Here is a 72,089-nt window from a genome sequence, read left to right as displayed (position 1 = left end):
TTTGGGTTCTGTAAATGGTCAGGAGCATCTTGATGCTTCAAAGTGGATATTACTGCTTGATTTATTGAAGCAGCTTACATGCTACGACACAAACTGCCCTTCTTGAAATTGCACATTTTCACCATAATTTTCAAAATTTAGATATGCTCTTTCCTGTTTTGTCTCATAACTAAAAGTCTCATGGTCTCTTTTTTTGTTCCCAAGCGAAATGCTTTTCACAAGAATTTTTTGTTGCCTCAAGGTCTATAAAAGCTTAGTTGAATTCTTCAAGGAACCACCAAACAATATACAGTTGGAGGACTATGATCATCTGAATAGGCAATTTGAAGCTGTTAAAGCAAATAATGATATGCTACAGGCCCAAAACAAGAAACTCCATGAAGAGGTATGTTTCGAGGTTTTTGCATTAGATTAGTGTTGAACTCTTGAAATGGTTGTGGGGTTTCTCTTAGAATTGTACTTTTTCCATTGAAATGATGAGATTGAGATTGGATGATTTACTAGATCATGGATTTTAACTACAAAAGGATTTGTTTTTCTTATTTTCTAGTAATATTTTAAAATTTTCCTTTCTTTTTAGTGAATTATGTAAGTGTTATGGTTTCTAGCTCCTATATTGTCAAATTTTGTAGTGTCAAAACCTCTCTTAGAATCTGTGTCTTGTATAGCACTCCTACATAATGAAGACTGTGCATCACTCTAGAACAAAGATCATTACTTCACGAAATGCAAGTTTACATGGTTATGTTCAAGTACAATAACAAGTTCAAGATTCATAGATTAAGCTCCAAGTCAAGACCTCAAGCTCAAGACTAAAGAGGTTTCAAATTCAAGCTTATTATAGTTAAAAATTCAAGATTCAAATCGAAGCTTCAAAAGGTTTCAAGTTCAAGCTTCATCATATAATGATCACAAACTTCGTGAACTTGAAAAGATCAACTATCAACTGAAGATAAAGAAGACTCAATGTTCATTCATCAATAACAAGGTTTGGATGACCTTAGATTGACCTTAGGGTAGGTCATTTTCAATACATAATTCAATTGATTCATTTTATAAGTAAATGGTCTGTTTCTTGACTAGTCCTGGATTCTGTTCGACTAGTCCTAGCACTAGTTCAACCAGTCCAAGAAATTCCACGACCAGTCTTAAGTTTGTTGTAGATTTTCAGAATTTTTTGTTAAGCCACGACCAGTCCTGGAGACTGCTCGACCAGTCGTGTGAACAGTGCTCAACTCGTTCACGACCAGTCCTGCAGCTACGACTCAAAGTCCAGCAACTATTCAAGGTTCCACACGACCAGTCGTGGATAGGTCATGACCAGTCATAGAGGTCTCTTGACCGATCGTGAAGGGCTTAAGACCAGTCGTGGAATCGCTTTATCTGATCGCGCTCAAAATTTTAAAAATCAGTTGGTCTTACGACCAGTCATGGTGTCCTCAAGACCAGTCGTGAACATAATTTCTTCACCTATAAATAGACGACAAATTTCAGAGTTTTTCATTGAATTCAATCTAAATCAATACGTCACTCTAAGAGATAAGTTAGTCCTTATTTTAAGCTATATTATGCTCATTTAATATTCTCTTTTATTAGCTTTCTTTGTATTTGATTTTGAATTTCAGCATTCCAATCTTAATTGAACAAGGGATTGAAGTATTCTCATTTCTTGGAATCAAAATCAAATCAAGGTAGCCCAAGGTACTTAAAATATAAAATCAATTTAGAACCTAGAACCATTTTATAAGTGAGTTTGGACATTGAACTTTAACGTTGAACTTCTACTCCGACTTGGTTCTTTCGGGCTGTATCTAAAGGAGAATATCTAGGTATTTTATAGTTTTGTAATTTCCTTTATTTGGTTTCTTTGAGATTAAGCCAGAAAAATCTCTCAGTTTTGGTTATCTGAGGTGATTCAGAAAACTCGGAGTGTGGGGTTTTTTAATTTGTGTAAGCCCACTTGAAAGACACAATTGTTAGGGTTTTAAGTGATCCTGGAAAAACCTATTCTCATAGTGAACGCTGATATCCACTACGTAAGGATATCAGGAGTGGTGTAGCTGTGTGGCTATTGTTTAACAGTTGGTGTACACATAGGCGAACCACTATAATTCTTTGTGTTTTGTGGTTTCCTTTCTTTATTCTTTTTTGTTCAAGATTGTGGGATGTATTTGTGGATATGAATGTTGTAATCTTTACATTTCAGCATTGTGGGGAATGTTCACTCCCCGGCAACGGCGCCAAAAACTTGTTCACTCCCCAAGTATAGGGTTGTGATGTAGTAATAAACTCGGTGAGACCGAGGTCGAATCCCAAGGGACTGAAACCTGTACGTAATCTGAAAATAACTAGAACTAGAACTAGAACTAGAATAAAATAAAATCTAAATCAGGTGAATTTGAGGAATAATGATGAAATAGTAAACTAAAATATGTAGATTCAAAGGTAGGAAACTAGGGATTCAGAGAATCCACTTGTAGTAATCAGGGAGATCTACGGTCGATTCATGAACTCAACTGGACTTCGAGTCCCATCTTCATCCAGTTGGAAGATAGAGCCTGAAAATCAATTCTTAACTTTATTTAATCTAGTTTTCAAGAGATCAGACATGTGTAAATTAGAGTGGATTCCATCACAAAACCATGCCCATGAGACAAATCAAACAACAGAATTAAACCAATTCACAGCTAATCTGAGTGATGTATAAATGTCAGGAAGAGTTCCGTCATCCAACCATGTCCAAGGGGCAATGGTGAACAACAGGGTTTCCTAACTGCATAGTCACAATAAGGGAATGGACATACTCAAAGCCATCGCAAATATATTGTAATTTAAGTCACAGTAAATCATTAAAAACTGAAAGCATTCCATGAAATCAACTAGCATCAAAATTAGTTTAACATGAATCAAGCCATAGGAGTACTCCCATCACGCCACAAGCTTCACCTCTTAGCCCTAGCTAAGAGGTTTAGCCGACCATGATTAGGCTAAATCCAAAATAAATAAAAAGAAAAAGAAAAGAAAAAGAAAAAAAATAAATACTCTACTCTCTGTCTTCCTTGTGATGCACGTCTAATCGAGCGCCCGAGCGATCCCCCTTCCCATTGCTGATCTCTCTCTTTATAGCATGTATGGGATGGTGATTGCGTTAGTGGAAGGTGTCGGTTCACGCAGCAGGAGGCGGTGAAGAAAATCACGTTGTTGCTTTGTTTTTACGCAAGAAGTGCTTGCGTTCACCCGCATTTGGTGCGGATTGGCCAACCACTTTGGAGATCTAACTTCTTGGGTGTGGTTAGATTAGACCCTGCACAGGATTGGACGGTTTAGATCGTCTGTCCGATCACAGCTATGGATGTACAACGACCCAGATCGCCCGGGTCTCACGGACTCTGTCACTGCGTAACATATGCGGAAGGTTGATTTTTCATTAACTGTGGAGCCCAATTCATCCTTTTTTCGAGAAATCCACCCCGTCCACCAGATTCTTCTCGAAAAACCAGTTGAGAATGGTCCGTTTGGACTTGCATTCACGTGGCCCATGGGATATTTTACGCCACCGTCCAACCTGCGTTTAAACAGCCGAGAACCCATACTCGCTTCCTTTTAAAATTCTGTCACCTAGGTCTTGGTAAGACGGACCATGGGGATCTAATGGACGGTCCAGATCTTTCTTTTAAACCCTAGATGGACCCCACTGAGAGAGATCGGCGGACGCTGGTGCGTCCACTGTTGCTGGTGCGGAAAGAGTCGGACAAGCCGACTTTGAGTAGGAGTCCTGGTCTGGTGCGGCTCGCATGCGGACGTGTTGTGTACATGCACGTCGCACGTGGGGTCCACTATAATGCGTGTGATTGATCCACTCCGCTTATTCCTTCCCTCTTGCAGAATAAGTGGTTGAGACCAAACTTGAAGAATATCCAGATATCAAGTGGACCTGAAATTGGAGATTAATGGGTTGATCTGTCCATTAGGCCACTTATACAAGGAACTGAGGGTTGAAATTTGACGTGTACGGTTAATTTATGGTCCTCAGGCTATGTATGGAGTTTCGAGCTGAACGAATGGTGGAAACCCCGTGATCTTGCATTCTGGACGATTTTTGGGCCACTTAAGCTTCAGTTTCTCGATTTTCTCGGATCTTTGGTGTGTAATTTCGTCAATCCTGGTCCCCTGGAGTCCGTCCCTTGCCTTTAGTGTCATCAAAGCGTTAAATCCATGCTTTAAGCTCCCTTTTCAGTCCATGCTCGTAAATACACTCTGCATCATAAACATGATTAAAACAGGGCATTAAACAGTATCATGTTCATATATCCAAGCAATAAATGGGGTCTGATATGCAATATTTGACCCTCAACATGGGGAATGTTATAATAGCTTAGATTTCCTATCTTGTTATTTCCTTTTCATTCCTCTTCAGTTTGAGTTTTTGATTCACAAATCGTTCTAATAAGATTGTTATGCCATAAACACTTGGTTTTTATGGTGTAAGGTTATCCTTAGAACAACATTTGTATCAACCTCTCAATCCTAGAATTTTAAGGTTGTTGCTTCCTTTGATTATTTGCAATTCGTTTGGTTATCTTATTATTTAATTCTGCTGTTATTTTTAAATTTGGCATTGTCCTATTCACCCCCCCTCTAGGACATATAGCTCAGCCTTTTCAAATGGAATCAAAGCCTAATAGCTCATTTTTAATTATTCTATTTGGATTTATTTCTTAAGCTAATCGATCTGAGCTATTTAAGATGTCAAATTTTAATAGCCTTTTAGTCATTAGGCCTCCACCATTTGTTGGCTCTAATTATGCCTATTGGAAAGCCAGAATGAGGATTTTCTTAAAATCTATGGATGAGAGCGTGTGGCAAGCCACGGTGACTGAATGGACTCCTACCACTGAAGTAACTGGCATCGATGGATCTAAATCAATGAAAGTCACACCTTATTTTACTTGGATCACACTTTATAAAAGTGAGAGTAGTGCCAATGTAAAAGCACTAAATGCAATTACTTGCGCACTATCACCAGATGAATTCAAAAAAATTATATCCTGTGATACTACAAAGTAAACTTGGGATATTTTGAAAATGACACACGATGGAACAACAATCGTCAAGAAATCTAAAGTCCAAATCCTCACAACCAAATTTGAGGAAATACGTATAGAAGAAGGTGAAACATTCGTGGACTTTTATACTAGATTAAATGACATTATCAACTCTATGTGGGGTCTCAGTGATAAAATCCTAGAAAGTAAAGTCTGTGCAAAGATACTACGCTCACTACCTAAACGGTTCAATTCAAAGGTGACTGCGATCCAAGAACTTCGTGATACAGACAATATGAGGGTAGAAGAGTTAGTTGGTTCTTTACAAACTTATGAGTTAAATTTTAAAGATCCTAAAGGTAAATCCACTGCTCTTAAATCTTCTAAAGAAAATTGTAGTAATTCTGATTTAGAAAATTCTTAAGATGATATGGCCCTTTTAGCTAAAAAGTTTTACAGAATTTTTAAAAGTAAAAGGAGAGTTGATTTTCAAAAATCTAATGATAAGAAAAAATCTAAATCTAAAACTTGGAAATCTTTAAAAGAAAGTCAATGTTACAACTGCTATGAATATGGGTGTTTAGCGAACAAGTGTCCTAAAAAGGACAAACCTAAAAGGAAAGGTATGTTGGCTACTTGGGATGAATCTTCTGACACTGAAGCCTCTTCTGAATCAGAAGATTCTGAAACCAAGTCGGGCAATGAAGTTAAAGCCCTTATGACTCTAGCCAAGTTCACTTTTTCAGATCATGATAATTCAACTAGTGAAGAAAATCTGAATAATGATTATGAAAATGAATAAGATCCTAAGTTAAAGCCCTTATGACTCTGACACTGAAGTCTCTTCACTTTTGAGTTTGAAAGATACATAGAGGTATGCCCAAGGTGATCCTAAGTTAGAAAAACTTTTATCCGGTTCCCATAAATGTGGCGACCAATCCGGTTTGGGTTATGATAAAAATATTCCTCTCAAAAATAAGAATACTCCTCCTAAGTTTGTGAAAGGAGGGTCTTCAAACTCAAGAGGGAAAAGTTCAGATCAAAATTATCCTAAAAATGCTAAAACTTTTCAATCCTTAAAATCTAAAAGCAACCATATCAACCATAAAAATCAGAATCGTAATCCTTTAGCTAAGAAAATTGTTGATTTACTTAAGGAGCTCTTAAAATCTAACTCAATAGGTTGGTCTTATAACAATACAATCATAAGAAGACCAACTATACTCCTAAACCCAAAACAGTTATGCAATGGGTTCCTAAGGTTACTTGCTTAGTTGCCCACACGGCTTTCAAAGCTTCAAGCCAGTTAAAGTGGTACCTAGACAGTGGATGCTCCAGGCACATGACTGGTGAGAAAGGTTTGTTCACCACTCTTAAATATATGACTGATGGATCAGTCACATCTAGTGATGGTAGCAACTAAAGGATTATTGGCCAAGGTACGGTTCAACTTTCTAACCTCCCTTTATTTGAGAATGTTTTATATATAGAAGGTTTAAAACATAACTTATTAAGCATTTCTCAAATATGCCATAAAAACTACAATGTAAAATTTTCTAACCTAGGGTGTGAAATTTTAAATAAAAACGGTTTTATAATATTAATTGGTCGCAGAACCTCTGAAAGTTGCTATATTGTAAGTGACTCTAGCTCATCTAATTTACCGTGTTACATGGTCCATACCGATGAGACCGAATTATGGCATAAACGCTTTGGACATGTACACTACCGCAACTTATATAGATTGAGCAAAAGAGAGTTAATAAGAGGCTTATCCAAAATACAAAAATTAGATAAAGTATGTGGTGAATGCCAGATTGGCAAGCAAACTAGGAGCTCTCACAAAAAGTGGACTCCAATGCTACATTCAAACCACTCGAACTTCTCCACATGGATCTTATAGCACCAACCAGGACGGAGAGTCGAGGTAGCAAAAAATACATATTGTTAATCTTGAATGATTTTACCAGATTCACTTGGGTAGCCTTCTTAAGGGATAAATAAAAAACCCTTGATGAAGGAAAAAGGATTCTTAAACGGATCCAAACCGAAAAAGGTTTTCAAGTTAGTAAGATCCATAGTGATCATAGATCAAAATTTGAGAATAGCAGTTTTAAGAAATTCTGTTGCGATCAGGGAATATCACATGAATTCTCTGCGCCCAAAACACCATAACAAAATGGAATTGTTGAAAGAAAAAATAGAGTGCTTCAAGAAATGGCGAATGTAATGTTAAATAGTATGAAGCTCCCTAAAAATCTTTAGGCTGAAGCACTAAATACTGCCTGCTATATAATCAACCAGATTTATACAAGTATGTCAAACAATAAAATGACTTATGAAATGTGGTTTGATAAGAAGCCTACTGTCAAATACTTTCGAGTTTTTAGCAGCAAGTGCTATATTTTACGTGACTGTGAAAATCTGGGCAAGTTTAACACCAAAAGTGATGAAGAGATCTTTTTAGGATATGCTTTAAACAGTCAAGTGTATCGAGTACTGAATAATAGGACCGGTGTAATTTAAGAATCTATCAATGTGGTTATTGACGATCACTTGAATACACCTGTCTCAACTTTAGATAATGATGAAGTACTTCTAATTGATAAACCAGATTCTTCATCAAGCTAAAATAATTCTGAACTAAGGACTGTTAAAGGCCATCCAACTGATTAAATTCTTAGAAACCCTCTCACTGGTGTGCACACTCATAGACAACTTGAAGACATGTGTAATTACGTGTGCTTTACATCTCAGATAGAACCGGCTAACATAAAAGAAGCTCATACTGACGAAAACTAGATAGTTGAGATGCAAGAAGAGCTTAATCAATTTGTTAGAAATGATGTTTGGTACTTAGTTCCTAAACCTAAAGATAAACATACTATCGAAACTAAGTGGATTTTCAAAAATAAGTCTGATAAACTTGGTAATATAATTTGAAACAAGGCTAGACTGGTTGTATAAGGGTACACTCAAATTGAAGGCATTGATTATGATGAAACCTTTACCCCAGTAGCTCGTCTTGAATCAATCAGACTATTTATATCCATTGCTTGCTTTAAAAATTTTAAAATATATCAAATGGATGTAAAGCGTGCTTTTTTAAATGACAATTTGCATGAAGAAGTATATGTTGAACAACCAACGGGTTTTGAAGACCCTAAGAATGTTGATCATGTATACCACTTAAAAAAGGCTCTCTGTGGTTTAAAACAAGCTCCTAAGGCATGGTACGAAAAGTTGACTAAGTTTTGCTAAGTCAATTTTCTAATGGGAAGTGTTAATAAGACTCTATTTGTAAAGAAACATAATGATCACATTTTAATAGTGTAAATATATGTTGATGATATTATTTATGGATTTACCTGTGCTAACATGACTATTGAGTCTGCAGATTTGATGAAATCTAAGTTCGAAATGAGTATGGTTGGGGAATTGAATTATTTCCTAGGGTTGCAAGTTAATCAACAACCTGAGGGTTTCTTTATCTCCCAAACCAAATAAGTTCTGAACTTAGTTAAAAAGTTTGGATTTGAGAATGGTAAGAATTTTGATACTCCTATGAGTACGACCTTAAAACTCTCAAAGGACTCTACAGGTAAGAAAGTAGATCCTAAATTATATCGCAGTATGATTGGCAGTTTACTTTATTTAACTGCAAGTTAAATTGATATTTCATTAAGCGTAAGAATTTGCGCTAGATATCAATCTGACCCTAAAGAGTCACACTTAACTATTGTTAAGTAGATTATGTGATATTTTGCAAGTTTATCTAATTTGGGTCTTTGGTATCCACATGAAACTAGTGTTCATTAGCTAGGTACACTGATGTTGATTGGGCTGGTAATGTTGATGATAGGAAATCAACCAGTGGTGGTTGTTTCTATGTTGGGAATTGTTTAATTTCTTGGTAGAGTAAGAAACAAAGTTCCATATCACTTTCTATCGCTGAGGCTGAGTACATAGCAGCTGATAATGCATGCACTCAGCTTGTATGGATGAAAAGAATGTTAAGCGATTACGGAATTGCACAGGACTCTATGGTTTTATATTGTGATAATTCCAGTGCAATTAATATATCGAAGCATCTAGTCCAACATTCACGAACCAAGCACATTGACATTAAATATCATTACATTCATGAATTAGTAGAAGGAAAGACAATTTTTTTTGGAATGCATTCCGACCGAGACTCAACTTGCTGACATATTCACAAAATCACTCAAGAAAAGTAGGTTTTCTAAATTAAAATTTGATCTTGTTATGTGTAATTTGAATTGATTATTCATGCATTTTTGTATTATATTGTATACATTTATTATTTTAAATTGTTAGAATTTCAAATTTCAAGTAAAATGCATTTTTTTTTTGTGCACGACCAATCGAGTATATGCTCGACCAGTCGTGGCACGACCGGTCGAGCACGTACTCAACCAATCCTGGTATCGTGGGTTTGACGTTAATTTGGGAAAAAACCCTTTTCTTCCTCATTTGTGCTTCTTCTCCAACGAGTCTAACCCCAACCGGTTGTACCCACCTTCCTATATCTTCAAGGTTAGTGCGTTAATTCCATTTTTCTTGTAGATTCAAGTCCATATCACTTTATTTTCATACTTGATGTGATTCATTTCTTGTTTCCTTGAAGTTTTTGGGGTTTCTTCTCCAAAATCTAATTTTGAAGAAACCCACTCTTCATCTTTTATAACCTCTTGATTTCTGATATTCCTAGTTGCAAATGGATGCTAGAGGTAGAAAGAAACATACTCGTGGTCCTTCAACATCTAGATCGACACCAATAACAAGGCGCCACCTTCAGTCCCCCGAAGATGATCCTTCATATGTATGGGATTTAAGGTTGCGTAATGTTATTGTTGAGCAGCCTGCTCATGTTGAACATCTTGATCCTTTTGATCTCCTTCCTCTTCTTCAATCTGTAGGATGGTATAACATTCTACATTGAGGTGGGCTAGCACATCGGTCTATTGCGCAGGCTATGTTTGCATGTATTTCTAATTTTTCACCTGAAAATTTAATTTTTCTTATAGCAACTAGAGAAGGTCCATTTGAAGTTGACCAACATCTAATTTCTGGCCTAATAGACATACCTGTCAATGATGAAGGTATTCCAATTAGCACTCTAGTAGCTAAACCTTCTGAATCAGAAAAACATATGCTTACTAAAGAATTATGTAATATAGATGTGCAACGGAGGCAAAATGGGAATGCGCTCCCTTCAAAGTACTTATTACCTAGATACAGGGTCCTTCATAGGATATTTATTTCAAATTTTTATCCTCAGTCTGGTAATAAAACCGAACTCACCTTTTTCATGGTTCAGATTCTACATTCCATCATCTCTGGTACAAAAGTTTGTCTTTCTTCTTTAATCTGTCATTCTATCATACAATTCTGACTCAATCCTGGACACAGTGATATCCCATTTGCATATCTTATGACTGTGTTGGCCACTCATATGTTAGTGTCTATGTCTGTTAGAGAGGCACCCATACATCACCTCAGCTTTAACAACTCAAATATAAACAAGATGAATTTGAGGTTAGCCGATGGCCAGGTCAATGTGGGTGGTGGTGGAGCTGAAGTAGTAAATGAAGAAGAAGGCAATCTACCTCCTGATGATATTAACATGGATGATATCTTTAATGAGCTTTCATCAGATTCTGAGGCTGAACCTGATTATCAGCCTTCTAATTTTGCTGAGAGGTTGCATTCTCTTGAGGAACAGGTGGCTCAGATTCATGTAACCCAAGATTCTCAATTTGCTTATATGCGCAAATATATGAGGGCATTAACAAGGGTTTACACCAAATTGATCCATCTATTCCTGCTCCCTCTTCAGGATCTGATTAGTATTTTCTAAGTTTTGATTATAATAACTCTTATGATACTTTGCTTCCTTTCAGTTTGTTGGATTGATTTTGGTTGAACTTGGATGATGTTTGATGATACTTGAACTTTACTTATGAATTTTCATATCTTGCTCCTTTCTTCTTCTTTGCTCGTCTTATTCTTCTTTATTTATCTACATCTTATTTTTTTTGTTCTTCCTTTGTCATATTGTGACAAAACGGGGGAGAATTTTGAATTTTGACTTACTTTCATGTGGATTGTGGATGGAGGATAGGAGTAAGGGGGAGTAGTAGCATGATTCTTTATAACTGGTGCATGATTCTTTAACCAGGTTGACTGGTTTATATTGATAACTGGTGCATGATTCTTTGTGCAAGTAATGCTTATGTTTGTTTGGAGTGTGTTTTGTCACAAATTTAACAAAGGGGGAGATTGTAAGTGCTATGGTTTCTAGCTCCTATATTGTCAAATTTTATAGTGCCAAAACCTCGCTTAGAATCTGTGTCTTGTATAGCACTCCTAGATAATGAGGACGGTGCATCACTCTAGAACAAAGATCATTACTTCACGAAATGCAAGTTTACATAGTCATGTTTAAGTACAATAACAAGTTCAAGATTCATAGATCAAGCTCCAAGTCAAGACCTCAAGCTCAAGACTAAAAAGGTTTCAAATTCAAGCTTCTTAAAGCTACAAATTCATGATTCAAATTGAAGCTTTAAAAGGTTTCAAGTTCAAGCTTCATCATGTAATGATCACAAACTTCGTGAACTTCAAAAGATCGACTATCAACTAAAGATAGAGAAGACTTAATGTTCATTCATCACTAACAAGGTTTGGATGACCTTAGATTGACCTTAGGGTAGGTCATTTTGAATACATAATTCAATTGATTCATTTTATAAGTGAATGGTCTGTTTCTCAACTAATCCTAGACTCTGTTCGATTATTCCTATCCAAGAAATTCCATGACCAGTCTTAAGTTTGTTGCAGATTTTCAGAATTTTTTATTAAGCCACAATCCGTCCTAGAGACTGCTCGACCGGTCATGTGAACAGTGATTGACTTGTTCACGACTAGTCCTGTAGATACGACTCAAACTGAAGGAGAATATCCAGGTATTTTATAGCTTTATAGTTTTCTTTGTTTTGGTTTCTTTGAGTTTAAGCCAGAAAAATCTCTCAGTTTTGGTTATCTGAGGTGATCCAAAAAACTCAGAGTGTGGGGTTTTTTGAATTGTGTAAGCCCACTTGAAAGACACAATTGTGAGGGTTTTAGGTGAACCTGGAAAAACCTATTTTCATAGTGAACACTGATATCCACTGTGTAAGGATATTAGGAGTGGAGTGGCTGTGTAGTTGTTGTTTAACAGTTGGTGTACACACAGGCAAACCACTATAATTTTGTGTTTCGTGGTTTTGTGGTTTCCTTTCTTTATTCTTTTTGGTTCAAGATTGTGCGATGTATTTGTAGATGTGAATGTTGTAATCTTTACATTTCAACATTATGGGGAATGTTGTAATAGCTTAGATTTCCTTTCTTGCTATTTCCTTTTTATTCCCCTTCAGTTTGAGTTTTTGATACATAAATAGTTCTAGTAAGGTTGTTTTTCCATAAACCCTTGGTTTTTATGGTGTAAGGTTATCCTTAGAACAACATTTATATCAACCTCTCAATACTAGAATTTTGAGTTTGTTGCTTCCTTTGATTATTTGCAATTCTTTGGCTATCTTATTGTTTAATTCCGCTGTTTTTTTAAATTTGGCATTATCCTTTTCACTCCCCACCCCCCCCCCCCCCCCCTCTAAGACACATAGCTCGACCTTTTCAAATTGGTAGATGGCTCAGAAGAATATTGGATTCTTTTCTGTTGGGTTTTCTTTGTTTAATTTCAGTGATTATTTTTGAATAAATTAGGATTACTTGCTACTTGAATTAGATTTGTATTCATCTCTTTTATTTTTGAGACCTCTCATTCTGAAATATACTTCTATGCATCTTTGAAATCTGGAGGAGAATGAAGATTGGCATCATTGATCAATTTCATCCTCATGTGAATTATTTTTTGAATGATTATCAGGTGTAAGATTCAAAAAATAAAATAAAAATACAAACAAATATGACATTTTTTTAATTCGCAGATATTTTAGCGATAGACCAAATCCGTCGCTAATTTCTGAACAAGTTGACAATGGACGACGGATTTGAGTCCGTCTCTCACCTCATATTAGCGATGGACCTTATCCATTGCCAATATTTTTAATGACGAATAATTCGGGTGGTTTTTTTTTCGACTTTCAGCGATGGATTTTTTATTTTTTGCGACAGATTTTATCCGTTGGTAATCAGCGATGGACCTCATCTGTCGCAGATTAAACGACGGATTTTATCTGTCGGAAAAAAAAACGACCTAGTAAACAGTGACGGACGAAATTCGTCATTTATTTGGTTTTACGATAGATGTGGTCCGTCGCAAATCTGTGATTTGATGTAATGAAAAGGGACGGACATAGGCACAATCAACCTATAGTTGGTTCCTAAAGAACAACTAACTTGGCTCTCTTTTTGGTAAGCGAGTACATGTAGGTACCAGCTCCGCCTCCAAGTATAATTCCCAGTACATCCTACCAAAAAAGAAAAAGAAAAAAGAAATAGAGAAGCCATTCAATCACATGAACATATAATCAAGAAAGTAATAAAAAAAAATAGCTAATACTAGAGTCATAACCCAAGGCTATCAGACAATCACTACATCTTAAAAAAGTAAACAACAATGAAAGACTGACATCTACAATAACCTTAGATTGAATTTTACTCAAGATAACTATTAAACCATGAATAATCAATGTTTCATACATGGAAAAGAAGAACCCTATGCCCCAAGTACTCTTCAATAATATGAATTTTTATCCTTGGAATGTTTTAATCTTTCCCTAAGCCACAATATAATTTCTAGTTATCACAAGATAAAAATCCCATCCAAAAGAGAAAAAGAAGAAATAGATCACCAAGAAAAATATAAACAAGACAAAAAGAAATAAATGATATCAAAAACCTAAAGAATCAATTACATAAACTGTTAATGCAAAAATATGGACGTCCTCCTTAGACCACTTAAGACCTACAAGAAAAGACAAAGATGGAGACCTTGGCTGCAGCAAGGGACCCTCTGATACTAAAGTCAGACATGCAAGTTAGGTCCAGTAGAACGTAGGGTTTTTGGGAGAGATTTATGTGTCTACCTTTCACCATTGGAGATGCACTTATTTATAACTGAAAGGGGTGGTGGCGTAGATGGAAATCTCCCTTTTCAGTAGGTGCGTGTTGTAGAGGGAATTAGATTTCGAGCGTGTCGCGATTATCTTCCGAGATCTTCGGCTGAGATCTCGGGCAGATACGTGTTGCAATTATCTTCTAAGATCTTCGGCTGAGATCTCAGACGGATCTCTTCGATAATATTTGAGCAGTCAGAATCAAAGGAAACATGTAGTAGGAGGCCAAGGTCGAGCATTTGAGGTGGCATAGCTATCCCGAGTAGTTTACCGACCTAGATTCTCTAGTGAACTGAGGTCAAGTTTTCCTTTAACATTAAGTGGATCGCCGACCTACCGACTTGCCCTTAGACATCGCATCCGAGCATCGAGACCGAGCTCCCTTCCTTACTAGAATATAGGCGAAATCGGAGATGACCATCCTCTTCATCATATCGTATGGTGCAGCGCTTCCTTGAGTGTAGCAGTTCAGAGTCTTACTCTATACTAAGTCATACTTCAGGGGGTCTTACCAAGAGATGATCCAAGCAATAGCTCGGAAATGGATGGGACTGTGGAAAAGCTCGAGGAATAGGTGGGTTTCCCAGCAGTGGATTGTTATTTTCTAGCCGTCGAGGAGCTCCTTGGTCATGCTCGGCACTAACCGTCTACGTGACAAAGCACAGATGTCCAAGATGACCTATTCTCCTTGGTCAATCCATTTTTACCCATAATAGTAGGCCCCCAACTTCTGAACATGTAGAGCGGGTTCGAGAAGTAAGTTAGTTTGGTGTGGTTGGACTATCTTACGCGTGGGGTGTTGAGCCTGCTTATCATTAATGTGGAGCGAGGTAGTATGCGTGGGGATCGAGCGGATATGCAATCATGGTACAGCGTGTTTGAGGTAACATGCAACGCCAGGGCACCTGTTCAGCTCCCAACCTATGGGGCGTGGACGCATTGCGTCTCATGGGAAGTCGGATCGCTCATCAAGTGAGGTGGCTCCACATGGCCAAGCACAGGAGTCGAGGAGCTTTTTTGGCTGCCACATTAAATGAGAGCGGTCATTGTTGCGTGGTCGGGTTCCCTATAAAAGGGGGATGCCCTAGTGACGTGGAGGCATTTGTTTCCATTGCCTCTCTCTGCTTCTACTTTCCTCCAGTCTTGGCGATTTCTGGTAACTCAGAATCCTTTTCTTCCAGTGATCTCTGCGTCCTCTCCGGTCTTCTTCCTTCCTCCCTTCTCCTTTATTTCTTTAGTTGTTTCTATTTTTTGGCCAAATGCATGATCCGTCAAACATCTGGCGTGAGCCTGTGACATTCAAGGGTGATTTTGAGCCATAAGACTAGGACTGGCCAGAATGACTTTTATGCAATCCACCATCCCCAATCATGATGATGAGCGACAAGGAGATTGCGCTTATTTTGAGGGTGAGGGCTGCAGCTCAGTCCTCTGCCGAGTAGCCCATGGGAGTTGAGGCGGAGTCAGCTCCGACAAGGGAAGAGGCAACCCCATCTTCCGTATAGTTTGAGCAGGTCAGCCCAATTGGGTCGAATATGAGAGAATCTGACCTAGTGTAGATTAGGTCACAGTACCACATTCCGAGCTCAGTGGTGTTCCGGGCTCAGGGAGGGTGAAGTGGTGGTATATCTGGTTGCTCTACAATGTGGCCTAAGGCTCCCTCTCCACCGCATCATTAAGGAGATCGTCTAACATCTGAGGCTGGCCCCTAGCTAGATAATGTTAAACTCCTGGAAGGCTTTGGTTGGGGCTTTCATTATGTGGTTCCAACTCGGACAACCCGAGCTAACTGCGGAGGTACGTTGACAACCTCACCAATAATGCAACCATCCGATTGAAGTATTCCTTTTAAACTCTTGTGTGATGATAGTGACTATGCTATTGTGGCAGTTTTGGAGCAAAGGAAAGACAAAAGGCCCTACATAATTTACTATGCGAGTAGAACTCTAAATGGTGCCCAAGTTAACTATTGCACTATGAAAAAAAGAACTCCTTGTCATAGTCTTTGTACTGGACAAGTTTAGGTCTTAATGATTTGATTCAAAATTATAATTTTCATTGACCATGTGGCTGTCAAGTATCTTCTTTCTAAGAAAGATATGAAGCGCCGCTTGCTAAGATGGATCCTTATACTCCAATAATTTGATTTGGAGATTAGAGATATGAAATGAGTAAAGAACGTAGTGGCAGACTGCTTGTCTCACCTTGTGCTAACTGATTCCATGGAGATGACGCCTATCAAAGATACATTCCCTGATGAATAATTGTTCTTAGTCTCCCAATTACCTTGGTACACTGATATAGTCGATTATCTTGTGATAGGTAAAATTTCAATTCATTTTCTTCATAAAATAAGAGAGTTTTTCACCAAGGTACATAATATTTTCTGAGATGATCCATGCTTATTCAAATATTACCTAGACCAAATCATAAGGAGATGTATTCCTAACTATGAACAATCCAGTGTCATCTCCTTTTGTTATTCACATGCATGTGGTGCACACTTTTTGGTGAAGAAAACTAAAGATAAAATTCTATGGTATGGTTTCTATTGGCTAACCATGTTTAAGGACACCCATGAGTTTTATAAAGTGTGCAAGTGTTGTCAAAAGTTAAGAGGAATCTCATATAGAAATATGATGCCTTTAAACCTGATCTTAATCATTGAACTTTTTTTACTATGAGGCATTAATTTCATGGGATCATTTCTCTCATCTTTTGGATATCTTTACATCCTATTAGCCATTGACTATGTTTTAAAATGGGTGTAGTAAATTCCTTGTAGAACCAATCGTCATAAAATAGTTCTACAATTTCTGAAAGAAAATATTTTGTCAAGATTTAGAACTCCCCATGCCATCGTTATTGATGAAGGCTCTCACTTTAATAATAGACCACTTGAAAATTTGATGAAGAAATATCGAATAACCCATAAAGTGAGTAGTCTTTATTACCTAGAAATAAGTGGGCATGCTAAAATTTCAAACAAGAAAATTAAACACATCCTAGAAAAGACAGTAAATCTAGATTGTAAGAATTGGTCTATTCGACTGACTGATTTGTTGTGAGCTTACCGGACTGCAAAAGACCCCTATTGGAATGTCTCCATATATAATTGTCTATGTTAAAGCTTGCAATTTGACTAGGGAGCTGGAACATAAAGCATATTGGGCTATAAAGAAGTTCAATTTCAACATTGACAAAACTAGATCGCTGCGTAAACTTTTAGCTTGTTGAGTTGGAAGAGATCTGGAATGAAGCATAAGATAATTCAAGAATATACAAGGAAAGAATGACAGTGTTACATGATAAGAATAATTTCATAAAAATATTTTGAGCCATATAGAAAGTTATTTTGTACAAATCTCGACTCCATCTATTTCTAGGCAAATTAAGATCAAAATGTACAGGCCTTTTTATTGTAAAGAGTATTGTTTATCCACATGAGGCTGCTGAGATTGAAAATCCATTGAACGGTAATGTGTTTAAAGTTAATGGACAAAGATTGAAGTCATTTGTGGAAAAGTTTATTGAAAGTGCCCTGGTTTGTCAATTAGCGTGAGTGTTGAGTCAGCAAGTCAAGTGAGCCCCACAGGAAGATCATGCAAGCATTTGCCTCAACTGGATGTGTACTACGAACTCATTAAAGGTAAATTAAGCCTCACATCTCATGTCCCAAAAACACCCAAGTATATAAAAACCTTAAAATGAGTAGAACAACATAGGTGTTTGAGTATGAAAACTTATCTTACAAAACAGGAAAATGTCTAAGTTTTCAACCTTTCTCGATAAATCGATATCACATCAATGTGATCGAACACTTGTTATCGATGTCCTCGGAAAGTACTCGATGTCATCGAATTGAAGACATCTTATGTCCAGCAACCAACTTGATCTCGGACAACATTCTTGATGACTTGATGGACTCTTTGATATCATCAAAATTCAAATACCGATAACATCGAGACAACTCGATATAATCGAATTCTGGCTACTTTGTGTCCAACGTGCTGATAAGGAAAAACTCATATCTATCGATAACTCGAAGCGAGCCTCGATTCCATCCGAAATCAAATTCCAATGATATTGAGAGACCTCCAATGTTTTCAAATTTGAACAAACTAGTCCAGCGAGATTAATAGGAAAATCCTCTAGAAATGATCGAGGAATCGATGATGACTCGATATGATCATATTTTAAATATCGATGAAATCGATATATGTTCGATATCATCAAAATGGATCAAGGATTGTCTAGCTACCTCTTTTAAAAATTATGTGGAAATGATCGATGTATCGAACATATTGACGATGAAATCAAAATTCAAACTCCAATGACATCGACGCACGCTCGATGACATCGATCCTCTTGCAAAAAGTTTCAGGTATATACTTCAATGGAGTTTGTATCCTCGAACCTTGCTTCGGTAGCATCAAAAGTATACTTTCGATGATATCGAAGCAGGCCCAATGATATCGAACTCTGTCAAAATCTGACATCTTTATTACCATTGGAACTTTTTGTCTATTTAAGGAGAGTTGGTTCTTGGTTGCTGCATTGAGAAAAAGAGAGAGAGCTTTGAGAGAGTAACTACATATCATCTAACATAAGCCCTTTTTCTCATGGAAGTTCATTCCTCAATCCACCCTCTTCATTGACATTCAATAGAGTGAATTGGTGAATGAACTTCTGCATTCAAGGATCTTCCAGCTACCACCTTAATGGCAAATCATTGAGTTGTGATCCCTTGAATGACTAAGATCTTGGAATTACTGTCTCTTTAATGATTATCATTTAATAGAGTAATTACCAATATAATTGTCACGCCCCAGACTCGGTAACCGGACTCACAAGGAACCCGATGGCCGGTTCTGGCCGCAACAGCCTCCGTAGTACCCCATTCTCGGCTCCTGAGGTAGGTTCCGATCCTGGGAGCCTACAAGGAGGATTTTCATAACAATATAATCACTTCCAATGCGAGCATACCTAAGATCACAGCAAGTACATCTGAGAATAACAAAGGCACACATCACAAAATCCACTAAAAATTTAAACTTTTACAATCATCCAAAAGGTCCAAAAGGACATACATGAGAATAAAAGGAAAAGAGAGAGAAATCAGCAACACTGGAGTCCTCACGGCTCAACTCTACTCCACGCTCTGCTGCTACGGCGCCTACCTAGAGTCTCCTGCATGCATCAATCATGCATAAGCTTATAGAAGCTTATAGGGTGGTGTAAGTGTGTGACAATGGTGCACAGAAGAATAGTAAGAGGTATAAGGAGAGAAGCATGATCAATGAACATATCACTAGTCTTACCAAGGCTTACCATGAACGCGATGCAATAAGTAATGGGTGTCATACCAAGGCAATGTATGAAAGGGGGGCTTGTACAGCCAATGCTAATGCGATGTAAGTAATCTCAATGCTCATATCCAAACCATAAGTCAAGTACATGTTTAATCATAAGGAAATCATCGGGGTCCATTACACTGCTGAATGACTGCCGCTCTACAGACCCCGCACAGTCAAACGAGCGTAAGAGACCTCACTACCCGCCTGTGGACAATCAATCACCAACAAGGCCTGAAGGTAGCGGACCCATTTACGAGCTGGTCAGACTCAGCCTAGCAATGCCTCCTCACACCAGGCAGGTAAGGCCACACCCCTATCCAAGCAACTACACAACATTGGGAGTCGCGGTCTAATGGTATAAGGCCCTCGTGCGCTCATGTATTCCACCCGGTCACGGCGTTAGAGCAGATCCTTGGTACCATGGAAGTTTTAGGAATTTCACCCATGGCCATCCTATGCACCCGGTATGCTCAACTAATATTTTTAGTGTCCAGACATACGGCCATCGACGAATATTCCTGTGAAGGTAAGGCCCCGATGAAGTAAGGGCGGATATTCACAAGCTATGCAATGCCAGATGCATGAATCACACAATCACTCATGCATCAATTCCAAGCATCCATCTCTTGGGGAGATAGCAACATGTCCTACACAATGACACAACCATGGCCAATCATACCTCAACCAAGCATGCATATGACACGTATGGGAGTGGGCCATGAAGATGAATAGGGGTGCCAATCAGGTGAAGATGAACTCTCTACCTAACTATGAAGGGTCTATGTACTTAACCAATTCCTCATAAGGAATACAACCTCTAGTGGGGGCCCATACACCTGGGATAGCCCACGAGACTAAGGAGAACAATGATATGGCCTAAATAGATGAAACGGGCCTAGTAAGGGTCTATGGTGGACCTTTAACCACCCATAGAAGCCCGTGGGCCTACCTTAGGGCCACCAATGTGAACATCCAACCACAATTGGTCCCCAAGAGTTAGCCCATCTTTAATTGATCATGGATCAAGGCCCAAGGCCCATGCAACATCAGAAATAAGAAATGGGCAGCCATAATCATATCACAAATACTCATGTTGGGCTTCAGAAAGGTGGCCCAAGGCCTATCTCCAACATGGGTCGAAGGGAAACATACATAGCTCAACTCATAAGGGAAAGGTTAGGGCCCAACATAAAGGCCACTAATCCCATATATTGTGGTGGCCTAGTGGGCAGCCCATTTCTCAAACCACATGGGCAAATGTCATGCTCTTAGTCAAGTAAGTTGGGCCGACAACCCGACCCAAGTATTAAAGTTGATTTGGTGGGCAACCAAGGGCCCATCTACTTGTGTAATCCAGCCCACTAACCCAACACAATAGTATGGTAAAAATGGCCCAAGAGTTCAATGGGCTTATCTAGAAAGTTCTAGCCCAATTGGGCCTAAAGAGTTCAACAACCAGCTACATTCATGGACCCGATTAAATTCAACTGTGGTGGGCCTCAAAAGTGCATTTATCAAGCCCAACATTTAAGGAACCAAAGGTATAAATTATTCTCTCTAAGATCTTCACAATGTGGTGGGCCCCACTCCTCAAAATTTTAGCCCAAAGGCCAATCATACTTATAACAAGTTGCTGGATTTTTGTTTTAACCCAACAGGTTTATGGGCTAATTGGAGTCCAATAATTGTTTCATTTGATTAGGACATCAGCCCAAGTAGTCCAGCTATCAAGTTAGAGGGCCCCACCACATAGGGTTACATCATACTACAGAAGAGAGTAGGTGGGCCATACTGCCAGACCAAAGTCTGGTAGGTAGTCCACATGGGGCGTCCCATATGGGCCTGGGTATTTGGCCCAAACGGACCCAAATTTGCAGGCCGCACCACAGTCAGCTCGATTGTCCGTTGGGCCTAAAATTTTGTAGAGTAACACGTCTATAGGTGGGTCACATCCCCAAAAAATTTCAGAATTTGTGAACACTTAAAAATATTTTAATTTATTTAAATGAAACAGACTGTCCAGAAAATCGGACTGATTTGGACACCATATTGTAATGGGCCGGTCCAGTCACCACCATGGTATGTACAGGTGTCCATTGACCCCAAAATTTTGTAGGTGAGTCCTACCATGAGTGAACCACCTCTCTACAAAATTTTATGACTTTTGGATACTCATAAATATTTTAATTAAATTAGGAATTTCAATCTGTCCAGGAAGAGATGTTGCTATCCATGCATTGTTTACCCAATAAGGTGGGCCCAACCTTCATCCAAGAGGGGGAAAATGGAGGTTTAGTATTTTCTTCATAAAATAAAGTAAGGTGGGGTCCATAAAAATGGCCCATCCCTTAGAGAAACCAAGCTGAAGTGTATGTTTTCCCTCCATACACGTGGGCTGGACAGCCCAACAAAGTGGACCGCCCACTCATATGGGCCTCCTTTTTGGGTACCATTTCATGGGCCATCTAAGGTATGAACCATCACACCTCACGATGGGGTCCAAACCTTCTCATTACACCCTATAATTATAAAGAAAATAATGGCAATCATGATCTAAAAATCCATGCCAAAGATTGAACATGACAGTCCATGCAATAGTCCAGGTTTTTGGACATCAATACATGGCTGGACACATCAACCTATATCTCAATAATCTCAGCCATAAAAAGGGTGTGTGGCCTTCCTCAGTGGGCCCCACATAAGTCCAGATCACATACTAGGACTAGGACACTTGCATGCATTGATTAAGGTGTCCAATGATCATGGAGTTAGGTGGTAAGAGCATCCCACCTTGCTGGATTTTTATTTTTATTTATTTTGGGACATCCAAGGCCCACTATAAATGGGTCACACACACATTATCATCCATACATCAGAGAAAAGAGAAGAAAGAAAGAGAGTAATCCGGCCATGGGGGTAGGGCCCCGCCACTAGTGGGCCCTCCCAAGAGTAAATCATACCCTTACAACTACATTGATTGTACATGCAACATAAAATTACTACATGCATGATCTATAATTGCTATGGATGGTTGGGATGCCATCCCAACATGATCCTTAGGGTCTAGATGACCTTAAGATGGAGTGGATCATTAAATACATCATGATGGGGTCCATGGAGAATGGCCCCATCATAGATCATGTCATGCATGTAGGATGGGCCAAAGGGCCACATCCATGGGATCAAATGGGATCCCCACCATGGATTGGTGGGTCCCATATGATCCATCTAGAAAGAAAAATAAGATCAAAGGGTAGAAAAGAAGATCAGAAATTATAATCACCCACCTTAATGGATCCCACTCCAAAGTTACATTAATCTTCTCTTTATGCTCCAAGGGACATGTTTCAATGGGTGAGATTGATTATTGAAGGTTAGATGGGAGGGAATTTGAGGAAGAAGAGGGAAAATGGGGCTAGATTTTTTTCTAAGAGAGAAAGAAAGAGAGAAGAGAGTGGAGAGAAAATGAGAGGGAGAGTATGGAAATTGCTAGAAAAGAGAGAGAGGAAAAGTAATCATCACTCTCTCTCCTAGATAAGAGAAAAATCATCATAGCCTATGGTGATATAAACTATGTTGCTAGGCTAGAGTAGGGATGGGTAGTGTGTGGGTGGTGGTGGTGTAGGATTTGGGGGTTTAGGTAGTGTATGGGTAGTGTGTGTTGGAATTTGCACAAAAGAGGGTAGCCACCTTGAAAAATATACCCTCCACACTAGGTGGGCCACATGATCATGCTCAAAGGTTACAAATGAGATGCACATAACTTATGATCCACACATCAGATGGACACACAAGACACATCATTGGAACCGCGGCGACGATGCGGCCACAATGACATAGGTCTCAACTCGATCCGAGTCGGGTCTTCACGACTGGGCTCACGGATGACCGCAAACACTATCCAAGGGTTACGGGTGGCCGGGATTCGACCGGTAGGATCGCGGGATCAAGATGGACGGAATGCATACTCACACACACATATGCACTCCTGCGAACTCGGGTTGGGTCTCACAATAACCTTGACCCAACTCATTGTCATACATTGGAGCATCATTAGTGTTGCGGTTCAAGGGAGCTGAAGATTCTTCGTCATCAAAGGAGGAGATCTTCATCAATATACTTAATGGGGCTCATCTACTTATCTATAAGTCATTAAAGTCCAAAGACCCTGCTGATCGTTCCTTTGTGTAGGATTGGGTCACAGGTGATTCTCACCCCTTTCAAGTCCTCATAAGAGGCCTCCGATGGGAGAGTATATGTAGGTGTTGTGTGTTGACCCTTGCTCTTGTAGAGCATAAACATATGTCCTTAGTGTAGGTCCTTGGCCTATGTGGCCAAGAAGTTAAGTTTCGTGTGTGGATCCTTTGCTCTTGTGTAAAGCATAAAACTTAGGTGTTGTGTGTTGACCTTTGCTCTTGTGTAGGGCATAAACTCTGGGATCCTTGGCCTGTGTGGCCTAAAACCATTGGTTCCTTATGTGGATCCTTTGCTCGTGTGTAGAGTATAAAACCCGGGTGCTGTGTGTTGACCCTTGCTCCTGTGTGGGGCATAAAATTGTGTCTCATGGAGACATGCCTAGGTTCCTTGTGTAGGTCCTAGAGTCGACCTTGTGTAGGTTGTGAAGGTTAGAGGTAAACCTTATTCAAAACCTCCTTTAGTGAGATCCTGTACACTCAAGGGTTGAGTGCGTCTACCGGAAGTGGAGTAGGCAAGTAGCCGAACCACTATAAAAGACTATGTTTGGGAATGATATTTTCGCCTTACTATTTGTTTTTACTTTAAATGTTCTCATAAAGAATGCCTACATGATTATTTAGAAGTGATAAGAATCACATCCCACACACACACACAGTCGCATCATTTATTCATCATAGACTAAGATTGTATACTAGTTAAATATTGAATAGTCTTATGATTAAATCCTCTATTTGGCTTGGAAGCCATTAGAGTTAAATTGGGGTCATCTTGATAGTTGTTTGTTAAATCAGGATTCTGATAATGAGATTTTAAATCATCATAAAATTTTATAAAGTCCTATTCACTCCCCTATAGGACACTTTGACCTATTCCTACTTCTACTAAAGCGGTCATCACCACAATTTCAATTGGTATCAGAGAGGGTCTCTCTTAAGGGCTTCAAGGCCTAGAGAGTGATCTTGATTGAAGTTGGAATCATTGCTAATGGTGTGGGACTAGAGAAGCGAAAGGTCAGAACAATTGCCTAGTCACTACAAGAAAGAGGGTTTTTAGCGACGAAACTTTTAGCGATGAAATAAATTTTCGTCGCCAAAAGTCACTTTTAACGACGAAAACAATTTTCATCGCTAAAAGTTTACTTTTAACGACGACACTTTTAGTGATGAAAATTTTCGCAGCTATAAATTGTGATTGTCACTTTTAGCGACGAAAATTTTCGTTGCTAAAGGGTATAAACAATTTTTTCAAATTTTCGAATGGATTACTTTTAGCTACGAAAATTTTTGTAGCTAAAACCCCTGGATGAGACTTTTAGCGATGAATATTTTCGTCGCCAAGGGTAACAAACGAATTTTACAAGAATGCTTTTAGCTATGAAAAGTGTCGTAGCTAAAAATCAGGGATGATACTTTTGGCGACGAAAATTTTCGTCGCCAAAGACTGCATACAACATTTTCCTTTGCCGGTATGGATTACTTTTAGCTACGAACATTTTCGTAGCTAAAACTCCTGGATAAGACTTGTAGCAATGATTATTTTCGTCGCTAAAGGCTGCAAACTTATTTTCAAAAATTTGGAATGGATTACTTTTAGCTACGAACATTTTCGTAGCTAAAACTCCTGAATGAGACTTTTAGCGACGATTATTTTCGTCGCTAAAGGCTGCAAACTTCTTTTTCCAAAAGTTGGAATGGATTACTTTTAGCTACGAACATTTTCGTAGCTAAAAATCTTAGATCATACTTTTAGCGGCGAATATTTTCGTCGCTAATGGCTTTGGAAATCTAATGGACTACTTTTAGCTACGAAAATGTTCGTAGCTAAAAACCTGGATATGACTTATAGCGATGAAAATATGCGTCGCTAAAAACACTTTTACCTACGAAATATTTCGGAGGTAAAAGTCTCTTTTTTTTAAAAAAAATATTCCATCTCAAATTTCCTGAACCTGTTAGATTATAATTCATCATATTCTTCCTGATATACACCTGTTATATAAAATAGGTGTATATCAGAGATAAACTACATTCATTCAAACATAATCTGCATCCATATGTCTTCACATTCACATCCATCTAAACCCAAACTACGTAAATTCATCCAGAGATAAACTACATTCATTCAAACATAATCTGCATCCATCTAAACACAAACAATCTTATGGAAAAAAACAAATGAAAAGAGAAAACATATGACAGGTGATCCAGACAAATGAAAAGAGAGAACATATGAGAGGTGATCCAGACAAATGAAAAGAAAAACAACCTTCAACCTTAACCTAAACCTAAACTTATAACCTACATTTAGGTTTAGGTTTTAGGTTTAGGTTAAGGTTATAGGTTTAAGTTATAGGTTTAGGTTTAGGTTATAGGTTATAGGTTATAGGTTGTAGCTTTAGGAAATTGAGAAGAGGTTAAGGTTTAGGTTTAGGACGTCGGGTTGGGGTTCGGGATCGGGTTTAGGTTGGGTTTTCAAGTTTAGGTTTAGGTTTAGGTTAGGGAGCTGAGATTAGGATTAGGTGTAGGTTTACGTTTAGGGATTTGAAAATACATTTAGGTTTTAGGTTTTAGTTTATAGGTTTAGGTTATAGGATTAAGTTTAGGTTTTAGGTTTTAGGTTTAGGTTTAGGTTAAGGTTTAGGTTTTAGGTATAGGTTTAGGTTATAGGTTAACATTTAGGTTATAGGTTTTGGTTAAGGTTTATGTTTAGGTTTAGGTTATAGGTTATAGGTTATAGCTTTAGGGAATTGAGAATAGGTTAAGGTTTAGGTTTAAGAAATTAGGTTCGGGTTTAGGATCGGGTTTAGGTTTGGGTTTTCAAGTTTAGGTTTAGGTTTAGGTTAGGGAGTTGAGATTAGGATTAGGTGTAAGTTTAGGTTTAGGGATTTGAGAATACATTTATGTTTAATGTTTAGGTTTAAGTTTAGGTTATAGTTTTAGGTTTTGGTTTTAGGTTTAGGTTATGGGTTATAGGTTATGGGTTAAGGTTTAGGTTATAGGTTTTGTTTAGGTTAAGGTTATAGGTTTTGGTTTAGGTTTATTTTTAGGTTTTTGGTTTAAGTTAAGGTTATAGATTTAGGTTATAGGTTTTCGTTAGGTTTAGGTTATAGGTTATGGTTATAGGCTATAGCTTTAAGGAATTGAGAATAGGTTAGAGTTAAAGTTTAGAAAATCGGGTTCGGGCTAGGGATTGGGTTTAGGTTTGGGTTTTCAAGTTTAAGTGTAGGTTAAGTAGGTAAGATTAGGATTAGGTGTAGGTTTAGATTTAGGAATTTGAGAATACATTTAGGTTTCAGGTTATAAGTGTAGGTTATAGGTTTAGGTTTAAGTTAGGTTATAGGTTAAGTTTTAGGGAATTGAGAAAAGGTTAAGGTTTAGGTTTAGGAAATCGGGTTCAGGTTCGGGTTTAGGTTTGGGTTTTCAAGTTTATGTTTAGGCTAAGGAGTTGAGATTAGGATTAGGTGTAGGTTTAGGTTTAGGGATTTGAGATTACATTTAGGTTTTAGGTTTAGGTTTAGGTTAACCTTGTTTATTAGTTTATATGTTTAGTTTATAAGTTTAGGTTTAGGCGAACGTTAGGTTATAGGTTATAAGTTTAGGTTATAGGTTATAGGTTATAGGTTAAGGTTTAGGTTATAGGTTATAGGTTATAGCTTTAGGGAATTGAGAATAGGTTAAGGTTTAGGTTTAGGAAATCGGGTTCGGGTTCGGGTTCGGGATTGGGTTTAGGTTTGGGTTTTCAAGTTTAGGTTTAGGTTTATGTTAGGGAGTTGAGATTAGGATTAGGTGTAGGTTTAAGTTTAGGGATTTGAGAATACATTTAGGTTTTAGGTTTAGGTTTAGGTTAGGGAGTTGAGATTAGGATTAGGTGTAGGTTTAAGTTTAGGGATTTGAGAATACATTTAGGTCTTAGGTTTAGGGAATTGAGAATAGGTTAAGGTTTAGGGATTTAAGAATAGGTTTAGGTTATAGGTTTAGGTTTAGGTTATGGTTATATGTTAAGGTTAAGGTTATAGGTTTAGATTTAGGTGAAGTTTATAGGTTTGGGTTTAGGTTAGGTTATAGGTTTTTGATTAAGGGTTAGGTTATAGTTATAGGTTTTGGGATTTGAGAATAGGTTTAGGTTATATGTATAGGTTTAGGTTAGGTTATAGGTTATAGCTTTAGGGAATTGAGAATAGGTCAAGGTTTAGGTTTAGAAAATCGCGTTCGGGTTCGGGATCGGGTTTAGGTTTGGGTTTTCAAGTTTAGGTTTAGGTTTAGGCTAGGGAGTTGAGATTAGGATTAGGTGTAGGTTTAGGTTTAGGGATTTGAGAATACATTAAGGTTTAAGTTTAGGTTTAGGGATTTGAGAATAGGTTTAGGTTATAGGCTTAGGTTTAGGTTTAGGTTTAGGGATTTGAGAATAGGTTTATGTTATAAGTTTAGGTTTAGGTTATGCTAATATCTTAAGGTTAAGGTTATAGGTTTAGGTTTAGGTGAAGTTTATAGGTTTAGGTTTAGGTTAGGTTGTGGGATTTTGGTTAAGGTTTAGGTTATAGTTATAGGTTTTGGGATTTGAGAGTAGGTTTAAGTTATAAGTATAGGTTTAGGTTAGGTTATAGGTTATAGCTTTAGGGAATTGAGAATAGGTCAAGGTTTAGGTTTAGGAAATCGGGTTCGGGTTCGGGATCGGGTTTAGGTTTGGGTTTTCAAGTTTAGGTTTAGGTTTAGGCTAGGGAGTTGAGATTTGGATTAGGTGTAGGTTTAGGTTTAGGGATTTGAGAATACCTTAAGGTTTAGGTTTAGGTTTAGGGATTTGAGAATAGGTTTAGGTTATATGCTTAAGTTTAGGTTTAGGGATTTGAGAATCGGTTTAGGTTATAGGTTTAGGTTTAGGTTAAGGTAATATATTAAGGTTTAGGTTTTAGGTTTAGGTTTAGGTGAAGTTTATATGATTAGGTTAAGGTAAGGTTATAGGTTTTCGGTTAAGGTTTAGGTTATAGTTATAGGTTCTGGGATTTGAGAATAGGTTTATGTTTGGTTATAGGTTGTAGATTTAGGGAATTGAGATTAGGTCAAGGTTTAGGTTTAGCAAATCGGGTTCGGGTCCGGGAAAGGGTTTAGGTTTGGGTTTTCAAGTTTAAGTTTAGGTTTAGGATAGGGAGTTGAGATTAGGATTAGGTGTAGGTTTAGGTTTAAGTATTTGAGAATACATTAAGGTTTGGGTTTAGGTTTAGGGATTTGAGAATAGGTTTAGGTTATAGGTCTAGGTTTTGGTTTAGGGATTTAAGAATAGGTTTAGGTTATAGGTTTAGGTTTAGTTGAAGTTTATAGGTTTAGGTTAGGTTAGGTTATAGGTTTTTAGTTAAGGTTTAGGTTATAGTTATAGGTTTTGGGATTTGAGAATAGGTTTAGGTTATAAGTATAGGTTTAGGTTAGGTTATAGGTTATAGCTTTAGGGAATTGAGAATAGGTCAAGGATTAGGTTTAGGAAATCGGGTTCGGGTTCGGGATCGGGTTTAGGTTTGGATTTTCAAGTTTAGGTTTAGGTTTAGGCTAGGGAGTTGAGATTAGGATCAGGTGTAGGTTTAGGATTAGGGATTTGAGAATACGTTAAGGTTTAGGTTTATGTTTAGGGATTTGAGAATAGGTTTGGGTTATAGGTTTGGGTTTAGGTTTAGGGATTTGAGAATAGGTTTAGGTTATAGCTTTAGGTTTAGGTTAAGGTTATATGTTAAGTTTTAGGTTATAGGTTTAGGTTTAGGTGAGGTTTATAGGTTTAGGTTTAGGTTAGGTTATAAGTTTTTGGTTAAGGTTTAGGTTATAGTTATAGGTTTTGGGATTTGAGAATAGGTTTAGGTTAGGTTATAGGTTATAGCTTTAAGGAATTGAGAATAGGTCAAGGTTTAGGTTTAGGAAATCGGGTTCGGGTTCGGGATCGAGTTTAGGTTTGGGTTTTCAAGTTTAGGTTTAGGTTTAGGCTAGGGAGTTGAGATTAGGATTGGGTGTAGGTTTAGGTTAAGGGATTTGAGAATACATTACAGTTTTGGTTCATGTTTAGGGATTTGAGAATAGGTTTAGGTTATAGGCTTAGGCTTAGGTTTAGGGATTTGAGAATATGTTTAGGTTATAGGTTTTGGCTTAGGTTAAGGTTATATGTTAAGGTTAAGGTTATAGGTTTGGTTTTAGGTGAAGTTTATAGGTTTAGGTTTAGGTTAGGTTATAGGTTTTTGGTTATGGTTCAGGTTATAGTTATAGGTTTTGGGATTTGAGAATAGGTTTAGGTTATAAGTATAGGTTTAGGTTAGGTTATAGGTTATAGCTTTATGGAATTGAGAATAGGTCAAGGTTTAGGTTTAGGAAATCAGGTTCGGGTTCGAGATCGGGTTTATGTTTGCGTTTTCAAGTTTGAGTCTAGGTTTAGGATAGGGAATTGAGATTAGGATTAGGTGTAGGTTTAGGTTTAGGTATTTCAAAATACATTAAGGTTTAGGTTTCGGTTTTGGGATTTGAGAATAGGTTTAGGTTTTGGTTTAGGGATTTGAGAATAGGTTTAGGTTATAGGTTTAGGTTTAGGTTAAGCTTATAGGTTTAGGTTTAGGTGAAGTTTATAGGTTTAGGTTAGGTTAGGTTATAGGTTTTTGGTTAAGGTTTAGGTTATAGTTATAGGTTTTGGGATTTGAGAATAGGTTTAGTTTAGGTTATAGGTTATAGCTTTAGGGAATTGAGAATAGGTCAAGGTTTAGGTTTAGGAAATCGGGTTTGGGTTCGGGATCGGGTTTAGGTTAGGGTTTTCAAGTTTAGGTTTAGGTTTAGGCTAGGGAGTTGAGATTAGGATCAGGTGTAGGTTTAGGTTTAGGGATTTGAGAATACATTAAGGTTAAGGTTTAGGTTTAGCGATTTGAGAATAGGTTTAGGTTATAGGTTTAGGTTTAAGGTTAAGGTTATATATTAAGTTTTAGGTTATAGGTTTAGGTTTAGGTGAAGTTTATAGGTTTTGGTTTAGGTTAGGTTATAGGTTTTCGGTTAAGGTTTAGGTTATAGTTATAGGTTTTGGGATTTAAAAATAGGTTTAGGTTATCAGTATAGGTTTAGGTTAGGTTATAGGTTATAGCTTTAGGGAATTTAGAATAGGTCAAGGTTTAGGTTTAGGAAATCGGGTTCGGGTTCGGGATCGGGTTTAGTTTTGGGTTTTCAAGTTTAGGTTGAGGTTTAGGCTAGGGAGTTGAGATTAGGATTAGGTGTAGGTTTAGGTTTAGGGATTTGAGAATACATTACGGTTTAGGTTTAGGTTTAGGGATTTGGGAATAGGTTTAGGTTATAGGCTTAGGTTTAGGTTTAGGGATTTGAGAATAGGTTTAGGTTATAGGTTTTGGTTTAGGTTAAGGTTATATGTTAAGGTTAAGGTTATAGGTTTAGATTTTGGTGAAGTTTATATGTTTAGGTTTAGGTTAGGTTATAGGTTTTTGGTTAAGGTTTAGGTTATAGTTATATGTTTTGGGATTTGAGAATAGGTTTAGGTTATAAGTGTAGGTTTAGCTTAAGTTATAGGTTATAGCTTTAGGGAATTGAGAATAGGTCCAGATTTTGGTTTACGAATTCGGTTTCGGGTTTGGGATCGTGTTTATGTTTGGGTTTTCAAGTTTAAGTTTTGGTTTAGTCTAAGGAATTGAGATTAGGATTAGGTGTAGGTTTAGGTTTAGGTATTTGAGAATACATTAAGGTTTAGGTTTAGGTTTAGGGATTTGAGAATAGGTTTAGGCTATAGGTTAAGGTTTTGGTTTAGTGATTTGAGAATAGGTTTAGGTTATAGGTTTAGGTTTAGGTTAAGGTTATAGGTTTAGGTTAGGTTAGGTTATACGTTTTTGGTTAAGGTTTAGGTTATAGTTATATGTTTAGGGATTTGAGAATATGTTTAGGTTATAAGTATAGGTTATAGCTTTAGGGAATTGAGAATAGGTCAAGGGTTAGGTTTAGGAAATCAGGTTCGGGTTCGGGATCGGGTTTAGGTTTGGGTTTTCAAGTTTAGGTTTAGGTTTTGGCTAGGGAGTTGAGATTAGGATCAGGTGTAGGTTTAGGTTTAGGGATTTGAGAATACATTAAGGTTTAGGTTTATGTTTAGGGATTTGAAAATAGGTTTAGGTTATAGGTTGGGGTTTAGGTTTAGGGATTTGAGAATAGGTTTAGGTTATAGGTTTAGGTTTAGGTTAAGGTAATATGTTAAGTTTTAGGTTATAGGTTTAGGTTTAGGTGAAGTTTATAGGTTTTGGTTTAGGTTAGGTTGTTGGTTTTTGGTTAAGGTTTAGGTTATAGTTATAGGTTTTGGGATTTGAGAATAGGTTTAGGTTATAAGTATAGGTTTAGGTTAGGTTATAGGTTATAGCTTTAAAGAATTGAGAATAGGTCAAGGTTTAGGTTTAGGAAATCGGGTTCGGGTTCGGGATCGAGTTTAGGTTTGGGTTTTCAAGTTTAGGTTTAAGTTTAGGCTAGGGAGTTGAGATTAGGATTAGGTGTAGGTTTAGGTTAAGGGATTTGAGAATATATTACGGTTTAGGTTTATGTTTAGGGATTTGAAAATAGGTTTAGGTTATTGGCTTAGGTTTAGGTTTAGGGATTTGAGAATAGGTTTAGGTTATAGGTTTTGGTTTAGGCTAAGGTTATATGTTAAGGTTAAGGTTATAGGTTTAGATTTAGGTGAAGTTTATAGGTTTAGGTTTAGGTTAGGTTATAGGTTTTTGGTTAAGGTTTAGGTTATAGTTATAGGTTTTGATATTTGAGAATAGGTTTAGGTTATAAGTATAGGTTTAGGTTAGGTTATAGGTTATAGCTTTAGGGAATTGAGAATAGGTCAAGGTTTAGGTTTAGGAAATTAGGTTCAGGTTCGAGATTGGGTTTATGTTTGCATTTTCAAATTTAAGTCTAGGTTTAGGCTAGGGAATTGATATTAGGATTAGGTGTAGGTTTAGGTTTAGGTATTTCAGAATACATGAAGGTTTAGGTTTCAGTTTAGGGATTTGAGAATAGGTTTAGGTTTTGGTTTAGGGATTTGAGAATAGGTTTAGGTTATAGGTTTAGGTTTAGGTTAAGGTTATAGCTTTAGGTTTAGGTGAAGTTTATAGGTTTAGGTTAGGTTAGGTTATAGGTTTTTGGTTAAGGTTTAGGTTATAGTTATAGGTTTTGGGATTTGAGAATAGGTTTAGTTTAGGTTATAGGTTATAGCTTTAGGGAATTGAGAATAGGTCAAGGTTTAGGTTTAGGAAATCGGGTTTGGGTTCGGGATCGGGTTTAGGTTTGGTTTTTCAAGTTTAGGTTTAGGTTTAGGCTAGGGAGTTGAGATTAGGATCAGGTGTAGGTTTAGGTTTAGGGATTTGAGAATACATTAAGGTTTAGGTTTAGGTTTAGGGATTTGAGAATAGGTTTTGGTTATAGGTTTGGGTTTAAGTTTAGGGATTTGAGAATAGGTTTAGGTTATAGGTTTAGGTTTAAGGTTAAGGTTATATGTTAAGTTTTAGGTTATAGGTTTAGGTTTAGGTGAAGTTTATAGGTTTAGGTTTAGGGTAGGTTATAGGTTGTCGATTAAGGTTTAGGCTATAATTATAGGTTTTGGGATTTGAGAATAGGTTTAGGTTATAAGTATAGGTTTAGGTTAGGTTATAGGTTTTGGTTTAGGTGAAGTTTATAGGTTTAGGTTAGGTTAGGTTATAGGTTTTTGGTTAAGGTTTAGGTTATAGTTATAGGTTTTGGGATTTGAGAATAGGTTTAGTTTAGGTTATAGGTTATAGCTTTAGGGAATTGAGAATAGGTCAAGGTTTAGGTTTAGGAAATTAGGTTCAGGTTCGAGATTGGGTTTATGTTTGCATTTTCAAATTTAAGTCTAGGTTTAGGCTAGGGAATTGATATTAGGATTAGGTGTAGGTTTAGGTTTAGGTATTTCAGAATACATGAAGGTTTAGGTTTCAGTTTAGGGATTTGAGAATAGGTTTAGGTTTTGGTTTAGGGATTTGAGAATAGGTTTAGGTTATAGGTTTAGGTTTAGGTTAAGGTTATAGCTTTAGGTTTAGGTGAAGTTTATAGGTTTAGGTTAGGTTAGGTTATAGGTTTTTGGTTAAGGTTTAGGTTATAGTTATAGGTTTTGGGATTTGAGAATAGGTTTAGTTTAGGTTATAGGTTATAGCTTTAGGGAATTGAGAATAGGTCAAGGTTTAGGTTTAGGAAATCGGGTTTGGGTTCGGGATCGGGTTTAGGTTTGGTTTTTCAAGTTTAGGTTTAGGTTTAGGCTAGGGAGTTGAGATTAGGATCAGGTGTAGGTTTAGGTTTAGGGATTTGAGAATACATTAAGGTTTAGGTTTAGGTTTAGGGATTTGAGAATAGGTTTTGGTTATAGGTTTGGGTTTAAGTTTAGGGATTTGAGAATAGGTTTAGGTTATAGGTTTAGGTTTAAGGTTAAGGTTATATGTTAAGTTTTAGGTTATAGGTTTAGGTTTAGGTGAAGTTTATAGGTTTAGGTTTAGGGTAGGTTATAGGTTGTCGATTAAGGTTTAGGCTATAATTATAGGTTTTGGGATTTGAGAATAGGTTTAGGTTATAAGTATAGGTTTAGGTTAGGTTATAGGTTATAGCTTTAGGGAATTTTGAATAGGTCAAGGTTTAGGTTTAGGTTTAGGAAATCGGGTTCGGGTTCGAGATCGGGTTTAGGTTTGGGTTTTCAAGTTTAGATTGAGGTTTAGGCTAGGGAGTTGAGATTAGGATTAGGTGTTGGTTTAGGTTTAGGGATTTGAGAATACATTACGGTTTAGGTTTAGGTTTAGGGATTTGAGAATTGGTTTAGGTTATAGGCTTAGGCTTAGGTTTAGGGATTTGAGAATAGGTTTAGGTTATAGGTTTTGGTTTAGGTTAAGGTCATATGTTAAGGTTAAGGTTATAGGTTTAGGTTAGGTTATAGGTTTTTGGTTAAGGTTTAGGTTATAGTTGTAGGTTTTGGGATTTGAGAATAGGTTTAGGTTATAAGTGTAGGTTTAGGTTATGTTATAGGTTATAGCTTTAGGGAATTGAGAATAGGTTAAGGTTTAGGTTTAGGAATTCGGGTTCGGGTTTGGGATCGGGTTTATGTTTGGGTTTTCAAGTTTAAGTTTAGGTTTAGGCTAGGGAATTGAGATTAGGATTAGGTGTAGGTTTGGGTTTAGGTATTTAAGAATACATTAAGGTTTAGGTTTATGTTTAGGGAATTGAGAATAGGTTTTGGTTATAGGTTAAGGTTTTGGTTTAGGGATTTGAGTATAGGTTTAAGTTATTGGTTTAGGTTTAGGTTAAGGTTATAGGTTTAGGTTTAGGTGAAGTTTATAGGTTTAGGTTAGGCTAGGTTATAGGTTTTTGGTTAAGGTTTAGGTTATAGTTATAGGTTTAGGGATTTGAGAATAGGTTTAGGTTATAAGTATAAGTTTAGGTTAGGTTATAGGTTATAACTTTAAGGAACTGAGAATAGGTCAAGGTTTAGATTTAGGAAATCGGGTTCGGGTTCGGAATCGGGTTTAGGTTTGGGTTTTCAAGTTTAGGTTTAGGTTTAGGCTAGGGAGTTGAGATTAGGATCAGGTGTAGGTTTAGGTTTAGGGATTTGAGAATACATTAAGGTTTATGTTTAGGTTTAGGGATTTGAGAATATGTTTAGGTTATACGTTTGGGTTTAGGTTTAGAGACTTTAGAATAGGTTTAGGTTATAGGTTTAGGTGAAGTTTATAGGTTTAGGTTTAGGTTAGGTTATAAGTTTTTTGTTAAGGTTTAAGTTATAGTTATATGTTTTGGGATTTGAGAATAGGTTTAGGTTAGGTTATAGGTTATAGCTTTAGGGAATTGAGAATAGGTCAAGGTTTAGGTTTAGGAAATCGGGTTTATGTTTGGGTTTTCAAGTTTAAGTTTAGGTTTAGTCTAGGGAATTGAGATTAGGATTAGGTGTAGGTTTAGGTTTAGGTATTTGAGAATACATTAAGGTTTAGGTTTAGGTTTAGGGATTTGAGAATATGTTTAGGTTATAGGTTAAGGTTTTGGTTTAGGGATTTGAGAATAGGTTTAGGTTATAGGTTTAGGTTAAGGTTAAGGTTACACGTTTAAGTTATGTTAGGTTATATGTTTTTGGTTAAGGTTTAGGTTATAGTTACAGGTTTAGGGATTTGAGAATATGTTTAGGTTATGAGTATAGATTTGTCACGCCCCAGACTCGGTAACCGGATTCACAAGGAACCAGATGGCCGGTTCTGGCCGCAACAGCCTCCGTAGTACCCCATTCTCGGCTCCTGAAGCAGGTTCCGATCCTGGGATCCTACAAGGAGGATTTCCATAACAATATAACCATTTCCAATACGAGCATACCCAAGATCACAACAAGTAAATCTGAGAATAAAAAAGGCACTTATCACAAAATCCACTAAGAATTTGAACTTTTACAAGCTTACATGAGGTCCAAAAGGACATACATAAGATAATAGAAGAAAGAAAGGAAGGATGCAATACTGGGTCCTCAAGCTCAGCTCTAATCCAAACTCTGCCACTGCGACACCTGCCTAGGATCTCCTGCACGCATCAATCGTGCATAAGTTTATAGAAGCTTAGAGGGTGGTGTAAGTGTGTGATAATAGTGCACAGTAAGAATAATAGGAGATACAGGAAGGAGACATGCTCAATGAGAATATCACTAGCCTTACCAAGGCTTATCATGAATATGATGCAATGAGTACCGGACGCCATACCAAGGCAATGCATGAAGGGGCTTACATAACCAATACTAATGCGAAGCAAGTAATGCTAGTGCTCATAACCAAACCATATGTCAAGTATATTTCCAATCATAAGGAAATCACCGGGGTCCATTACACTACTGGATGACTACGGCTCTACAGACCTCGCACAGTTAAACGAGCGTAAGAGACCTTACTACCCGCCTATGGACAGCCAATCACTAGTAAGGCCTGACGGTAGCAGACCCATTCAAGAGCTGGTTAGACTCAGCCTAGCAATGCCTCTTTATATTAGGCGAGTAAGGCCACACCCCTATCCAATCGACTACATGACAGTAGGGGTTGTGGCCTAATGGTATAAGGCCCTCGTGTGCTCATACATTCCACTCAGTCACGGCGTTGGAGCAGATCCTTGGTACCATGGAAGTTTTGAGAATTTCACCCATGGGCATCCTTTGCACCCAGTGTGCTCAAGTAACATTTTCGGTGTCCAAATATGGTCATCCACGATGTATCTGTGGAGGCTACAACCCTGAAGTAAGGGCGATAATGCTCATATATTATGCAATGCTAGATGCATGAATCACACAATCAACTATGCATCAATTCTAAGCATCCAACGTGCTCAAGAGAGGATATTACGTCCCTCAAAAAGGCATCATGCAATGCCCAATGGCACAATCATAACCGCACATACAGTGTCATCCAAGCATACAATGATGCACATGGGCCATGAAGATGGGTCTAGGCGCATCATGCGGCGATATACAAAGTAAATTACATTCCTCCTATCCAAGAAGGAATCAAGACTAGGTACTTTGACAATATCCATAAGGAATCCCACCTCTAGTGGGGCCTATTTACCTGGGGTAGCCCACAAGGCTAAGCATACAACTACGGGTCTAAGTAATATAGAAATGAGCTTAGCAACTATCTAAGATAAGTATCCAATCACTTTTAAATACAACCGGACCTAGAGGGGTCCATAATAGGGACATTTAACCACCATTCCCCAAAAAGGCATATCTACCATGAACTATATGGATAAAAGGCCCAAGGCCTACATTTAAGATAAAAATAAAAGTAATTACATACATATATTCCTCATAATAGGCCATAAAAAGATATAATACCACTTTTAACAACATGGCTCTAAGAGGGGAATTAAGGCCCAAGGCCCAATTCCCAATGGCCATAGAATCCATGCATTAAGTTGGACTTGGTGGGCAACCCGCGTACACAATATACGGCCCAAAAATAGGTTTAAGTTTAGATGAAATGGGCCCCACTACATCAGCCCAATAACTAGCAATTTAAGTGGGCAACCAAGGGCCTAATACTATCCTTACCTTAGCCCACAAGTCCATCAAAATGGTGGAAGTCGGCCCAATGTATGGTTGGGCCAAGCTGGGAGCCCTGCCCAATCTGGGCTCACTAGATGTCCCAAAATTCTGATCTTAAGATGGGGGTCCTCATAAGATCACTAAAAGTGACCCAAAAGAATGCACTGATTAAGCCCAAGGATTATAAGAAAGCATAAGCATGTAACACGTACACAAGTTCTCAATATGGTGAGCCCCACAGCCAAATAAAGTTGTAACCATAAAATTGTACATCGAAGGCCCTTTAATAAACTTTTGGCCCATTTGACTTCTGGCCTGCTAAGGTCCAGAAATTAGTTGAGTATGTGGAAATAATCTCATGAAGGCCAACTATACTCACCGGGAAACCCCACCAGATGGAGAGTGTGTATATAACATGAAAAGATCAAGTGGGCCTGCTACTGGATTGTGAGTCCAACAGCAACCCAAGGCAGAGAGTGCTTCCACAATCGGGCGATCCAAGGCTTGGACGGCCTGGACCAAACATGCATTAAGGCAGGTTCTACATACATGCATATTGAGCCTTAAATAAATAGCCTAAGGTCTATGGTGGGCCTTTAACCACCCATAGAGAAACCTATGAGCTTACCTTAGGATCACCCAGGAGGACATCCAACCTCAACTGGTTTCCAAGAGGTAGCTCACCACTACCCATATAATGAAAGATCTAAGGCCTAAGCAATGCGTGGACTAGTAGGCCATACACCAAGCCCAAATCATAAGCCATATAGTGGGCCCTTAAGTAAGGTTTGGGCCCAACCACAAAGGTCATAATTCCACATATTGTGGTGGGCTTCATGGGCAGCCCAAGAATTCATTTACATGGGCAAGTTTCACATTTAACACAAGTGAGTTGGGCCTCACTTTTGGCCTAAGTACAGTGTCAGTTTAATGGGCAGCCAAGGGCCCGACTTCTTGTGTATCATTGCCCCTAAGCCCCTCACAATAGATAGGAGAGTATAGGCTCAAGATCAATGGGCCTATCCAAAAGAACCGAGTCCACAAGGCCTACTTGCTAACACAAACATGCATATACTATATCACATAATGGGCCCTAAAGAAATAGCCCAAAACAAAAGTCATCCAATTCATACATTATGGTGGGCTTGAGGGCAGCCCATAAACCCAAGAATACACATAGGCAAGGCCTATACTGACAGTGTGGGCCTTGCCACATCAGCCCAAAGACTTAGCAAGGCCCTCCACACTATACATTTATGTGGGCCCCGCAAGTCAGCCCATAATTAAGCATTTCATGAGGGCATCACGGCTAATAAATACATACGGTCAGCCTGTAGACGGCTCGTTGGGCCCGTGAAACAATAAGGTCAGGCCCTACACGATCTTGGGCTCAAGAAATAGGTTTTCAGCCCATTGGGCCTACAAACTACCAAAAATCTGGTTAAGGCTAAAACCCAACATCACCACAAAGGTGAGCCTTAAGAGCCACTAATTACGGCCAAAAATATCTAAGGAAATAAGGCAAGGAGTGTGTGCAATACTCCCTTAAATCTGGTGGGCCACAACAACTCCAAAACAATCCACTATGGAGCAAATTTGGGCCCCTTGTTGGAATTCCAGCCCACCCACTTCCTGGGCCTACTGGAATCCAGAAATTTATTTAATTCAGATGGGTTACTGGCCCATGGTGACCCACACATATCACAGTGGGTCCCACCAGATGAGAGGGGAATACACAACACACATTAGAAGTGGGCCATGCCGCTGGAATACAGGCCCAGCAACCGCCCAAGGTAGGGGCTTCCCGTGGTGGGTAGTCCTACGGGCCTGAGTATCTGGCCCAAAACTGACCCAAGTTTGCAGCCACACCACGATCAGTACAGGGGCCCGATGGCCATGAAAATTTACAAGATGGTCCTCCCATAGGTGGACCACGAATCCTCAAAATTTGGTGATTTTTGGACGATCAGAAGTATTTTAATTAATTTAAATAAATCAGATCATTAAGAAAATCTGGTGAATCGGGACACCTGGATGTGGTGATCCATTCCAGCACTTGTCACGCTGTACACAGGGCTCCATTGGCCCCAAAAAATTTTTAGGTGAGTCCCACCATGGGTGGACCACCTCTATGTAAATTTTCATGATTTTAGGATACTCAGAAGTATTTAAATTAATTTAAAGAATACAATCTATCCAGGGTGAAATATTGCTGGAATATAACTGTCCTGAATTTGGGCCATCCAATGGGTGGGTTCTGGGCCTCCAAAATTCCTGAAATTTGGACCCAAGGTCCCTCATCAAGCATAAAACAAGTTGACATCCAGAAATATGGCCCACCTTCTTAGAAATTATTTTTTTAATATTATTTTTATGGGACTATGCTGCTGGACTGCACAGCAGAAATTTCTGGCAGTCCAGTATGTTGGCTCACCCTTTTGGATGCCCAAATAGGATTCCTTGGCCCTGAAATTGTGTGGATAGGTCCTACCATGGGTGGTACTCCTCCCTACAAAAATTTAGGATTTTTGGGATAGTAAAAATATTTTATTTAACTCATGCAATTTATGGACAGCAAGGTCCAGATTTTTATTTTCCTGCTGCAGCAATGCTGCTGTCCCTGACTTTAGCACCCCATTTGAGTGGGCCCAGGTCTATGTAAGTTTGGAAAAATACAAGACCAACCTTCCTATACAAGTATACATTAAGGTGGGGTCCACAAAGGTGGCCCAGCATTTCAAAATCAGGCTGATATTTATGATTTTCCAGCAAACAGTGTGGCTGGACAGTCCAGAAAGAAATCTGGACCGTCCACCCTCCTTGGCCCACCCTTTTGGGTGATCAAATAGGGACATTTGAAGCTGAGGTTTAGCATACTTTTAGGTGGGGTCTATACCTCAAAGAAAAGTCTAAGAAATCAGGAAAAAGGAGACCACAAACAAGGCCTACAACACATACATTACAGCATAAAAAAATTCCAGCAATCTGGACAGCAACATGTTGCTGTCTAGATCAGCCCCAAAATTTAATAAATGGGAAATAAATCATAGATTCCATAAGGTGGGTTCCACCCTGATGTGTCACACAACTCCTAGGCCCAGTACCTCCCCAAGAAAATCCATAAAATCAGGCCCAAAGGCTTTCCAAATCAAGCAGCAAAACTAGGCAGCACAGTTGGGCCTGGGTGTCCAACAACTTGGGCCTGGATGTCCCAAAATTTAAAAATTCTGGTTGCATGGCACATCAGGTGGGCCACATAATCATTACATCCAAACCATAGAAAGTGGAGAAGAGAAGAATAAAGGAAATCTCATCAAGATGGGGTCCATGGAGAATGGCCCCATCAAGATCACATGCATGCAAGTGATGGCTAAAAAGACCTTATCCAAGGAGTGGTGGACCTTCACCATTGATGTGGTGAGTCCTACACTCTCCATATGAAGCAACAAAAGATCTATGACAATAAGAATCATGCAATCTATCCTACATGCTCACCCACTTGTTGGATCTTCAAGATTCTTCAACCACCATGCTCCTTAAGCTACAAGGAAGGAGGTTCAATGGTGATGATGGATCTTTGATGGTTAGATCTAGGGGAGAAGAAGAGGATAGAGGGCTGGAAAAATTCAGCAATGGAGGACATTTGCAAAGAGGAGAAGAGAGAAATGAAGAAAGAGAGAGGGAGATGAGAGAGTTTCTAAGGTTGAAATGATTGCTTTCTTAGAAAAAGATGAATTTTTGAAAAGAGAAATAATCATTGCTCATGGGATAAGGTGGCTCATCATTGCCTAGAGAAGCTAATCTCATCATGGTTTTCTTGAGAAAAGAAGCCATCATTGCTAGGCTAAAGGTGGCTTACATTGGGAATAGTGCACATGGGGAAATGTGCAATCAGGTGGGTCCCACCAAAAATGCAATCAACGGTCCAAATAATGCGCGGCCCATAACTTTTGATGGACATGCCGGATTTACGCATGAGACGCGGCACTGGAATCGCGGCGACGATGCGGTCGGAATGGCATAGGTCTTGGGTCAATCCGAGTTGGGTCTACATGACCAAACTCGAGGGTGACCGCAATCACTATCCGAAGGTCGCGGTTCGTTGAAATTTAACCGGTAGGACCGCGGGACCAAAATACACGAGATGCATACTCACACACACACATGCAAACATGTGAACTCGGGTCAGGTCTCACAAGATTATAGCTTTAGGAAATTAAGAATGGGTCAAGGGTTAGGTTTAGGAAATCGGGTTCGGGTTCGGGATCGGGTTTAGGGTTGGGTTTTCAAGTTTAGGTTTAGGTTTAGGATAGGGAGTTGAGATTAGGATTAGGTGTAGGTTTAGGTTTAGGGATTTGAGAATACATTAAGGTTTAGGTTTATGTTTAGGGATTTGAGAATAGGTTTAGGTTATAGGTTGGGGTGTAGGTTTAGGGATTTGAGAATAGGTTTAGGTTATAGGTTTAGGTGTAGGTTAAGGTAATATGTTAAGTTTTAGGTTATAGGTTTAGGTTTAGGTGAAGTTTATAGGTTTTGGTTTAGGTTAGGTTATAGGCTTTTGGTTAAGGTTTAGGTTATAGTTATAGGTTTTGGGATTTGAGAATAGGTTTAGGTTAGGTTATAGGTTATAGCTTTAAAGAATTGAGAGTAGGTCAAGGTTTAGGTTTAGGAAATCGGGTTCGGGTTCGGGATGGAGTTTACGTTTGGGTTTTCGAGTTTAGGTTTAGGTTTAGACTAGGGAGTTGAGATTAGGATTAGGTGTAGGTTTAAGTTAAGGGATTTGAGAATACATTGCGGCTTAGGTTTATGTTTAGGGATTTGAGAATAGGTTTAGGTTATAGCCTTAGGTTTAGGTTTAGGGATTTGAGAATAGGTTTAGGTTATAGGTTTTGGTTTAGGCTAAGGTTATATGTTAAGGTTAAGGTTATAGGTTTAGATTTAGGTGAAGTTTGTAGGTTTAGGTTTAGGTTAGGTTATAGGTTTTTGGTTAAGGTTTAAGTTATAGTTATAGGTTTTGGGATTTGAGAATAGGTTTAGGTTATAAGTATAGGTTTATGTTAGGTTTTAGGTTATAGCTTTGGGGAATTGAGAATAGGTCAAGGTTTAGGTTTAGGAAATCAGGTTCAGGTTCGAGATCGGGTTTATGTTTGCGTTTTCAAATTTAAGTCTAGGTTTAGGCTAGGGAATTGATATTAGGATTATGTGTAGGTTTATGTTTAGGTATTTCAGAATACATTAAGGTTTAGGTTTCGGTTTAGGGATTTGAGAATAGGTTTAGGTTTTTGTTTAGGGATTTGAGAATAGGTTTAGGTTATAGGTTTAGGTTTAGGTTAAGGTTATAGGTTTTGGTTTAGGTGAAGTTTATAGGTTTAGGTTAGGTTAGGTTATAGGTTTTTGGTTAAGGTTTAGGTTATAGTTATAGGTTTTGGGATTTGAGAATAGGTTTAGTTTAGGTTATAGGTTATAGCTTTAGGGAATTGAGAATAGGTCAAGGTTTAGGTTTAGGAAATCGGGTTTGGGTTCGGGATCGGGTTCAGGTTTGTGTTTTCAAGTTTAGGTTTAGGTTTAGGATAGGGAGTTGAGATTAGGATCAAGTGTAGGTTTCGGTTTAGGAATTTGAGAATACATTAAGGTTTTGGTTTAGGTTTAGGGATTTGAGAAAAGGTTTAGGTTATAGGTTTGGGTTTAAGTTTAGGGATTTGAGAATAGGTTTAGGTTATAGGTTTAGGTTTAAGCTTAAGGTTATATGTTAAGTTTTAGGTTATAGGTTTAGGTTTAGGTGAAGTTTATAGGTTTAGGTTTAGGGTAGGTTATAGGTTTTCGGTTAAGGTTTTGGTTATAATTATAGGTTTTTGGATTTGAGAATAGGTTTAGGTTATAAGTATAGGTTTAGGTTAGGTTATAGGTTATAGCTTTAGGGAATTTTGAATAGGTCAAGGTTTAGGTTTAGGTTTAGGAAATCAGGTTCGGGTCCGAGATCGGGTTTAGGTTTGGGTTTTCAAGTTTAGGTTGAGGTTTAGGCTAGGGAGTTGAGATTTGGATTAGGTGTAGGTTTAGGTTTAGGGATTTGAGAATACATTACGGTTTAGGTTTAGGTTTAGGGATTTGAGAATTGTTTAGGTTATAGGCTTAGGTTTAGGTTTAGGGATTTGAGAATAGGTTTAGGTTATAGGTTTTGGTTTAGGTTAAGGTCATATGTTAAGGTTATGGTTATAGGTTTAGATTTTTGTGAAGTTTATAGGTTTAGGTTTAGGTTAGGTTATAGGTTTTTGGTTAAGGTTTAGGTTATGGTTGTAGGTTTTGGGATTTGAGAATAGGTTTAAGTTATAAGTATAGGTTTAGGTTAGGTTATAGGTTATAGCTTTGGGGAATTGAGAATAGGTCAAGTTTTAGGTTTAGGAAATCAGGTTCAGGTTCGAGATCGGGTTTATATTTGCGTTTTCAAATTTAAGTCTAGGTTTAGGCTAGGGAATTGATATTAGGATTATGTGTAGGTTTATGTTTAGGTATTTCAGAATACATTAAGGTTTAGGTTTCGGTTTAGGGATTTGAGAATAGGTTTAGGTTTTGGTTTAGGGATTTGAGAATAGGTTTAGGTTATAGGTTTAGGTTTAGGTTAAGGTTATAGGTTTAGGTTTAGGTGAAGTTTATAGGTTTAGGTTAGGTTAGGTTATAGGTTTTTGGTTAAGGTTTAGGTTATAGTTATAGGTTTTGGGATTTGAGAATAGGTTTAGTTTAGGTTATAGGTTATAGCTTTAGGGAATTGAGAATAGGTCAAGGTTTAGGTTTAGGAAATCGGGTTTGGGTTCGGGATCGGGTTCAGGTTTGTGTTTTCAAGTTTAGGTTTAGGTTTAGGATAGGGAGTTGAGATTAGGATCAGGTGTAGGTTTAGGTTTAGGAATTTGAGAATACATTAAGGTTTAGGTTTAGGTTTAGGGATTTGAGAAAATGTTTAGGTTATTGGTTTGGGTTTAAGTTTAGGGATTTGAGAATAGGTTTAGGTTATAGGTTTAGGTTTAAGGTTAAGGTTATATGTTAAGTTTTAGGTTATAGGTTTAGGTTTAGGTGAAGTTTATAGGTTTAGGTTTAGGGTAGGTTATAGGTTTTCGGTTAAGGTTTAGGTTATAATTATAGGTTTTGGGATTTGAGAATAGGTTTAGGTTATAAGTATAGGTTTAGGTTAGGTTATAGGTTATAGCTTTAGGGAATTTTGAATAGGTCAAGGTTTAGGTTTAGGTTTAGGAAATCAGGTTCGGGTTCGAGATCGGGTTTAGGTTTGGGTTTTCAAGTTTAGGTTGAGGTTTAGGTTAGGGAGTTGAGATTTGGATTAGGTGTAGGTTTAGGTTTAGGGATTTGAGAATACATTACGGTTTAGGTTTAGGTTTAGGGATTTGAGAATTGTTTAGGTTATAGGCTTAGGTTTAGGTTTAGGGATTTGAGAATAGGTTTAGGTTATAGGTTTTGGTTTAGGTTAAGGTCATATGTTAAGGTTATGGTTATAGGTTTAGATTTTTGTGAAATTTATAGGTTTAGGTTTAGGTTAGGTTATAGGTTTTTGGTTAAGGTTTAGGTTATAGTTGTAGGTTTTGGGATTTAAGAATAGGTTTAGGTTATAAGTGTAGGTTTAGGTTAGGTTATAGGTTATAGCTTTAGGGAATTGAGAATAGGTCAAGGTTTTGGTTTTCGAATTCGGGTTCGGGTTTGGGATCGGGTTTATGTTTGGGTTTTCAAGTTTAAGTTTTGGTTTAGGCTATGTAAGACCCGTGTCCTAATCCGTACTGTTCCGTTGGCTTCCGCGGTCCTTTCGGTCAAATTTCGACAACCTTCGCACCATATCCGGTGTTTGCGCAAGATCCTAGGCCAGGTCCCGCGCATCGACGTCGGCTTGATCCGAAAGTTATATCACAGCGACTGCATCGTCGCCGCGGTTCCAACGCCGTTACTTGCGCACCGAACCGATACCCAGGCAAGAAGATGCCGATCAGCGTTTATTCCGAAGAAACACCGCGCGTTACGGATTTCGAGGGAATCTCTACGCAATAAGTCCCATCAATCAACATTTAATGCATCCCATACATCAAGTACATCACCCCATCCCCTCTTTTTTCAAAGAATCTACCCTCTTTCCACTCACCACTCCTCTTTTTCCCATTTTCAACATCCACCATACCCCTTTTTCAACTTTTCAACCCAAACCATCACCCATCACACCTCACCCATCCATATCTCCTCTCTCTCTCTCTCATTTCTCAAATCTCCAAGCAACTCAACCCCAAGCCTCATACGTCCAAGCTCCCATCTCCCTCTCAAGTGTGGTCCACCTTCCATCATCCATCTACACCCTCCCATCTCTCATCCACACCATTAATCCCCCATCATCCACCATCCAAGGCATAGGCAAGGTGCATTTGAAGCCAAGGGAGCAAGGAGAAGGAAGATAAGGTGGGTGATCCACCGTCATTTCTCCTATTTTTTTGGGCCACATGTGGTGGGACCCGTTTGATGTATGCATGTATGAAATGGAGGGCCCATAGAGGCGGGGTCCCTCCTCTATCTCACCGTGTATCTCTCTCTATTTCTCTCTCTTTCCCTCTCTTTCTCTCTTCCTTAGAATGAAGTGGGCCCCACCAATATATTAAATCTACTCCATCCATCAAATAGGGTGGCCCACCTCATTTTAGGAGAGATCCACCCCCTATTTAGAGTAAATGATATATTATAATATTTTATTAATATTTATATATATGGTAGGCCATGATCATGTGGGACCTACCTTGATGAACATGGGCCACTCACGCGTGGGACCCACCATGAGGCAGTGTTTATCCAAACCGTCCAGCGTCCAGAGACGCTGGACGTAGGCATGGCTAATAAAAAAAAGGAAGAAAAAGTTACTTTTTAGTGGACTGCTCATGCAGGCCCCACCTTGATGTATGTATGTGATCCACACCGTCCAATCTATTCTCCAGTCTTCTTTAGGCGTTGAGCCAAAATTTTAAGGCGATCTGATCATCAGATGGGCCATACCATCTAAAACTATGTAAAGACATGCCAGATCATAAAAGTACTCGGTGGGACTCACCTGAAGTTTGGATGCAGGTGAAACTAGTTCTGGACGGGTAGAACAGAGGGATACACATAATGGGTGGGCTGGATTGTGAATCACATCTCGGTGGGCCCCAAAACAAAAATAATAATAATAAAAAAAAAAAAAAAAAATTTAAAGCAGCAGCAGCGTGACGAGCCGACGGTCGCTGGGGCCTCACGGCTCCAGCTGTGGGCCCCCACGGTGATGAGTTTCGATCATCAACACCGAGCATTTGATGGGTCCCCTTTGATTATGGTCTGTCCCCAAAAATCGGCCGTACACTGATCTCAAGTGGGCCACACCATCCAAAAATCATGTGAATATATGCCTAAAACATATAAAATTATTTGGTGGGGCCGACCTGAAATTTGGATGCGGTTGAAACTTGGTTTGGATGGTCAACCAGGTGGGACACACATGATGGGTGGACTGGATTTGCAAATCACATTACAGTGGACCCCCAGGTCCACGTGACCTTACAAACAGGTTGGCTAGCAAATAAATATTACCATGGGCTAGGCCCACGTGACCCTATCCACGGGTTGCATGGCAAATAAACATCCTGGTGGGCCCCCTGGTCCCGTGACCTTATGAATAAGTTGGATTTCCAATAAACATTTCAGTGGGCCTTACCCAAGGTCCAAGTGACCTTATGAATAGGTTGGATTTCAAATAAATATTATGGTGGGCCCTAGGCCCATGTGATGGAGCCATATTGATGTATTTCTGGCCGTTGGGGAGGCCCACCTTGATATATATATAAGGCCCATGAGATTAGGCCCATTCGACGTATTGGTGGCCCGTTGTCGAGGCCCACTCTGATATATTAAGGCCCATGTTACGAGACCCATTGTGATGTTTTCAAAGGCCCATGGAGTATGACCCATTGCAATGTACATGAGGCCATTGATGCGGCTCACTTGACTTATATAAGGCCCATATGAGGCAGCCCACTTAATGAACCTAAGGCCATGGGGACGAGGCCCAATAAGATGTAAATAGGTCCATTACAATATGTGATTCATGGAAGGCCATTCCTTGGGAGCGATGTTGGTTTGACGTCCACATTGATAATGTTGGTTAAATGTCCGCATTATAGCTCTCCCTAAGGCCCACTGATAGGCCCATAATTATGGTAAGTAGGCCGTCTAGGGCCATCTCCATTATACCTAAAGCCCATCTCTTTATACATGTTTAGTATAGATCTATGATTCATGATCATTCGCACCATATGTATGCCTGATATGAGGAGTGACCAATCATAGCATATGCCTTCGGCCGGACTGTTTGGGCTCCCTGATAGGCGGAGTTACCCCATATAAGTGCATGGTACACGCGAGACTGTTGCATGACTGAGAGTGTGATTCATGCACTTGCATTTGTGTGATTGTAGTCACTGTATGCCCTAGCGACATCAGGGCCATAGCCTTCACAGACACATCGTGGATGGCAGGCTTGGATACCGGAAATACTTGGTTCTAGCATACGGGCGCCATAGATGTCCCTGGGTGAAAATCCCTAAACCCGATGGTACTAGAGGATGACTCCAACGTCGAGACCGAGTGGATATACGAGTGCATGAGGGCCGAATACCAGGAGGCCGCGTCTCCCACTGTGTCGTGGTCGGTTGGAAAGGAGTGTGGCCTTACTCGCCCGAGGGTAGGGGGCAATACTAGGCTGAGTTTGACCAGCTCGCGAATGGGTCCGCTATCGACGTGCCAGATAGGTATTGGCAGACTATTGGTCAGGCGGATAGTGAGGTTTCTTACGCTCACTTGGACTGTGCGGCTAGGAGAGCGACAGTGCCATTTGGAGTGTATTGAACCTCGGTGATTATCCTGAATGAGAACTGAACTGATACATGTTGAGGATTGGCATGCTTGAGTTGCATTCATATCTTGCACCGCATAGCCTTGGTACGGCTGATTGCATTCATGTACTCATCACCATGATTCTGCATTACTCTGACCTTGCATTTTGAGCACGCTTATATTGCGCACATACTTACACCACCCTCTAAGCTTTCTATAAGCTTATGCACAATTGATGCGTGCAGGTGACGCCAGGATGCAGTCGCAGCCATAGTCTCGCCTTAGTTGGAGCGTGCAGCCGAGCTTCTGGAGTTTTGTTTCTTTTGTTGCATTGTATTTCCCCTTTCTGCCGCATTGTACTCAAAAGTTTTTGATCATAGTAGATTTTGTGGTGGTGTTCTTGTGGTTATTATTTGTGGGTTATGCTTTTGTTATGCTCATTATGAATCAGACTGATGACTTGAAATCCTCCTTGTAGTATCCCAGGATCGGAACCTGGTGAATGGGTGCCGGGATCCGAAAATGGGGTTCTATGGAGGCTGTCGGCGCCGGATTCGGCGATCGGGAATTTTGTGAGCCCGGTTTCCAAGTTCGGGGCGTGACAGGCTAGGGAATTGAGATTAGGATTTGGTGTAGGTTTGGGTTTAGGTATTTGAGAATACATTAAGGTTTAGGCTTAGGTTTAGGGATTTGAGAATAGGTTTAGGTTATAGGTTAAGGTTTTGGTTTAGGGATTTAAGAATAGGTTTAGGTTATAGGTTTAGGTTTAGGTTAAGGTTATAGGTTTAGGTTTAGGTGAAGTTTACAGGTTTAGGTTAGGTTAAGTTATAGGTTTTTGGTTAAGGTTTAGGTTATAGTTATAGGTTTAGGGATTTGAGAATAGGTTTAGGTTATAAGTATAGGTTTTAGGTTATAGGATATAGCTTTAGGTGAATTTTATAGGTTTAGGTTTAAGAAATCAGGTTCGGGTTCGGAATCGGGTTTAGGTTTGGGTTTTCAAGTTTGGGTTTAGGTTTAGGTTAGGGAGTTGAGATTAGGATCAGGTGTAGGTTTAGGTTCAGGTATTTGAGAATATATTAAGGTTTAGGTTTAGGTTTAGGGATTTGAGAATATGTTTAAGTTATAGGTTTGGGTTTAGGTTTAGGGATTTGAAAATAGGTTTAGGTTATAGGTTTAGGTGAAGTTTATAGGTTTAGGTTTAGGTTAGGTTATAAGTTTTTTGTTAAGGTTTAGGTTATAGTTATATGTTTTGGGATTTGAGAATAGGTTTATGTTAGGTTATAGGTTATAGCTTTAGGGAATTGAGAATAGGTCAAGGTTTAGGTTTAGGAAATCGGGTTCGGGTTCGGGTTCGGGTTTAGGTTTGGGTTTTCAAGTTTAGGTTGAGGTTTAGGGTAGGGAGTTGAGATTAGGATTAGGTGTAGTTTGAGGTTTAGGGATTTGAGAATACATTACGGTTTAGGTTTAGGTTTAGGGATTTGAGAATTGGTTTAGGTTATAGGCTTAGGTTTAGGTTTAGGGATTTGAGAATAGGGTTAGGTTATAGGTTTTGGTTTAGGTTAAGGTCATATGTTAAGGTTAAGGTTATAGGTTTAGATTTTGGTGAAGTTTATAGGTTTAGGTTTAGGTTAGGTTATAGGTTTTTGGTTATGGTTTAGGTTATAGTTGTAGGTTTTGGGATTTGAGAATAGGTTTAAGTTATAAGTGTAGGTTTAGGTTAGGTTATAGGTTATAGCTTTAGGGAATTTAGAATAGGTCAAGGTTTTGGTTTAGGAATTTGTGTTCGGGTTTGAGATCGGGTTTATGTTTGGGTTTTCAAGTTTAAGTTTAGGTTTAGGCTAGGGAATTGAGATTAGGATTAGGTGTATGTTTGGGTTTAGGGATTTGAGAATTGGTTTAGGTTATAGGTTATGGTTTTGGTTTAGGGATTTGAGAATAGGTTTAGGTTATAGGTTTAGGTTTAGGTTAATGTTATAGGTTTAGGTTTAGGTGATGTTTATAGGTTTAGGTTAGGTTAGGTTATATGTTTTTGGTTAAGGTTTAGGTTATAGTTATAGGTTTAGGGATTTGAGAATAGGTTTAGGTTATAAGTATAGGTTTAGGTTAGGTTATAGGTTATAGCTTTAGGAAACTGAGAATAGGTCAAGGTTGAGGTTTAGGAAATCGGGTTCGGGTTTGTTATTTGGTTTAGGTTTGGGTTTTCAAGTTTAGGTTTAGGTTTAGGCTAGGGAGTTGAGATTAGGATCAAGTGTAGGTTTAAGTTCAGGGATTTGAGAATACATTAAGGTTTAGGTGTAGGTTTAGGGATTTGAGATTAGGTTTAGGTTATAAGTTTAGGTTTAGGTTATAGTTATAGGTTTTGGGATTTGAGAATAGGTTATAAGTTTAAGTTTAGGTTATAGTTAGGTTCAGGGATTTGTGAATACATTAAGGTTTAGGTTTAGGTTTAGGGATTTGAGAATATGTTTAGTTTATAGGTTTGGGTTTAGGTTTAGGGATTTGAGAATAGGTTTAGGTTATAGGTTTAGGTGAAATTTATAGTTTTAGGTTTAGGTTAGGTTATAAGTTTTTTGTTAAGGTTTAGGTTATAGTTATATGTTTTAGGATTTGAGAATAGGTTTAGGTTAAATTATAGGATATAGCTTTAGGGAATTGAGAATAGGTTAAGGTTTAGGTTTAGGAAATCGGGTTCGGGTTTAGGTTTGGGTTTTCAAGTTTAGGTTTAGGTTTAGGCTAGGGAGTTGAGATTAGGATTAGGTGTAGGTTTAGGTTTAGGGATTTGAGAATACATTAAGGTTTAGGTTTAGGTTTAGGGATTTGAGAATAGGTTTTGGTTATAGGTTTGGGTTTAAGTTTAGGGATTTGAGAATAGGTTTAGGTTATAGGTTTCGGTTTAGGTTAGGGTTATATGTTAAGTTTTAGGTTATAGGTTTAGGTTTAGGTGAAGTTTATAGGTTTAGGATTAGGTTAGGTTAAATGTTTTTGGTTAAGGTTTAGGTTATAGTTATAGGTTTTGGGATTTGAGAATAGGTTTAGGTTATAAGTATAGGTTTAGGTTAGGTTATAGGTTATAGCTTTAGGGAAATGAGAATAGGTCAAGGTTTAGGTTTAGGAAATCGGGTTCGGGTTCGCGACCAGGTTTAGGTTTGGGTTTTCAAGTTTAGGTATAGGTTTAGGCTAGGGAGTTGAGATTAGGATTAGGTGTAGGTTTAGGTTTAGGGATTTGAGAATACATTAAGGTTTTGGTGTAGGTTTAGGGATTTGAGAATAGGTTTACGTTATAGGTTTAGGTTTAGGGATTTAAGAATAGATTTAGGTTATAGGTTTAGGTCTTGGTTATAGTTATAGGTTTAGGTTTAGGTTAGGTTTGGTTATAGGTTTTTAGTTAAGGTTTAGGTTATGTTATAGGTTTTGGGATTTGAGAATAGTTTTAGGTTATAAGTATAGGTTTAGGTTAGGTTATAGGTTCTAGCTTTAGGGAATTGAGAATAGGTCAAGGTTGAGGTTTAGGAAATCGGGTTCGGGTTCGGAATTTGGTTTAGGTTTGAGTTTTCAAATTTAGGTTTAGGTTTAGGCTAGGGAGTTGAGATTAGGATTAGGTGTAGGTTTAAGTTCAGGGATTTGAGAATACATTAAGGTTAAGGTGTAGGTTTAGGGATTTGAGATTAGGTTTAGGTTATAAGTTTAGGTTTAGGTTATAGTTATAGGTTTTGGGATTTGAGAATAGGTTTAGGTTATAAGTATAGGTTTAGGTTAGGTTATAGGTTATACCTTTAGGGAATTGAGAATAGGTCAAGGTCTAGGTTTAGGAAATCGGGTTCGGGTTCGGGATCAGATTTAGGTTTGGGTTTTCAAGTTTAGGTTTAGGTTTAGGCTAGGGAGTTGAGATTAGGATTATGTGTAGGTTTAGGTTTAGGCATTTGAGAATACATTAAGGTTTAGGTTTCGGTTTTGGGATTTGAAAATAGGTATAGGTTATAGGTTTAGGTTTAGGTTTAGGGATTTGAGATTAGGTTTCAGTTATAAGGTTTAGGTGAAGGTTATATGTTAAGGTTAAGGTTATAGGTTTAGATTTAGGTGAAGTTTATAGGTTTAGGTTTAGGTTAGGTTAAATGTTTTTGGTTAAGGTTTAGGTTATAGTTATAGGTTTTGGGATTTGAGAATAGGTTTAGGTTATAAGTATAGGTTTAGGTTAGGTTATAGGTTATAGCTTTAGGGAATTGAGAATAGGTGAAGGTTTAGGTTTAGGAAATCGGGTTCGGGTTCGGAACTGGGTTTAGGTTAAGGTTTTCAACTTTAGGTTTAGGTTTAAGCTAGGGAGTTGAGATTAGGATTAGGTGTAGGTTTAGGTTTAGGGATTTAAGAATACATTAAGGTCTTGGTTTAGGTTTAGGGATTTGAGAATACATTAAGGTATAGGTGTAGGTTTAGGGATTTGAGAATAGGTTTAGGTTTAGGGAGTTGAGAATAGATTTAGGTTATAGGTTTAGGTCTTGGTTATAGTTATAGGTTTAGGTTTTGGTAATGTTTATAGGTTTATATTAGGTTCGGTTATAGGTTTTTAGTTAAGGTTTATGTTATAGTTATAGGTTTTGGGATTTGAGAATAGGTTTAGGTTATAAGTTTAGGTTAGGTTATAGGTTATAGCTTTAGGGAATTGAGAATAGGTCATGGTTTAGGTTTAGGAAATCGGGTTCGGGTTCGGGATCGGGTTTAGGTTTGGGTTTTCAAGTTTAGGTTTAGGTTTAGGCTAGGGAGTTGAGATTAGGATTATGTATAGGTTTAGGTTTAGGGATTTGAGAATACATTATGGTTTAGGGATTTGAGAATAGGTTTAGGTTATAGGCTTAGGTTTAGGTTTAGGGATTTGAAGTAGGTTTAGGTTATAGGTTTTGGTTTAGGTTAAGGTTATATGTTAATGTTAAGGTTATAGGTTTAGATTTAGGTGAAGTTTATGGGTTTAGGTTTGGGTTAGGTTAAATGTTTTTGGTTAAGGTTTAGGTTATAGTTATAGGTTTTGTGATTTGAGAATAGGTTTAGGTTATAAGTATAGGTTTAGGTTAGGTTATAGGTTATAGCTTTAGGGAATTGAGAATAGGTCAAGGTTTAGGTTTAGGAAATCGTGTTCGGGTTCGGGATCGGGTTTAGGTTTGGGTTTTCAAGTTTAGGTTTAGGTTTAGGCTATGGAGTTGAGATTAGGATTAGGTGTAGGTTTAGGTTTAGGGATTTGAGAATACATTAAGGTCTAGGTTTAGGTTTAGGGATTTGAGAATAGGTTTCGGTTTTGGTTTAGGAATTTGAGAATAGGTTTAGGTTATAGGTTTATGTTTAGGTTTAGGGATTTGAGAATAGGTTTAGGTTATAAGTTTAGGTTTAGGTTAAGGTTATAGGTTTAGGTTTAGGTGAAGTTTATTGGTTTAGGTTAGGTTAGGTTATAGGTTTTTGGTTAAGGTTTAGGTTATAGTTATAGGTTTTGGGATTTGAGAATAGGTTTAGGTTATAAGTATAGGTTTAGGTTAGGTTATAGGTTATACATTTAGGGAATTGATAATAGGTCAAGGTTTAGGTTTAGGAAATCGGGTTTGGGTTCCGGATCGGGTTTAGGTTTGGGTTTTCAAGTTTAGGTTTAGGTTTAGGCTAAGGAGTTGAGATTAGGATTATGTGTAGGTTTAGGTTTAGGCATTTGAGAATACATTAAGGTTTAGGTTTTGGTTTTAGGATTTGAGAATAGGTATAGGTTATAGGTTTAGGTTTAGGTTTAGGGATTTGAGAATAGGTTTGGGTTATAAGTTTAGGTTTAGGTGAAGTTATATGTTAAGGTTAAGGTTATAGGTTTAGATTTAGGTGAAGTTTATAGGTTTAGGTTTAGGTTAGGTTAAATGTTTTTGGTTAAGGTTTAGGTTGTAGTTATAGGTTTTGGGATTTAAGAATAAGTTTAGGTTATAAGTATAGGTTTAGGTTCGGTTATAGGTTATAGCTTTAGGGAATTGAGAATAGGTCAATGTTTAGGTTTAGGAAATCGGGTTCGCGTTCGGGATCGGGTTTAGGTTTGGGTTTTCAAGTTTAGGTTTAGGTTTAGGCCAGGGAGTGGAGATTAGGATTAGGTGTAGGTTTAGGTTTAGGGATTTGAGAATACATTAAGGTCTTGGTTTAGGTTTAGGGATTTGAGAATAGGTTTAGGTTTTGGTTTAGGGATTTGGGAATAGGTTTAGGTTATAGGTTTAGGTCTTGGTTATAGTTATAGGTTTTTGTTTAGGTGAAGTTTATAGGTTTAGGTTAGGTTAGGTTATAGATTTTTAGTTAAGGTTTAGGTTATAGTTATAGGTTTTAGGATTTGAGAATAGGTTTAGGTTATAAGTATAGGTTTAGGTTAGGTTATAGGTTTTAGCTTTAGGGAATTGAGAATAGGTCAAGGTTTAGGTTTAGGAAATCGGGTTTGGGTTCGGGATCGGGTTTAGGTTTGAGTTTTCAAGTTTAGGATTAGGTTTAGGCTAGGGAGTTGAGATTAGGATTGGGTGTAGGTTTAGGTTTAGGGATTTGAGAATACATTACTGTTTAGGGATTTGAGAATAGGTTTAGGTTATAGGCTTAGGTTTAGGTTTAGGGATTTGAAGTAGGTTTAGGTTATAGGTTATAGCTTTAGGGAATTGAGAATAGGTCAAGGTTTAGGTTTAAGAAATCGGGTTCGGGTTCTGGATCGGGTTTAGGTTTGGGTCTTCAAGTTTAGGTTTATTTTTAGGCTAGGGAGTTGAGATTAGGATTAGGTGTAGGTTTAGGTTTAGGGATTTGAGAATACATTAAGGTCTTGGTTTAGGTTTAGGGATTTGAAAATAGGTTTCGGTTTTGGTTTAGGGATTTGAGAATAGGTTTAGGTTATAGGTTTAGGTTTAGGGATTTGAGAATAGATTTAGGTTATAGGTTTAGGTCTTGGTTATAGTTATAGGTTTAGGTTTAGGTGAAGTTTATAGGTTTAGGTTAGGTTAGGTTATAGATTTTTAGTTAAGGTTTAGGTTATAGTTATAGGTTTTAGGATTTGTGAATAGGTTTAGGTTATAAGTATAGGTTTAGGTTTGGTTATAGGTTTTAGCTTTAGGGAATTGAGAATAGGTCAAGGTTTAGGTTTAGGAAATCGGGTTTGGGTTCGGGATCGGGTTTAGGTTTGAGTTTTCAAGTTTAGGATTAGGTTTAGGCTAGGGAGTTGAGATAAGGATTGGGTGTAGGTTTAGGTTTAGTGATTTGAGAATACATTACGGTTTAGGTTTAGGTTTAGGGATTTGAGAATAGGTTTAGGTTATAGGCTTAGGTTTAGGTTTAGGGATTTGAAGTTGGTTTAGGTTATAGGTTTTGGTTTAGGTTAAGGTTATATGTTAATGTTAAGGTTATAGGTTTAGATTTAGGTGAAGTTTATAGGTTTAGGTTTAGGTTAGGTTAAATGTTTTTGGTTAATGTTTAGGTTATAGTTATAGGTTTTGTGATTTGAGAATAGGTTTAGGTTATAAGTATAGGTTTAGGTTAGGTTATAGGTTATAGCTTTAGGGAATTGAGAATAGGTCAAGGTTTAGGTTTAGGAAATCGTGTTCGGGTTCGGGATCGGGTTTAGGTTTGGGTTTTTAAGTTTAGGTTTAGGTTTAGGCTATGGAGTTGAGATTAGGATTAAGTGTAGGTTTAGGTTTAGGGATTTGAGAATAGGTTTCGATTTTGGTTTAGGGATTTGAGAATAGGTTTAGGTTATAGGTTTATGTTTAGGTCTAGGGATTTGAGAATAGGTTTAGGTTATAAGTTTAGGTTTTGGTTAAGGTTATAGGTTTAGGTTTAGGTGAAGTTTATAGGTTTAGGTTAGGTTAGGTTATAGGTTTTTGGTTAAGGTTTAGGTTATAGTTATAGGTTTTGGGATTTGAGAATAGGTTTAAGTTATAAGTATAGGTTTAGGTTAGGTTATAGGTTATACCTTTAGGGAATTGAGAATAGGTCAAGGTTTAGGTTTAGGAAATCGGGTTCGGGTTCCGAATCGGGTTTACGTTTGGGTTTTCAAGTTTAGGTTTAGGTTTAGGCTAGGGAGTTGAGATTAGGGTTATGTGTAGGTTTAGGTTTAGGCATTTGAGAATACCTTAAGGTTTAGGTTTCGGTTTTGGGATTTGAGAATAGGTTTAGGGTGTGGTCCCTATAAAAATAGATATAAACATTTTCGGCCGTCTCCAATTTGCCAGGCCCTTCCAATGCTGTCCATTGGAAATAGACAGCTTCATCATAGTCATAACAGCGGTTCCCATCTTCCAGGGACCCCCGCTCAAGATCCGGATAGCTCCGACGCACATCCAGGTCTTCTCCATTAATTTCAAGCAAATACAGATATAAACACGGTCGTCTCCAATTTGTCAGGCCCTTCCAATGCTGTCCATAGGAAATGGACAGCTTCATCATAGTCATAACAGCGGTTCCCATCTTCCATGGACCCCCGTTCAAGATTCGGATAGCTCCGACGCACATCCGGGTCTACTCCATTAATTTCAAGCAAATACAGATATAAACACGGCCGTCTCCAATTTGCCAGGCCCTTCCAATGTTGTCCATCTGAAATGGACAGCTTCATCATAGTCATAACAGCGGTTCCCATCTTCCAGGGACCCCCGCTCAAGATCCGGATAGCTCCGACGCACATCCGGGTCTACTCCATTAATTTCAAGCAAATACAGAGAGTGTCTTATTCTATTATGAGCTCATCATTTATCTGTAAAATCCAAACAGCAAAACCAAACGATGCATTTTACAGGTGTTTCCTACAATATAAAATATTTTTCCACTAGTGTAATGCATTAGGGTGTGATGCATTAGGCCATCCTTTGCATTTGCAAAATAAAGGAATAAATTTGCAGATAATCAAAATTCTAGAGTGTACAATATGATTAAAGAAAATACCATTACTTTAAAAAAATAATTAGCAACCCACTGAGACGCATGCCCAAAAGTCTATTGATTTCATGGGCCCTACCATGATGTATGTGTTTTATCCATGTCAGCCATCTACTTTTCCAGCTCAGTTTAAGGCATGCGTAAAAATAAAATAAAAATAAAAATAAAAATTAAAAAAAAAAAAAAGAAGCAGATTCAAAGCTCAATTAGACCACACCACAGGAAACAGTGGGGGTGTAAAGGAGATTATAAAATTATGATGAAGGACGCAGAGCCCATCACAAAACAGTTGACCCACTAAGCATTGAGTTCTTAGGATTCCTTTTAACAGATCAACTGTAATACAGAAACCAACGCCTCATTCAAAACCATTAGGTTGCTTCAAAATGATTGACTCACAAAGCAGCAATTGACTCAAGTCATTGAAACACCACCCTATATTTCCTGAGTTTTTTCTTTTTCTTCTTCAATGGTATATCCCTAATCTATCTAAACAACAACTAAAAAATACAGCATGGTATATCACAGAATAGCATTTTTTCAGAAGTAATATCTCAAAATACTATAGAAAAACAAAAGCTCTAAACTGATTTTGAGAAATGTGCCTGCACTTAAAAACGGTTTAGAACCGTGTTCACTTAGAAACGGTTTAAAATTGTACTTGAACCAAAGCATCGACCGTTCCTGATTAATGATTTTGGTGTAGTGTGGGATCATTTCATGCATTCTTTGATGATTATGATATCTTGTTTACTTGTAATTGCTTCCTACTCAAGAATGATGAAACTTACAACCATGTGCAAGAAAAGTAGGCACCATAAAAGGGAAAAGCAAGTAAAATCAAGTTTGACAATGCTAGAAGCTGTGCCAAAATGTGCAAGATGTGAGCTAGTCATCAGGTGGTCTTTATCATGTCATTGCCTAAAAATGGTTGTTCTGCTTATATGTGACCCACCCTTCTACAACAAGAGAAGGGTAGTTGAAAAAGAAATGACAAAAGGTCCATCCTAAAAATACAAATGCAATAATGACCAAATTGGCCCCTTTTTTACTTGCTTTTCCTTTTTCTGGTGTAGATATAGGTTTAGAGATTTAAGAATACATACACTGTGAACCAGCAGATTTCCAGGGCACACAATATATAAGGTAGGCTATACGTCATCACAGACATGTGCTAGCTGGGTCATACATGCATTTGTAGAGGTAAGAAAGTCCTAAACATACTCTTAAATCAGGTATTAGATCTTCATACCTTAGGCTCAATCTTTTTTGGTGTGATATTTTTGCAGCACTTACTTCCACCAGACGTTGAAGGCTGCAAGTATCTGAGATTAGCAGGTAATCAAGAGATTGTAGCAAGGATGAAGAATAGTGTCGACCATATTATGGACCACCATGAAAAACACAATTCTAGCCAATGCATACGGCTAGAATATTGCAGTATTAATCCTTTTTTTTTCTTTTTTCTTTTTTTCCCCTGTTTTTCTTTATTTCTTCTTTCTTTCTTTCTTTCTTTTTTTTTTTAAAAAAAAATAATAATAATAATAATTAAGACGGGACTGATTATATTAAAGTAGAAAATAGGAAGAAAAAGTAGCTACCAGGATTATTCGTTGCATGTTCGATGTTTCAGTTCAAAATTTCCATTTTAATTTTTGCAGCGTTGAGAGAATTGTTCAGGGCCAAACTAGGAAACTGTCCATGCTCCAATTTCTTATCGGGTGGATTGATGAAAGAGAATGGGTTGCCACAAATTTAGCCAACTCCATCTTGTTGTTGTTATTAACAAAGTTTTGAAATAAGAAAGTCTAGTATATAAAGAGAAAAAAGAATCTAAGTGATAATTAATATTTTAATTCATAGCAGAGTACATAAACATCAATAGATTTCATTACACAATGTGCTATATATTACTATGGCAATGCAGATCATGCAGTTGAATCAGTAAGAACTAGCAAAGCTATTTCTTACCTAGCAGATCATTCCTAATAGGCAAATGATCCTTAAATAAAAACTGATAGAAGCCATCAGGTATAGAAGTAATTCCTAATAGGCAAATGATCCTTGGAGCCTATAGAGATTTATTTAACTTAGAATGTTACATACAAAATCCCAAATAATGCCCAAACAAAGGTTTGACTCGATATTTATGGGAGTTTTATGCCAATTTAAACATAAGGCACAATACCAAATTGAAGAATAAATTAAGTATTGTACTGCTGTAAAACTTAAGGAACAAGAATGGGCAAAAAACAACGTAAATTATCATTTTATTCCATCTGTAACTGAAATTTTGCATGACAGAAGGAAGAAACATTCATACAGAAGACTAAGAAATTATACTTGGACACTCGTACTCAGAGGAACCTTGCAAAGTTAAATGATGAACTTTATGAAGTCCACCAAATCATGACTCGCAATATACAAGAATTTCTTGGTGTCAGTGAAAAATTGGATCGTAAGTTCATCCTGATGTTTTTTTTTTTTTACATGGGCTCAATCATTATGTATTAATGATTTGTCTTAGGCATTGTTTGTTTGTTTTGCACATTTTGTGGAGTGAAACAGCTTTGTTTTTGTAGATGATAAGTAACACCAGAACAAACAGCTAGACAAGGCTTCAGAAAGCTTAGATCCCTACAATGCTGAAAGTATGGAGAACAAATCCCTAATCAAAGAAAGTGCCTTACTAATCCTAATGCAACTCTATATGTTCTTTCAAAAGATAAAGTCCAAACAAATCTGAATCAGATAGACTAACCAGCCTGAGAAAGCAGTCAAAGAAGGCAAAACATGGAAGCAAAGCACCTCAACTAATTCAGTATTATGTACAATTCCACTTCCATGAGGAGGAAATACATCTTATAGGCTTATAGCAATACAGAATTATTATGCATATGAAAACATTTTTCTTGTTCAGTTTTTTCCTACTGTTGATTCTTCACCCGAACAGGGCCCATGTTCTGGTGGGCAATTATCCACATTATTTCCTCTTGAAAAAAATCAGCGAATCTATCGTTGAAAAAAAAGTTTTGGATCAATCTGATCTTTCTATTTTCCCATCATCCAGATCTTTTTTACAATACAAATAGATTGGATTGCAAATAGACATCATGAAAACATTACGATGGGCCCTTTGTAATTTTTAATAGTGAGGCATTTAATCACCATTGTTTCCTGTGGTGTGGTCCACCTGAGATTCTGATTCCGAGAGAGCAACCAGCAGCATCACCACCACCAGTGCACTACTCCATGCATTCCTCATTCTTCTTGGGATGAGAAGGTAGCTGATGGAGTTACGGCTCTACTACTCTCAAATACCTTACCAACCTCTCTTACTATTATATACAATTTCAAGAGTCATCAAATCCCCAAAATCCTAAATTCCCTACATCCCCCATTTTGGGGTCCACATTCAAATCGAGAATCTACAAACTACTAACTCCCAATTTCCTAAATCGGCATTAATATTGAGAGAGATTGAGAGAGAGAGATATACCTCGATGTCGTGAATGAACTTCAACCGAGCCGACGGAGAGAGAGAGAGAGAGAGAGAGAGAGAGAGAGAGAGAGGCTGTGCGTGGGTAGGGCGCTTGGCAACGGTCCGCAAGAGAGATTAGAGAGAGAGGAAGAGATAGACAGAGAGAGAGAGGAGGCGAGAGAGACAGATAGAGGAGAGGGCGGAGAGATCAGAGAGAGAGGAAGAGAGAGATGGAGGGCGAGAGGACGGAGAGGGAGCGAGAGAGAGAGACAGAGAGGAGACTGCTGCCAATGGCTGGTGGTCGGTGCTATGTGGGCCCCACCATGATGTATGTATTTCATCCATGCCGTCCATATATTTTTACAGATTATTTTACGGTGTGAGACTAAAAATGAGATATATCCCAATTTTAAGTGGACCATATTACATGAAACAGCGTTGAATCAGCCTCAACCATTTAAAAAAATTTTGGGGCCATAAGAGTTTTGGATCAAGCTGATTTTTGTTTTTTCCCTTCATCTGGGCCTGTATGATCTAATCAACATGTTGGATGTCAAATAAACAGTACAGTGGGCCTTAGAAGGATTTTAATGGTAGAGATCCGATCAATATTGTTTTTATGTAGTGTAGTCCACCTGAGATTTATATACCTCTCATTTTTGGGTTCAGGTCATAAAATGATCCGTAAAAATGTATGAACGGAATGGATAAAACGCATACATCATGATGGGTCCCACAGAGCACCGACCACTAGCCGCGGGGCTGGTGTCAGGGGGAGTAGCCAATCTGTTCCCGTCTCTCTCATGCACGCTTTCAAAAGCTACAGGTTGAGTAGCGAGTTGGGTAATGAAGTGACGTCACCAAGTTCTGTGGGCCCTCCTATGATGTATGTGTTGTATCCACACCGTCCATCCATTTTGAGATATTATTTTAGGAGATGAGCCAAAGAACGAGGTAGATAAAAAGATGTATTGGACCTCAACACAGAAAACAGTGGGGAGAGTGATTCCCACCATTGAAACTATCCTAAGGCCCGCCATAATTTTTAATTGAAATCCAACCCGTTCAAAAGCTAAAAAGGGCATGAAATAAGGTAAAACATGAATATCAGCTTGATCTAAAACTTTTGTGGCCCTTAGAAGTTTTTAATGTTGGGTATCACTGTTCCCATTGTTTTCTGTGTTGTGGTTCACTGGAGCTTTGGATTTATCTTTGGATATTGCCCTAAAATGATTTCTCCAAATGGATGAAAGGTGTGGATATAAAACATACATGTCGTCATGAGTTTTTAAACACTTGGATCTGTTATTGTCTTTAGATGGTCTTCCATGAATACATGACAAATGAGAGTTCTTATGTATGTCATATAGTTACTAGCATCAACCTGTACCCTCAGACCTTTTTTTGATATCTTATGTGAAATGATTTTAGGAAACAGGATGGGTGCCTCAACATCTTATTACTCAGGATAAATATATATGAAAATATCGTAGGTGTTGTTCTGCTTTATCTTAAAAGGTTTAGCATCTGCAATTCTGTCCATGTTCTGTTCTCGTCACTTTTTCTTGTTTAAATGGTTATCTTTAACTTTTACAATCAGCTTTTAATTGTTTCTGTTTGATAGTAGCTGAACTATATATTTTAGTTACTTTGAATTGCAATCACTTGTATGGAGAATTTATCTTTGACTATTCTTGGGCTGATGCCTACTACAGGTTTTTGGGCAACTGAGTTGAAATGGATAACGTCAATATCTTTGTACAGACTGGATAAAAACCAGAAAACTGAGTTGAAATGGATAACGTCCAATATGGAAGCCACGTCGATGCACATGTTCATGTTGATATTTGTTTTATAGCTGGTAAGCAGTTATACTTTTATGCTGCAACATGTAGAGTTTTGTTCTATGAGAACTCGCAATCAGTTCATCTTAGTTCATCTTGAAAATTGAGAGTCACAAATCCGGAAACCTGTAAACATGCCGTTTAGTTGACAGATAGTGATTGGATATCCACCATTAACTGTTTGTTGGTTTTTTCCTTTTAAGCTTTTATCCACACCACATGAAAACAATAGTGATTGGATATCCACCATTAAAACCCTCCTAAGGCTCACTGTACTTTTTGTTTGACATACAATCTGTTGATTAGGTCATACAAGCCCAGATGATGGGAAAAAATAAAAACCAACTTGCTTCATTCATTAATGGTGGCAAATAAACCTTACATTGGACCCTAGGATGTTTTTAATGTTGTGGTCCACCTGAGATTTATATTGCCATGTGATATGTCCATACCTTACAAGATCCTCCAAATTTCCAAGAATATTTGATATTATTAGTCTCAATTTCATTATTAAATCTCAATTAGATAATTTTATTTAGTATCATTTTTAAATCCTAATTTCATTTATTCTGTGGGGCCCACATGATGTATGTGTTTAATCCATGCCTTCCCCATGAGGTCAAGTTATGTGGGCCCAACCATGACGTGTGTCAAACATCAACACCATGCATTTGATGGATCCCCTTTAAATCATGGGATATCCCAAAAATCAGCCATATACGGAACTCCAGTGGGCCATACCATCTAAAATCATGTGAAGACATGCCTAAAACATATAAAAGCACTTGGTGGGCCCCACCTGAAATTTGGATGCATGTTAAACTTGGTATGACCCCTCGCCCAAGTGGCACACACATAATGGATGGGCTGGATTTGTGGACCACATATCTGTGGGCCCAAAAAATAATTATGAACGTTTTAATGGAGGGTAATCCCTCTCAACTTTTGTATGTGGTGTGGCCCACACAAGTCATAGATTGATTTTATTTTTGATCCTTGGGCCCAACATAGGATGATGCATCTGACTGATGGGGTAGATGTTTGACACGCATCATGGTGGGGCCCACAGAGCCATACCAGACCCCGCCCCAAATTTGGGCGCGCTCTCAAAAAGAGGCCCGCCCAAAAAAAAAACCCCAAATCTCTCTCTCTCTCTCTCTCTCTCTCTCTCTCTCTCTCTCTCTCTCGCCCCCGCGTACGCACGCTCCGTTCCTTAACCCTATCTCTCTCCCGATCTTGCTCCAACTCTCTCATCTTTCTCCCTCTCTCTATTCAGTCCCCAATCTCTCTCTCTCTCTCTCTCTCTCTCAGATTCAGCACCTCAGAAAACCTCAGAGGACCCTTCATCATCTCGATTGGAGTTCTATTATTGACTTGTCTCGGTGCATCTGGAACTACTGGTTTCCATCTTTGTTGCTAGATTGAGAGGCGCCATTGCAAGAACTCCAAGAAAAAAAAGGTATATGCTTCTTTCTGACATTCGATTTTCTGTTTTAGATTCGCTTTCTTCAAGAAATGCATGGATTTGGTTTCATTTGTGGTGGTTTCTGTCTCTATTAGCGATGAGATCTGGATGATTGGATTCGTGTTGTGGTCTGATATGAGTGGATTTGATGTGATTTGGTATGAAATTTGTGATTTTCGTTTGTTTTGAGGGAAAAATCTGAATTGTGCTTCAAAATGCTGGACTTTGTATGGAAATATGAAATGAGCTGATGGAACTAAGTAGTGTTTTCTGGAAATCATGTGTACTAAGATAAATAAGATATCGTAATTTCTTTTCCACACATTTCCTTTTGCTCAGATGTGTGTTTGGTTTTTCACATCCATGTTTTGGCTTCCACCAATCCAAACAGGCCCAAACTGAATGTGTTAATAGGAGGTTTGCTAAGCCCTTGCATGTGTTAGAACCCTCTCCATCCACTCACAAGCAGGGCACCAATATGGCACACATGAGTGTGATTTGATCTTCCCATATTGCAGGACACTGTTTAGATATTCTGGCCAAAAAAATCAGGCCATTTCACTCACGTGAGCCACAATTCACAAAACACATGGAAGGCTATAAAATTTATTTTAACTGTATGTTGGTTTTGTATATGTTGGCGCACCGTAAGAGTGAAATGACCTGATTTTTGGACCAAAAGATCTTAATGGTGTGAGCCAACTGATGGAAGGTCATATCTCAAACATATGTGCCATATTGGTATTAGTGTGTGCATGTGGTTGTGAGGGCTTCACAGTTCACATGCGTGGGCTTAGCAAACCTCTATTTAAGAGTTTTTTTTTTGCATGTACCCAACTCAGGACCACCAACTTATGTATTTCCCTCTGATTGATACAGAAAATGTATTAAAAAGCAATTAAGAATGAACTATTTGACAAAAAAGAAAAACCAGGGAAAAATAGGAAAATGAAAAATATATTTCACAAACTAAATGCATGGAATTGACAAAATATAGATACCTTGAGCAATTGATTAAAAAAAATGGATAACTTGGGGCTAATCTAATTCCATAAATGAACTTGGGTAATTGGATTACACGATATACCTTTGTCTGGCTGACCTGACATTCTGGTGACTCACTAGAGTCAAATACTACATGGGTTTTCATGCTAACTGAAACCCAATATTGTCTCCAGCTCCTCAAGTTTTTGTTGCTAAGCCCTTACAAAGTACTAGTTGTAGCCACACTTTTCCATTCCCCATGTGTCACAATAGTTGGTGTAACTATAAATCTATATAATCCGTATCCATGTCTGTATATTTAAGAAAACTAAGAATGTGGAGGGTAGGCCGTTCTTTCCTTACGACCCATTCTGCTTATGGATTGTCCTCTTGAAATAGTGTAATCCAAATTAGTTGGATTATAGAACTTGCCTTAATTGTTCGTTACTCTTGCCAGATTTCTGATATGTAATCTCAGTTGTAGTGGATGTGGACCATCTTCTCCAGCTTGTAGGCACCAGCTAATTTGTCTTTCTTTATGAGTGAGTGTGCTCCAATTTCTCTTACAACTGGAGGAAGATACGTCTGAGATCTCATGGCGAGTTAGGAGCATCTTCTCCATAATTTAACCACTAGACCAGGTAAAATTTGAAATAAAAAATTAGTTATATTGAAACCCAACAATGTTATACTGTTCTTTAATATTTAAATTTGAACTAAGTAATAAGTATTACTTGGGTTAGTTCTTGTGCGGGCCACCCTTGCCATCTTCGTTCTAAAGATTCCTATGAATATGTCTATGATTTAATCTGAGACAAAATAATTTAGTCTCAATTAGAAATTAACATCAAGACAATGTTTTGTATAACATATTCGAAGCCATGTTAGTTTGCATTTATCATGGAAGCCATTACTTCCAAATCTCACAATTAAGGAGTAAGATTTATCCACACTACTTGGAACATTTTCAAATATGCTGCCAAAGGGTTTTTTTGTAGAATCTAGGAACATGTGTTTATGATGCTTAAATTAATCCACTTGGATGTGTGGTAATGATGCAAATATCAGCCCACTAGAAGATGTGTTTGTTTCTAATGCTTAAATCAGTCCACTTGTCCAATTGGAATATGACACCCATACACATATACTCCAATTGTACACGTGGCATAACATATAAACACAAATTAACCACAGACTGCTTAATAAAAAATTTAGTGTCATGCATGCATTGGATGTGCAAATATTGAATTCTTAATAACTAATTTAGCATTTGTGTTTGGCATGAGAAATGTTTTCTAATACTTGTGACGTAGTTCAAATTTGATTGTTTAATTTGACTAATATGGATTTGCTTTGTATCTAAATTTGAATTTACATTATTTTTCATTCGGCTATTGTTGATATGAAGAATGTACTTCTTGTAGCAGAATATTTTTAGGATAAATTATTCATATATCATTTTCTTATCATAAATTATTCATATTAAAGTTTATAGTTGTGACTTGTAATTTATAGATTTGTAAGTTAGATAATTAGTTACTCGTTTGAGGATTTCTATATGGCCATACATAGATATGGTGTGTTTTTGGTGGCATAGAAATCGCTCAAATTGTCCCATTTTGGACAGTTCAATGTTAGATGGATAGTATGCTTTCATATAATATATTTAAATGTTCATGCCTGATCCGCGGTTCATCTCCTTGTTTCTCTCTAGATATGTTTCTTCCGTTCTGTATCCAATGCCAAATATCTTTACATTGTTTTAGATATTTGGCATCGGAATGTAACGTAAGATCAACTTATCTGGAGAGGCATGGGGAGATGCTTCCGGATTTTCGGCGTGGACGTTTAAGTGGGAATATGAAAGTATTACAATCTATCCAACCTTGGACGAGTAACTAATTTAGGATTTAATTGTATCATCTCGAAATTGATGGAGTAGACCTAGATGTGCGTCGGAGCTATCCGGATCTTGAGCGGGGGTCCCTGGAAGATGGGAACCGTTGTTATGACTATGATGAAGCTGTCCATTTCCTATGGACAGCATTGGAAGGGCCTAAAAAATTGGAGACGACCGTGTTTATATCTGTATTTGCTTGAAATTAATGGAGTAGACCCGGATGCGCGTCGGAGCTATCCGGATCTTGAGCGGGGGTCCCTGGAAGATGGGAACTGCTGTTATGACTATGATGAAGCTGTCCATTTCATATGGACAGCATTGGAAGGGCCTGACAAATTGGAGATGGTTGTGTTTATATCTGTATTTGCTTGAAATTAATGGAGTAGACCCAGATGTGCGTCGGAGCTATCCGGATCTTGAGCGGGGGTCCCTGGAAGATGGGAACCGCTGTTATGACTATGATGAAGCTGTCCATTTCCTATGGACAGCATTGGAAGGGCCTGACAAATTGGAGATGGCCGTGTTTATATCTGTATTTGCTTGAAATTAATGGAGTAGACCCGGATGTGCGTCGAAGCTATCCAGATCTTGGGCGGGGGTCCCTGGAAGATGGGAACCGCTGTTATGACTATGATAAAGCTGTCCATTTCCTATGGATAACATTGGAAGGGCCTGACAAATTGGAGACGGCCGAAAATGTTTATATCTGTTTTTGCAGGGACCACACCCTAAACTTATTCTCAAATCCCAAAATCGAAACCTAAACCTTAAAGTATTCTCAAATGCATAAACCTAAACCTACACATAATCCTAATCTCAACTCCCTAGCCTAAACCTAAACCTAAACTTGAAAACTCAAACCTAAACTCGATCCGGAACCCGGACCCAATTTCCTAAACCTAAACCTTGACATACTCTCAATTCCCTAAAGGTATAACCTATAACCTAACCTAAACGTAAACTTATAACCTAAACCAATTCTCAAATCCTAAAACCTATAACTATAACCTAAACCTTAACCAAAAACCTATAACCTAACCTAACCTACACCTATAAACTTCACCTAAACCTAAACCTATAACCTTAACCTAAACCTAAACCTATAACCTAAAACTATTCTCAAATCCCTAAACCTAAACCCAAACCTATAACCTAAACCTATTCTCAAATCCCTAAACCTAAACCTAAACCTTGACGTATTCTCAAATCCCTAAACCTAAACCTACACCTAATCCTAATTTCAACTCCCTAGCCTAAACCTAAACCTAAACTTGAAAACCCAAACCTAAACCCGATCCCGAACTCGAACCCGATTTCCAAAACCTAAACCTTGACCTATTCTCAATTCCCTAAAGCGATAACTTATAACCTAACCTAAACCTATAACTATAACCCAAACCTGTTCCCAAATCCCAAAACCTACAAAAATAACCTAAACCTTAACCAAAAACCTATAACCTAACCTAAACCAATAAACATAACCTAAACCTAAACCTATAACCTTAACCTAAACCTACAACCTTAACCTAAACCTAAACTTATAACCCAAACCTATTCTCAAATCCCTAAACCTAAACCTAAACCTATAACCTAAACCTATTCTCAAATCCCAAAACCTATAACTATAACCTAAACCTATACTTATAACTTAAACCTATTCTCGAATCCCTAAACCTAAAACTATAACCTAAACCTTAACCAAAAACCTATAACCTAACCTAAACCTATAAACATAACCTAAACCTAAACCTATAACCTTAACCTAAACCTATAATTTTAACCTAAACTTAAACTTATAACTCAAACCTATTCTCAATTCTCTAAACCTAAACCTAAACCTATAACCTAATCCTATTCTCAAATCCCAAAACCTAAACCTAAACCTTAATGCATTCTCAAATGCCTAAACCTAAAACTACACCTAATCCTAATCTCAACTCCCTAGCCTAAACGTAAATCTAAACTTGAAAACCCAAACCTAAACCTGGCCCAGAACCCGAACCCGATTTCCTAAACCTAAACCTTGACCTATTCTCATTTCCCTAAAGCTATAACCTATAACCTAACCTAAACCTATAACTATAACCTAAACCTAAACCTATAACCTTAAGCCTAACATATAACCTTAACCTAAACCTAAACCTAAAACCTAAACCTAAACCTTAACCTATAACCTAAACCTATTCTCAAATCCCAAAACCTAGAACTATAACCTAAACCGAAACCTATAACCTATAACCTAACCTAAACCTAAACCTATAAACTTAACCTAAACCTAAACCTATAACCTTAACTTTAACATATAACCTTAACCTAAACCTATAACTATAACCCAAACCTATTCTCAAATCCCTAAACCTAAACCAAAACCTATAACCTATACCTATTCTCAAATCCCTAAACCTAAACCTAAACCTTAATGTATTCTCAAATGCCTAAACCTAAACCTAAACCTATAAACTTAACCTAAACCTAAACCTATAACCTTAACCTAAACCTATAACCTAAACCTAAACATATAACTATAACCCAAACCTATTCTCAAATTCCTAAACCTAAACCTAAACCTATAACCTATACCTATTTTCAAATCCCTAAACCAAAACCAAAACCTATAACCTATACCTATTCACAAATCTCTAAACCTAAACCTAAACCTTAATGTATTCTCAAATGCTTAAACTTAAACCTAAACCTATAAACTTAACGTAAACCTAAACCTATAACCTTAACCTAAACCTATAACCTTAACATAAACCTATAACTATAACCCAAACCAATTCTCAAATCCCTAAACCTAAACCTAAACCTATAACCTATACCTATTCTCAAATCCCTAAACCTAAACCTAAACCTTAATGTATTCTCAAATGCCTAAACTTAAAACTACACCTAATCCTAATCTCAACTCCCTAGCCTAAACGTAAATCTAAACTTGAAAACCCAAACATAAACCTGGCCCCGAACCCGAACCCGATTTCCTAAACCTAAACCTTGACCTATTCTCATTTCCCTAAAGCTATAACCTATAACCTAACCTAAACCTATGCTTATAACCTAAACCTATTCTCAAATCCCAAAACCTATAACTATAACCTAAACCTAAACCAATAACCTTAACTTAAACCAAAATCTATAACCTAAACTTCACCTAAACCTATAACTATAACCAAGACCAAAACCTATAACCTAAATCTATTCTCAAATCCCTAAACCTAAACCTATAACCTAAACCTATTCTCAAATCCCTTAACCAAAACCTAAACCTATTCTCAAATCCCTAAACCTAAACCAAGACCTTAATGAATTCTCAAATCCCTAAACCTAAACCTACACCCAATCCCAATCTCAACTCCCTAGCCTAAACCTAAACCTGTAAGTGCTATAGTTTTTATCCCTGTCTGTTGTCAAATTTGTGGTGCCAAAATCAATGTTATGTTATATATAACTTGCTTAAGTGAAGCTCTTTCAAGGATCAACATTCATGAACAAGCTAAGCTCACAACAAGCTAAGCTCACAACAAGCAAAGCTCACAAGACAAGACTCAAGCTGCAAGACTTCAAGAAGAGTTCAAGGCAGTTTATACACTTTCAAGATTGAGCTACATCAAGGTTTGATCTACATCAAGATTACAAGGCTCATACTTCAAGGCCTCTAGTTCCGAATGTTTCAATATCCATACTTCTTTGTTGAAGTTTGATTGACCATAGGTTGACCTTAGAAGTAGGTCATTTTGGATACATAAGTCGAATGTTATTTTATATGTGATTGGTCTGTTCTTCGACTAGTCCTAGACTTGCTTCGACCGATCTAAGAAAATCCTCGACCATCGTGAGTTTGTTACAAATTCTAGATAAAATCATTAGCCTTCAACTAGTCCAGAATGCTTCGACCGGTCGTAGGAGCAGTGTCGGTCGATCTTCGACCGATCGTACAATCTTCGACTCGAAGTCCAGCGAGATTTTTAGGTTCTTCGACCGATCGAAGGAAACCTACGACCAATCTAGGAAGGCTACGACCAGTCGTAGAACGGTCAAAGCATATCCCGCCGGATTTTTCAAATATCTGTTATGGCTTCGACTAGTCGAAGAGCACTCTAGACCAGTCGAAGACCCGATCTTCTCACCTATAAATAGTGCACGAATCTCAGAAGAAATTATCGAATTACTTAATCCTTTCAAGCCAATCTTCGTCGAACTTCTGAGAGTTAATTCTGTGCTCCATCTAAGCTAAGTGTGCTTATTTAATATTCTCTTTCCTTAGCTTTATTTAATTGATTTTGTTTCTGCTATTCCAATCTGATTTGATAAGAGGAATTGTTATTCCCTTTCTTTGGAATCAAAATCAATTAAGGCAAGCCCTATTTGGTTTAATTTAAAATCTATTAGAATTAGAACCATTGTAATCGAGTACTGGACATTGAACTTGGACATTCAATCATCTACTTTGATTTGGTTCTACCGGGCTGCTACAACGAAGGAGATATTCAGGTATTTTACATATTGTAAATTCCTTTCTATTATTTTGGTTTCTTTCAAGATTTGCCAGAAAAATCTTGTTATATTGGTTATCTGAGGAAAGCCAGGAAAACTCAGAAGTGGGATTTTTTTTAATTGTGTAAGCCCACATACAAAGACACAATTGTAAGGGTTTTGGGTGAACCTGGGAAAACCTATTTTTAGTGAACGCTAATATCCCCTGTGTGAGAATATTAGGAGTGGAGTAGCTTTTTGTGTGGCTGTTGTTTAACAGTTGGTGAACACACAGGCGAACCACTATAAACCCTTGTGTTTGAATGATTTATATTTCTA

At 37.9% G+C, this 72,089-nt stretch overlaps 1 long non-coding RNA gene across 1 annotated transcript; it reads left to right on the top strand.

The window, feature by feature from the left end:
* The first annotated feature begins 27,442 nt into the window (after positions 1-27,442).
* On the top strand, positions 27,443-55,420 carry LOC131229925 (uncharacterized). The gene is made up of 3 exons (XR_009163666.1): positions 27,443-27,533; positions 53,113-53,138; positions 55,351-55,420. It is a non-coding gene; the product is annotated as an uncharacterized LOC131229925 (long non-coding RNA).
* Positions 55,421-72,089: the final 16,669 nt, after the last annotated feature.

This window comes from Magnolia sinica, chromosome 2, assembly GCF_029962835.1.
Source record: "Magnolia sinica isolate HGM2019 chromosome 2, MsV1, whole genome shotgun sequence".
Lineage (NCBI taxonomy): Eukaryota > Viridiplantae > Streptophyta > Magnoliopsida > Magnoliales > Magnoliaceae > Magnolia > Magnolia sinica.
Note: the sequence above shows the minus strand (reverse complement) of the source record. Positions and strands in the feature narration are given on the sequence as shown.